General features: G+C 37.8%; 1 protein-coding gene across 4 annotated transcripts; it reads right to left on the bottom strand.

Annotated features, from left to right (window-relative positions):
• Nucleotides 1–1,693: 1,693 nt before the first annotated feature.
• Nucleotides 1,694–52,761, bottom strand: NUP205 (nucleoporin 205). Of its 4 annotated transcripts, none has more exons than XM_051629487.1 (43): nucleotides 52,658–52,761; nucleotides 47,278–47,420; nucleotides 46,093–46,264; nucleotides 45,016–45,160; nucleotides 44,106–44,265; nucleotides 41,980–42,208; nucleotides 41,650–41,814; nucleotides 40,740–40,915; nucleotides 37,806–37,922; nucleotides 36,135–36,272; nucleotides 34,936–35,086; nucleotides 33,982–34,187; nucleotides 32,447–32,629; nucleotides 31,483–31,533; nucleotides 30,689–30,898; nucleotides 29,800–29,899; nucleotides 28,537–28,674; nucleotides 28,092–28,281; nucleotides 26,806–26,926; nucleotides 26,223–26,304; nucleotides 25,643–25,807; nucleotides 22,662–22,786; nucleotides 21,706–21,820; nucleotides 20,599–20,748; nucleotides 19,494–19,568; nucleotides 18,730–18,887; nucleotides 17,729–17,809; nucleotides 17,276–17,467; nucleotides 15,061–15,331; nucleotides 14,510–14,608; nucleotides 13,501–13,649; nucleotides 11,934–12,125; nucleotides 11,608–11,729; nucleotides 10,343–10,481; nucleotides 9,997–10,123; nucleotides 8,983–9,059; nucleotides 7,334–7,462; nucleotides 6,666–6,792; nucleotides 5,773–5,939; nucleotides 5,218–5,341; nucleotides 4,332–4,460; nucleotides 3,561–3,634; nucleotides 1,694–2,049 (listed from the first exon to the last, which is right to left on the bottom strand). In XM_051629487.1, exons 1-43 carry the CDS (start codon nucleotides 52,683–52,685, stop codon nucleotides 1,897–1,899), a joined length of 6,045 nt encoding a protein of 2,014 aa, XP_051485447.1. In that variant the 5' UTR covers nucleotides 52,686–52,761; the 3' UTR covers nucleotides 1,694–1,896. The 4 variants fall into 4 exon arrangements, 3 of the variants coding, with proteins under 3 accessions (XP_051485447.1, XP_051485429.1, XP_051485438.1); XM_051629469.1 differs by having other exon boundaries at nucleotides 33,982–34,184; nucleotides 52,658–52,738; XM_051629478.1 differs by lacking the exon at nucleotides 31,483–31,533 and having other exon boundaries at nucleotides 52,658–52,738.
• Between the last annotated feature and the right edge of the window lie 940 nt (nucleotides 52,762–53,701).

Below are 53,701 nucleotides of genomic sequence, written 5' to 3'. Positions count from 1 at the left end.
GCACACATGGCCTTTAAGGTCAGGGAGTGCAATAAAAATCAACAGAGCTCATGTCAGAGATCAGTGGTTACACTATTTTTTTTAACCTTTTGTTTGTTTTCAAGTAAGAGACGAGATATGAGCGTCTCTCACTAGAGCAATCTGTAGCTGGACCCCAGCTGCCACTCAGGCTTCCTCCTCATGCATTTTATTTTTTCTTTTTATTCCTGTTCCAGCAAGAGCAGCACAGAAACTTTACTCCCCCAGGCCTTTAAGGACCAAACTGAGGCAGTCGCCTTCCATGACTTTCCCCATACTTTCCCCCCCACCCCTCCCTATCTGGACCTGTCCAAAGAGGAGAGACTTGTACTTCTGTCAACTGAAAAAAAAAAAGCAGGGAGAAGGGGAGCAGAAACAGTCAGTTCACAGTGCAAAATTATCACCTATATAGAATCCAAACCAAAGAGTGACTGCAGGGACTTGAACCCCCTGTTTTCATTAAACCCATGTGTGAAGCAAGAAGAGCATGGATACAAACCTCTTTGTTTTGTTGGAAAGCATCCATAAATGTGGTGTCATCACGGTCACACAACCATCTACCTGGACTTGTGCAAAGTGTTCAACACTGTCGTGCATGACATCTGATCTCAAAATTGGAAGGATATGGATTTGATGGATGGACCACTCAGTGCATAAGGAATTGGCTGGATGGTCTCAATCAAAAAGTAGTGATCAACAGCTTGATGTCCATGTGGAGACCAGTGACGAGTGGTGTTCCTCAGTGGTCAGTAGTGGGACCAGTGTTGTTTAACATCTTTGTTAAACTTGGTTAAACCGCACTGTGGTGCGGTTGACATGCCAAAGGGAAGGAATGCCATCCAGAAGGACCTCGTCAGCCTTGAGAGGTGGACCCATGCCAACTTCATGAACTTCAGTAAGTGCCAGGTCCTGCACCTGGGCTGGGGCAACCCCAAGCACAAATACAGGCTGGGGGGAGAACAGATTGAGAGCAGTCTCAATGAGAAGCACTTGGGGGTGTTGGTCAATGACAAGCTCAACATGAGCCAGCTATGTGCCCTTGCAACCCAGAAAACCAACCAGGTCCTGGGCTGCATCAATAGAAGTGTGGCCAGCAGGTCAAGGGAGTTGATTCTGTGCCTCTACCCTGCACTTGTGAGACCCGACCTGGAGTACTGTGTCTAGTTCTGGAGCCCCCAACACAGGAAGGACATAGGGCTCTTGGAGCAAGTCCAGAGGAGGGTCATGAAGATGATCCGAGGACTGGAGCACCTCTCCTAGGAAGACAGGCTGAGAGAGTTGGAGTTGCTCAGCCTGGAGAAGAGAAGGGTCTGGGAAGACCTTCTAGTGGCCTTCCAGTACCTGAAGAGTCTACAGGAAAGCTGGGGAGGCGGTTTTTACCAGGGTATGTACTGATAGGATGAGGGGTAATGATTTTAAGCTGGAAGAGGTTAGACATTAGGAGGAAAAATTCTTTAGTGTGAGGGTAGTGAGACACTGGAACAGGTTGCCAAGGGAGGTTGTGGATGTCCCCTCCCTGGAAGTGTTCAAGGCCAGGCTGGATGGGGCTCTGAGCAACCTGGTCTAGTGGAGGCATCCCTGCCCATGCAGGGGGGGTTGGAACTAGATATCTTCCAACCCAAACCATTCTATGATGAGAATTCTTTCTTGCTTGAAATTTTACATTAATCAGAACTCAGTTAAAAACAATCATTTATTTTTCCTGTCAAGTTGTGAGCAGTAGGAAAGAATACACAAAAATGATCCATAGGGATAAGAAAAAAAAGTAACAAAATATTTTTGACATTATTTAGAAAATGTATGATCTATAAAACCTGATGATCCAGAAGGTCTGCCCTAGTACATTGCTTCCAGGACCAAGCAACACATATCAGTCTTTTAGGTCCTTGATATCCTTAGGAGTCCACGGATGCGTCTGACAAGAGCTTGAATAAAGGTGTATCGTGACCGAACCTTAGAATATAACCCTTCAATATCCAGAAGCTTCTTCTGCAGAGATTCACCAAAGCTGTTCGTGGCTTCAATCTGAAGCTGAGAAGCAAGAGATTAGTTGCAGTCATCAATACAGAATCTTCTCTTTCTGGAATGTTTGCTTATCTGTCATTAACTACCTGTCAACACTTTACCACAATTTACTCTCTAAAGCACTTTCCAAAGTACAATTTTTTTCTGACTGTCCTAGTAAGTACTATTTGTATCCTTCCCTTATTTTTTTCTCTCTAAATGATAAAATGTTCAGCCTTTCTACACAGTTTTTTGCATGACTCAGGGCATTTACAGGTCATCCAAATACTACCACCCAGCAATCTCTTTAACTTTTAGGAATTAAACAGCCTTACATAATTCAGCTTCTTCACTTATAGTCATACCAATACTTCTAAATAAAATTTCCTAGTCCTTTAAGGACTGTTCAGGATTTAGAGCCCATCCACAAAGACAACATATTTTCATTAATAAATATGCAAACAATCCCTGAAAAAAATGTTATCGTTTATGTATTTTAGCAAGATGTTACTGTATATTTTACCTTGAACTAATTATATAAAAGGCAGATGCCTCATCAAAAAAATACACAGAACTGTTCTTATAATCACAGAATCACCAAGGCTGGAAAAGACCTTTAAGATCATCAAGTCCAGCCTATGACCAACACCACCACATCTCCAGACCATGGCACTAAGTGCCACATCCAGGCTTTCCTTGAACACATCCAGGGACGGTGCCTCCACCACTTCCCTAGGAAGTCCATTCCAATGTCTAATCACCCTCTCTGTGAGGAAGTACTTCCTAATATCCAACCTAAACATTCCCTGGTGCAGCTTGAGGCCATGCCCTCTTGTCTTGTTGCTAGTTACTTGGAAAAAGAGCCCAGCCCGCACCTAACTACAACCTCCCTTCAATAATTCTAGATCTTACAAAGGTATTTGAAACTGCACAGGTTTTTGAGCAGTTTTTTTCTGCACTTAAATGTCAGTGGGATTTATTAATAAAAATTTTATTTTTTTCTGCCACCTCTGCATCAAATTTACACAAACCAGTAAGTTGCTGTGTAACCAGAAATCAGTTATTTGCTAGCATTCACATTTTATAGCCTCTTCAGTTTCTTGTTACCCTTTTTCATCTAATTTCTCTACAGCCTAGCTGCAACTGACCAGTAGTAAACAGCTATAGGATCACTGAAAACTGGGAATCCTGGCCTTATGAGTCATGCAAGGGTAACTGATGTTTTCAGAAAGCTGTTATGAAAAAAATACATGCCATTTGACTGGTTTACAATAAAAAAATAATTTTTTTGTAAGTGTAATTTTTCATGTAACTTTTAATATTAAAGCTTGAAAATAATGTGTGCAGCAGCACAACTGCTACCTGCTTAAAAAAATACTTTCAAAAAAAATATCATTTAATTAATCCTACATTAAGTTATATCCTTTTGGTGTTACCACAGGTTGTTCACAGGTGGGAAACCCACAGCCTGACTGCTCTCAGTAGCTGTATGGTACTCAAGCACATTCTGTACTTCTCAGCAGACTGTCACATCTCACCTGCTCTATATCGTGCTGGCTCACTCGATTCAGTCCGCTACTGAAATCCAAGTGGGGCTCAGAACCAAAGGAATCTAGTGGCAGAAAAAGAGACATTGATATTATGTTGGCTGCTCCACACTACCTTCTCCACATCCAGTTATAAAATGAGCTTAAAATGCAGTGTTTCAACTTTGTCAGAGAACTTGGGGTTTAGAAGTGGTACTAATTTTTTTTTTACTTAAATGATTTAGAGAAAATAGGGTAAGTTAGAGCCATAAACTATTTTGATCACACAACATGGCACTTTAGGCAAAAAGCTCCTCTCCAGATCACTTCTCCCTTTCCAATTTCCTTCCATTCCTGATTTATTTTTTTTAACAACAAAAATTAAGCAAACTTTAAATCTTGTGACTCAATGGTGCCTACAATTCTAAAAATATTTTTTAAACCACCAAAATTAAGCTTGGTTCTTAATTTCATCTTAGATTATTATTTGAAATATTTTACTAAGTTGTTTTGAATCACTGATCTGATTATTTGAACTTCACGTGGTTTGAATAACAGGTATTTTTTAAAAGTTAGTTTTACTTTCCTTTGAGCTTATGTGTAATAGACAAAACCCAAGTCTATGACTCAACAATATTGCCAGTTCTCCAGCAGAAAATTCAAAGGTATGTCAAATCCAAACAAAGTCTCTTTTTTTAAATATAAACAGCAAAATATTAATCATAGTAAATAAGTTTTAAAATTAACCATCAGAAGTTATTCGAAGGCCCTTTTATGCTTTACCTTGCAGCCTTCCTTTTTTAAATGACATCCTGGAGGACAGCAGTGGGTCTTGAGAGTCAGAGGGTGTGCAATGCAGTAGATAGTGTTCCAGATGACGCCAAAGAATGAAGAGACATGTTTCTATAATATCTGCAGACACATCTAAGTGAAGGAATCTAATTTTTTTGTCTTTAAATTATTCATTTACTACATGAGCATATTTACATGCTTGGAAGCAGCCGAAGATACTGTCTCAATGATCTGTCACCTCTTCCAGCAGAAGCAGCCACTGCTATGGAGTGACAATAGGTTTTTTGCACTTTGCTTACCTGCTTCAGGGCTATGCTGGCTAGGGTACTTCAAGGACTGCTACTGACCCTGAAGACGCTTTAAACTAGCACCACACCTGATGTGATTTGTAATGGCAGCTCAGCTGTACAGACAGTGAATTAAAGCTGAACTTTCAAAGCCTGGGGATGGCAGTAACATCTTCAGTTACAACACGTAAGTCTGGAATAGCGTATCTTTCCCAAAGTAGGTTTCAAAGGAAAATTCTGGTCTGCTGCAGGCAGTTTTGTGCATGACTACTTATCTTCCACCACACTTCTTCATATGTGAATCTTTAATGGGTCTGGATACTGAACTGAAGATCTGGGCTATAACAACTCCTCTGTTATAAAGTTGCAGGAAGTCCCAGCAGGTTCTCCATTATGGGAATTGCTAACGTTAAAATATTTACATTCTGACAAAAGCAGAACAATACCCTCTTACTAATTCAATTTTCAGTATTTCAAATTTCTCTTTTGCAAAAAAAGTCTTGTTCAAAGTGGTCAGAAATCTATGTAAAAAGAACCTGTTCCTATTTTTCTTCATCCCCTTGAGGGTCAGTTCAATTTTAGAAGGATACAAGAACACAGAGAAAGCAGCTTGGCTTGGTTGTTTATTAGCTTCACCAGGCGTCGCCTTGCCAAAACGTATTTTTGGGAAGTGGAGATTTTGTCAACCCCAGCTGGCATAACTGACTGACACAGCTGTGATAAGAAGAGGAAAAACAAGAAGACTGTAGTAAACCACAGAGCATCAAAGGAAATAAGTAAATAAAATTACTAATCAATATCTAGAACTTCCTTGTCAGCTACTATTTCTTCAAAGCTCTGCTCTGTATTTTGAATTTGCATAACCTTGCTGACAAGAAAAAAAAAAAAAAAAAAAAAAAGGAGAAATTCAGTCTATCCCAAAACAACTATAATGAAAACCCACAACTTTTACAGAGTTAAGCCAAGTTTTTCCTCCCCGAAGTTTTAGGTCACTCATTCTATGGAGGCCTCAATCAACAGTAGAAAGGAATATCCACAAGAACTGCAACTATTTACTTAACTAAGATGCTTTGGAATGTCTGTTACAGCTATGTCTAAATTCCAAACAAACAGTACAGAGACTACAGAGTCATAAGAACTATTACCTCTTTTATTTCATCTGGTGGTAGTTGCTCCACATTTTGCAGTTTGTTAACACTCTGACGATGGCTGTCATAGTAACTGAAGAAATCACTCGTGCTCTGTTTCAGCAGGTAGAGGATAATGCCCAATCCAGGCAAGTGCCAGTATGGGACCACTGGTGCTTGTGTATCTAGAAAAGAGGATGCAGGAGTCACAATCAATTGAAGGAAAAAAAATAAAAATAAAAAGAATATGGTATGCTCTCTGTCAATAAAGTTGTGAAAGACATGAAAGCACTGGCAAGTTTATGTTTTATACTTCTGTGTCAGAAGTCACACCAATGGAAGTCTAGGCAAAGAGTCCTGTGGCTGCAGTACTAGAAGGCAGTCAGCATAGTACAGTACTGAGTGCAACACGTGAAATATAACTAGACCAGAAGATGTTTATTTAAATATTTAACCACTCAGCTGTGTAACAGCACACTGTAAACTCTTGTTATGGGGTGTAATAAATATTTACAGTCAGCATCAAAACCCATCTTACATGTCATAAATGAGGTCCTAGTGTCACATAATATAATAGAACACAGATGCTGAAAAAAAGAAATCCTCACCTTCCCCTGTACTATTTTTTTACATAAGTATTTCTTTACTGATATATGTGTTTCTGAGCTGCTATGGGAAGTGTATTAAAAAGAACTTTTTGGTCACGTTTGTTTTAACTTGAATTAGTTTCATGATTTGGCTTAGTGCAAGGCTGTGCAAGCATGTGTTCCAGAATTAGAAAATGGGCAGCTACAGTACTGGCATAAAGGGAGTCGAAGTGTATGTGAAAGTACAGCCTCTGGTTCATTATCTTCTACTAGCCCAAGTGTCACACCTTTCAGTATCATAAGATAGCAAGCCAAAAATCTCACCCTGTCGAGGCCCATCTCGGTTGGTTGATTCTGACAGGCTGGGAGTAAACAGACAAACAGCGTGCTGAAAACTGGGGGCACTTTGCAGCATAAGTGACTCACAATATTCCATCACGTTTGCACAGATCTGCCAAAAGAAAATATTAAAGAATGACAACATGTCAGTCACGATATCTACAGGCTTCAGAGTGTTAATTTTAAATGGATCAATGTCTGTAAACAACAGGATTTGCTTCCTCTTTTCTCACCAGAATGTGATGATTCTTTTTTCTGACCAGTTACAGCCCCTCTCTCTATTTCAAGTCTAGGACTTGCAACCTTGCCTCTTTCCCAAACCTACTAGTTGAAATTTCTGGTCAATTTAAAGTTCCTTTTGGCTCTTAGTATTAGCCATTGCCCTCTATATCCAGTCTTCATTTTGAAAATTTCTGATCAATTTAAGGCTTTGAAGTTCACAAAGTTTGCACCAAGAACATTAATGATTGCTAATGCAAATTTAAGTAACCAGTTGTTCAAGCTTTACTCAGACAGAACTAAAATGTGGGATCCTACACCAAACTAAAAGCAGCGTAGAGCATTACCACTATCATATGGAAGTGTGACAACTAAACAAATCTGCACAGCAGGTAAAATGTCACAATCTGAGACTGAGCTTTTTGTGTCCTTACCTGTTGCATGGCCAACTCAATTTCATCCCTCTTGTTCACTCTGTCTCCCTCTGTGTTATCATCCTGCAGCTTAAACTGACGCAGTCTGTCTGAGCCACCAAACCGACTCAGAAGTCCTAAGCACTGGCGCTGCCGTAAGAAATGTAACATTTTAATTAGTATCTCTACAAATTAAGTGCATGGTTCTTTTCGCTCAAGTGATACACACCCCTTGAAACACAACAGCAAGGGAGCAATGCAAATAAAACTTTCAGCACTTTGTAAATCTAAATGTTTCAAACACAATGTTTTAACTCACCTTTAATTAATTTAAAAGTTAATGGCACCCTAAAACAGTTCCTTGAGAAACGAATGTGATTCAAAAGCACACAACTCTGCCTTATGTCTCTTCCAGTCTATTATGCTGACAAACATCAACAACAATTTACATTTCCCCATTCCCACTTAAAACACCTCTAGCCATATAGACAAAAGAACACAATCTGGACATGAAGATAACAAGCTGCATAAAAGTGGATTGCAAAAATCAATTCAATAGTTCCATAAAAAGAAGTAACAATCAATAAATTTGTTTTTAGTTTACATGTGGTTGTTGAGATCACCAACGTGCCTCAGACTGTAAGCCAGTTTTGTGTGGAATGCCAAAAGAATAGATATCAAAGATGAAAGGTTTTTTGGTAAATATTTTTTGGGGAGAATAAAACACTTAAATCCTTTTATTACTCGATGAAAATAAAGGGACAAACTAGAGCAAAAAGTTACAATAACAGATGACTGATTCACACAGCGTTGCCTAGAACATCTCTGTTTTCAAATTAATTAAAATTCTATATAACAAAAGAAGAAAAAAAAAATTGTTTTCCTATGGGAACTTCTTGCTGACAGGATGCAGCAGAACACCGGGTACCCCTGCATTACAGCAACCATTTACCGCTTGCTACTTTGCGTTAGCCTAATAGTTACTATCAAAGTGTCCAGAGAACGCATCCTTTTCTTGCAACCAGAAGTATTTAATAGGGCAGCCTCTTCCACAGATAATTTTTAAGAAATATTTCTTTATGAAAGGCCTTGCTCACAGGAACCACAAAGCTTTAAAAGCATTGCTGAATGTCTGAAAAGATAGCTTTTAAAAAAGATGTACTCTATCTTGGCTTTCATTCTAGCTTCTAAGTCATTAGAAAATTTTCAAAAGAGGAGCAAAGAAATAAAAAAATTAGCATGTTTGCTACTCCAAATTGTTGAGCTGCGGATAAGCTTGTGGCAAAACAGAGTATTTCTGTCTTACTTCACGTTCGGTGTTGACCTCAGATTCTCATTCTCCTCCACACAGAGTGAATGCTAATCCAGGTAAAGAAACAAAGTCCCTGATACAACTCTGATGTTGCCAAATGTTAACTTTTCTACTTGGTTTGGTGAGGAATAATAATAAAAAAAAAAGCCAAAACAAAAAGCAACCCATAATCCAAAAAAACAAACCACCAAAACCACACAAACCACCCCCCACAAAACAAACAAACCACCACATAGTCTTCTTAATGGTAGAAAACATTCTTTTCAGAACTGCTAACAATCAGACTACAAAACCATGAAGAAACCCATCTACATATACAATTCTAAAAAGAAAAGTGTTAAATATGAAACTTCATTACCTGAAATCGGCCTATATGGCCTTGTAGCTCCATCTGCGTCCCTTCGTTAACATCCATGTCCAGCTCACTCAGCACTCCTGGGAAAAGATACACGCATTAAATGAACCTTTTTTTTTTTTCCAAAAGAAAACAGATTTATGTAGTACATACATTTCAATACAAGCATTGATCAGAAAAATTTCAGTCAAACATACTGTTTGAGGAAACATTCAGATATGAATGCAGTTACTAGGAGGTGCATGACAGCATGTAGCTTCCTGTTCTGCTAAGTAATTAAGAGGTGGGGGTGGAAGGAAAGAAGATTAGCATGAAAACTGCAGCTATCATGTAAAGCTCAGCATACTGTAAGTAAAGAAACATTCGGGCTCAACCTACAGCTCTGTACTCCTTTCTACTGTAGTCAGACGTCTCTGCTGAACAAAGAAAGCCATTCAATCAAAATAGGAAGTTATTTTGAAATGGTAAGCAAGTTTCCCAGCATGCAGAAGAAATCATTGCATCCATCACAACAATTATTAGTCCTCTGTGAAGATAAGTCACCCAAGAGAAATGTCAGTATGCTAATTCACAGTGCTTCTCCCTGGAAGCTCTCTTTTTTAAATAAATAAAAACAAAAAAGACGTTTACAAAGACAGAGTATGCAAACAATTTTGTCTTCATTTCCTCAGTCGCAGAATTTGCCATGAAAATTCTTTTTGAAGGTACCATGTGCACTTTGAACACTACAACTTGCAAGTCATCTCAAAGACAAAAAAGTACTTACTGTCATGTAGCATGACAAGAAAATGGGAAGTTGAATCCATATTGATAAGAGCTTTATGTCCACTGCAAATCCACCACAATTACTTCAAGAACAGTTATTTAACATTTCTTTATTTTCTCCAGAACTCTACATGTCACTAAACCCTGTATTGTAATAAATATTCCCTTGTATGTCTTATTATTTCTTCATAGAAAACAAAGCCTGAGATCCTTGCAGATGGGACTAACAGACTTCAAAATTGCAGTTCCTACCTGGCAAAGCTGCCTTGCTGATTATTCCTGTCAGGGAGGCCAGCTCCTGGAGAGATCCAACACTAACATCTTGACACCTCAGGATTGCCTGGATAGTATCTGAATGGGAAATTAGAAACTGCAAAACCTGTACCACAAGAAGAAAATGGAAAATATGAATGACTCAAAATTTAGTAGTGAGCAGAAAGAAAGCAATGCTTTTACTGTCAGAGAATGTTAAAGTGATCTCCCATACCAATCAGGATGGGGTTTTAAAAACAAATACGCTTACTTTCAGAGCAAAAGGACACGTTATTTCTTTAAAGGAGCAGTAGCAGTGATACTCCAGCATCTTTTTGGAACTTACCTGTCCTGCTGCTTGCAGGTGTTGTGCCATGCTGGATGTGAGGATCACTTGACACAGCTGAAGGGCTGGAAGAAGAATCTGGCGATAACGTTCCACTGGAGCAGGAATGAAGACTGGGGGATCTCTCATTCCATACATTCTTAAGAGGAAGAAGAAAAAATAATAAAAATAAAAAAGATCAACAGTAAAAGAAAAGCCCACTAGGAAGGCAGAACCTCAGTCTTCAAGAACCCACAAACACTCATATTTCAATAATATGCCTGTACATGAACTGAGCTTATATTGGAAAAGCAACAGATTTACAATACACAGCTGCTGTAATTTACCTAGAAAGCTGCTGTCAGATATTCTCTGAGCAGAAGAAATTACTTCTCTTTACTACACTACATTACATCAGATTACTTTGTTGTAGAAACATCACATCTGTTTTCCTATTTACATATAAAGGTAAATATTCTCAAACATTTTAGGAAGAGGTGTGCTTATTTCTAAAACAACTGATAGATACAGTTTTCTACAAACGTCCTGTGGGTTTCATATATCTTATACATCTCACTGGCACCTTTAAAAAGAGTACTTGTTTAAGTCTTAAATTTTTCCAAAGTGTCTGAACCCCCAGTGGGTCACTAAGAACTGTAAATTTAAAGCAAAGTCCGAGGTTTGAAATCAACTAGGATGGTTTCCCCTAAATACCCAATTTCCTTCTGTAACATCTTCTCTCGGTCACGTCACAATGACTAACAATTTAGCAACATGTCAAGAAACCCATCAAGCAATATACAACTGTGAAATTCTTTAATTATTTTTTTTTAACACATATTAAAATATTTCCGAGGTTAACATTTACTTAACTGCTTTCTCACTAGTGCCTTTTTGGGGGGAGGACCAACTTCTGCACTTTTTGTTCACCAACTGCAAAGCCCCCAGAATAAGCTTACAGTGTAGGCTGTTTTTCAAATATTACAACCTGTATTATTTTATTATCATAATAATTACAATAATATATAGACCATTCCTACCTAAGGTATCAAACAAGTAAGTTTTTACGTAGTCTAAGTAACTGGGAATCCAAGTACAACTTCACACTCACTCACTTGGAATTTTTCTTTGAATAAAAGGTAGTTTTAAACCAAACTCATAAGTTAAAGAACCACATACAGACAAAAAGAGTAAACCCGCTCAAAAGACTCATGGCTATAAAAAGACACCACATGCTTCCAAGACTTTATTACCATTTCAGGATGGGCTAGGGAACCAACACTCACCCCTGATGGTCTGTTTCAGGTCGCATGTCATACACTTGGCACTGTGCCAGCCTCACAATCACTCCAGACCGCAGCAGCTCTAATGCCCCTTGCTGACTTTTAGCTACTCTAGTGAGGAAGGCCTAGAGAAGCGTAGAGAAGGGTGAGCGTTGGAGATGCACGAGGAGACTCATGACAACCATTTTCTCTCTTGATTTTAGCATCATTTCAAATAGTATTATTGTAGTAACATATCTCTGTGTACAATCAATGGGAAGTACAGACAAATTTGGTTTTCAAAAAAAAATAAACACCATACAACAAAACAATTTCTGAAGTGCTATTACCATTTTGGACTCATAGGTGTACAGCGCTTTAAGTAAAGGTGGCTGAGGTGTGAGCAAGCTCTGAAGAGTCAGATCATCATCTGCCAGGCTATCCACAAGCACCTTCAGGTAGCCACTATTGGAGAGATACAACAGCCACTGCTGCTGCTTGTCTACTGAAACAATACGATCAAGCAAAGCCAATGCCAGCATCTAGGATGGGGGAAGAAACAAATATGAAAGAAAGAAAGAAATCAAAGCAAAATGAAATATATAAGATCAGTAAGATTTTTAACAAATCCGTAGAAATACGAAGCAGCTGCTTTTAACAGCTTCTTAAAAGAAGAATGCGTTTCTGTACTATAGCTGCAATCCTTTATTTTCACAGAATGTTAAGGGCTGGAAGGGACCTCTGGAGATTATCGAATCCAACCCCTCTGCTGCAGCAGGACCACCTAGGGCAGGTCACACAGAAACGTATCTGGATGGGTCTTGAAAGCCTCCAGAGAAGGGGACTCCACAACCTCTCTGGGAGCCTGTTCCAGTGCTCCATCATCTTTATAGTAAAGAAGTTTTTTCTCATGTTGAGGTGAAACTTCCTGTTTTCTAGTTTGTGTCCATTGCCCCTCGTCCTATCACAGGGCACAAACGAAAAGAAATTGGCCCTTCCTTCTTGACATCCACCCTTCAGATATTTATAGACATTAATAAGGTCCCCTCTCAGTTTTCTCTTCTTTAGACTAAACAGCCCCAGGTCTCTCAGCCTGTCCTCATAAGACAGGTGTTCCAGTTCCTTAATCATCCTTGCAGCCCTCCATTGGACTCAATCTCAAGTAAATCCCTGTCCCTCTTGAACTGGGGAGCCCAGAACTAGACACAATACTCCAGATGTTGTCTCACCAGGGCAGAGTAGAGGGAAAGGAGAACCTCCCTTGATCTGCTGGACACACTGTTCTTAATGCACCCCAGGATACCATTGGCCTTCTTGGGCACAAAGGCACAAGGCTGTCCCAATGTGCCCCTTTATGTGAAAAATATTGTAAGAATTCTTGGAGTTTTAGAACAGTCTGATCCAATTACTTTTCCTCTATTATTTTTTAACAAAATATTGCAGATACTGTTAACCAATAACTATGCCAAAACATTTTAATGATTTATACAAGCACTTTACTATTTAAAACTAGATTGCATTCTGACTAGATTCCTCTATACTGAAGTTATTATCAGAAATGATTTCTCCCTAAAGTCAACAAATCTTCCCAAAGTGAGAAAATAAACTAAGTCCATTGTTTTAAAATACTAACAAATAAATGCCAAAGCAGTTCATATCTATAATCTTTTGCAGCAGTACCTGTTAGCCCTTTCTTATAAACAATAGGACATATGGCTTTTTTGAGAAAAAAATGGAAATGCATAATGCTCCTACTTTGAACAGTTTGAAGGATGAGTGGGAGGACAGAAACATGAAAGAGATTATCTACAAAAAAATGTTTCAGTTCTACCTCATGAAAATTCCCCTCTCTGAACAGTAGTAAATGATTATTTAAAACAAAGAGAATAGTGATTGCAAACGTATAGATTTATTTACCCGGCCTATCTCATGACCATCACAAGCATCACGACAGACCACTTCCATGAGAGCTGCCCCATAACTCTCAATAATTGCCATGTTTTCCCGTTGCAATTTACTAAACACATCTTCGGGAGCTGTCAGACGCTCCCACATAGTTTTTTTAGCTGTAAAAAGCAAATAAAACAAACAATGAAAAATGCAAAGATGGGTAGCTTAGCTTTATCTTAGCTACAGCACAGCTCAGGCTACATCCTTCAGGGCATTCTCTCTACCTTGCAACAGAAATGCCCCAAACAATGGACAGGGGCTTTTAACTCAAGTGCAAATGCTTTCCTACAAATCCATTCTTTCCATCACACACACAGCCCAGCCAGAACAAAAAAGGTGTGTGCCTGCATACATACACCACCCTTATAAACAGTATGTTCAAAAGAATTCTAAGATTCAGTCCATGTACTGTAGGATATCTGTTAGGCCTAAGAACTTCCACTGGAACCAAAACAAGGGAAAGTAAACCACAGTGACTCAAGTGACAAAGGCTGACTCCCTGTCTTCAGCTAAGGGAACAGAAAGAATATAAAATAATCTTTGGTTTTGCTGTTTGTTTGGTTGTTTTTTTACATAGGTTCACTGTGTACATACAGATGTGTAGACAATACATGTTTACAGTTGGACCTACTTAAGAACAGTTAGCTACAAGTAATCTCCAGTCCTTTGACGATTTTGTAGCTATGATGCATAGCTTTAACTTGACACAAATGAAATAAATTCTTTAGTTTTGGAGGTCAGAAATTTAAAATCCTCATCCAGAACAATACATTTGGAATGCATATGTAGCCAGAGAGGTCAGTAGAGAGGAAGATTTGCATCATTTAGCGTATGAAACTAACTTCAGAGACTCTGAGTAAGATGGTTTCTATCTATCTGACTATTCCCAGAAGACAACAAGCATGCAGAAACTGTATGGTTCAGGGTTTAATAAAAATATTTTTTTGCTCTTCTCTGTAATACAGTTGGACCATACCTGCTTCTAAAGTGTCTGGCTCATCTGGTCTCTGGGCAATCTGCAAATAATAAAGCAGTGATCCATAAAGGTGTGTCCTCACTCTCTGAAATCCACCACCTGTAAACAAGAAACATTCATAATTAGAACCAAAAATATGTCAATTCCATAACACCATGTTCCACTGACACTTGATTTAACTTTCCTAAAAACACTGCTGGCAGAAACAAATAAAACAACTACATTTCTTAAGTCACAGTTCTACTGTTCACACAGAAGTGTATTTATAAGAAAATTCAACAAGTTTATGCTGCTGCAAAAAAGTGGCAATATGAAATTCCCTTTTCAGTCATTTACACATCTCTCTTCTGCTTGGTATTCAGATTTAAAAGTTAATGCGCCTTTGTAATTTTCTTTTCTTGTTAGTAACATCACTTGGATCTGTATTATCAAGTAAGATCCACCTAAATGACTGTAATAAAAATCTTCACTGCGTTAACAGGAAGCAGCTCAGCCCACTGTTTTCCTCTGGAATTCACACACACACACACAAACTGCAAAGGTCAACACACCTGTTTTCAAAATGAAATCCAGGAGCTTTTTTAAGATGATGTGGAGGGAAGAGTCACCAATAGAAGCAAAACCCATGGATATGCTCTCAGAACCAGGTGATGGGGTAAAAGAACCATCCAGCATCAAGACATATTGGGACTGTCCTGCCACAGGGAGTGCAAGTGGCTGTTTCTGCTCAGTTTTCACGGACTGGCTCAGGTGGGCAGTCAGGGTGAACACAGCCCCTGCCACCACTGGCATCAACTCTTGAGCTGCATCATCATCAAGGATCTTAATGCAGAAGAAATGAAAAAAAAAAAAAAAAGTAGAAAATTGATACAATGAGCTATTTAAGCAATTAATTTAGCCTCTTGACTATTTCATTTATGTATGCGTAAAGATTTCATTAACATGCCACTATTTAAAACAAATTAAAACCAGTAGTGTTAAAAACTCATTCAGTAAGATGAGCTGAACTCAATTTAATTTTGAAGACCACTGACCTTCTGGTTTTTATTTATACAAATCACAGGCAGGATGGGGAAAAAGGAAGAAATATGCTAACATTTGAGTTGCTTTATTAGTAAAATATCTAAACCTAAGTTAAGAACAACTGACACCCTGCTGGCTTTACAGCTACTTAAGAAAATTATTACCATTAAAAATGTTAAGATATAATTTAGAAAACTCAAAGGGGTGGGCATCAAAGAAGTAGGCATCAAAGAAGCTCATAATCAATTTAAGACAATGTGGAGAAACACTTAACAAGAAGTTAGCACATACTATTTTAGTTCACTTCATCATTTAAAAGATAAACTTGGTATCTTTTATCACTGACACTCAAGCAGATTTCCTTCTAAGCAGCAGTCATTCATTACAGTAGCTCAATTATTTCAAGAAAATAACACTTTTTTTTACTCAAATTAACAAAAAACTTCACTAAAGTATTACAAAAAAAGTAGTCTGAAACTTCTGCTCTGTAAAGGTTTTCGGAAGGAAAGAAAGTCCTTTGACTAGCAAAGGCCTCTCGTTTCCCTTTTTATAAATTTTGTTCACATAAAAAACAAAACCAGCACTCCACTAAAAATAGCTTTTAGGTAACTCCTACAGAAAATAAATTATAGAAACAACAACAAAACCCCCAAAGGTTACTTTTCGCTTGGAAAAAAAAAAAAACATTTTTCAAAAGAAGCAGCAGTAGGATTTGCAGTGAGTCATCTAAACATAAGTCTTTGTGGACAATAAGCTCTATATGAGTGAACAGGATGCTGAGCTGCATCAACAAAGGCATCACCCACAGAGGTAACACAGTCATCATCCCACTTTCTGCAGCATTTGTCAGGCCACACCTTGAATACTATGTTCAGTTCTGGTCCCCACTATACAAAAAAGATGTGGACAGGCTGGAGAGGGTCCAGAGAAGGGCCACAAAGATGATCCAGGTACTGGGCAGCCTGTTGTACAATGAAAGGCTGGGAGAACTGCATTTGTTCAGCCTTGAGAAAATAAGGTTTAGGGGAGACCTCATGACTGTGTTCCAGTACTTGAAGGGCAGCTACAAAGAAGATGGAGCCTCCTTTTTTATAAGTAGTCACATGGAAAAGACAAGGGGTAATGGGTACAAGTTACTCTTGGGGAGATTCCAATTGGACACGAGGAAATTTTTTCACAATGACAAAAATCAGCCATTGGAATAATCTCCCCAGGAAAGTGGTGGATTCATTACAATGGACACTTTTAAGATTCAGCTGGACAGGGTGCTGGGCCATCTTGTCTAGATCACGATTTTGCCACAACAGGTTGCACCAGATGATCCTCAGGGTCCACCCAAACCTGGTATTCTGTGAGTCTATGATAATAAATCAGCAATTGCAGTACTGTTTGCCTTCATCCCTTCAGTGAGTTGTTATATGTTTCTCATCAAAATGGGCTGTTTCCTTTTCAAATACCCTTTCTAGACTAGCATCACACTGCATTATATTGAAACGTCTTTAAAATTTTTTGATACATGATTCATAGTTCAACAGTAGCTAAGCAAGAATACAGAGTATCCCCTCTGTTCACAGTACACTCAACTTCAGCACAGTAGCAAACAGAAAACTGGAAAGAATACTAAAGGCAGAGAAACTTTCTGGAATACAATCAAGAATGCTACTTGAAGTGTAGTTTCTCTTTCACACACAGAGATACAGCAACAAAGTTAAAGGAAAGGGCTGATTTCCAGTACAGCATTACCTTGTCATGCACATCCTGCAATAGATCACGGATAATCAGCTGTCTGTCTTCAGGCTGAATGAGATCCTGGGGGCAGGCAGTGAGTATAATTTCCACCAGTTGTCTCCATGACTCTAAAGCATGCCTCTTAGCATGGAGGCATTGCAGCAGCTTGTTCCGCTCCACTACGTACTGCAGGATAGTGTTTATCTCCTGAACACCCAAGACAAAGAAATTAAGTTATAATATGCTAAAAGAATTTAAAGGCAGATTCCAATATGACAATTTTATCGATCTATTTTTTTTTCCAAAAAAAAAAAAAAAGAGTTAAGTCTTCAATTTATCAGAAGCAAAATGTTATTAACCATTTAAACAAGATAGGCTAGTCCATTTCTGAGCTGCTTTTCACAAGGCCTTTTCATCATTAATGTCTCAAGCAACAACAAGCAATACTACACTTTTTCCTCTGCTTACCTCCATAAGTAAAGGTCTCTGGCCTATTGCTGCCATTCCTTGAAGGGCATTGACTTCTGCAACCAGAACTCTGTGAAGGTACTGAAATTTAAAACGTTAAGAGAAACTTTAATGACAAGGAACATGTATTTGTTCCTCCTAAAAGTATTTAGGAGATGGCTACACAATGACAGGTGTAACAGGACTGAGATTTAAACAAGGTTTTTTCCCATTTTTTAGGTTTCTCCCATACTTCATTCTCAAACTGCAGTATTTTTAACTGTCTAGTCTCTCTCTCTGCACTCTTCATTTTTGCAATCATTCATTACCTTCTGGTTGTAAGTCATTTTGTCCTTTCATGAGCTCTTCTAGCACATCACATTCTCCTTTCCTCTTCAACTTCCATTATAACCCTCTTGCACCAAAGGAAGAGTTTGTTTCCTCTCAAGCCAAGAACACATTTTACAACAGAATAGCTGGTTCCTAATATGGAACAGCTGCATCCTTGTCACCATCAAGATCACTTTTACATTACATTCTGTTACTGCTTTGTCCCTTGCCTCTCAGATCACAATATTTTCAAGACTATTTATCATACACTTGTTAAGTACTCATCACAATGTGACACTATCTTAACTAAAGCCTCTAATAACTATTGTAGTACAGAACTATGCTGTGTACATAACTGCATACACATACGTAGCACTACACAGTTGGGTACTGGAGACCAATAAAATATGTAAGACAGATGTCATATCTGCACTATCACTTGACTGAAAATATTGCCTGAAAGTGTTTTAAACTGATGCATCTGTCTTCTGCAAATGAGAAACAAGTGTGTGGAATGCAGAAGAAGAAATAAACTAATTCAAATAGTTTCCAAAGATTATGCACATATCTGAAACAACCATACTTTTCCTGTGAAAGCAAGTATTATTAATACACTAGTCATTTTTTTTATCATGATCATCATCAAGATACAAAATAGCACATGCAACTTGAGAAGACAGACCACTACACACCTTGACGTTGCAGACCACTTGTCCACGTGCATTCTTGTGCTCACAATTAGCAATGACTTGTTCAATCTGAACCCGGTCAAAAAAATCCAGTTGTAAAGGCTCTGGAATATCCTGACTGAAGTCAATGGAATCCAGGATACTTAAGATCTTCCTGCGTACTGGAAATGTAAATTAATTCAAACTGTATTAAGAAATACCAAGGGGAAAACAAAAACATTTACAATAGGTGCCTAATTTACCTTTTTAAATCCAAATCTTAATGTGTCAAGTTTCAAAAGAAAACATTAAATATTCAGAAAGTGCTACCAATCTATATGAGAGGCTTGAAAACTTTTTCTTGAGCCTTGAATTCTAACTTGTGTTACACTCTATTGTTCTGCTGTTATCTGTGTTCTTCCTAAATAAAAGCAGGCTGGTTTTCATGAGAACCATGCAGTCTTTCGTTGAGACATCGTAAGGAACCTGAAGTTACTTACTTGGGTTTTAAATTCTTTGTCGTGAAAATACAAATATGTTCAGCCTTAGCAACAGTCTCAGTGTTTTTACTGCTAGCAGACAGACCCTTCTACCTTCCTTTCCAGTCCAATATTTTCCACTTCCTCCTACCATTTATGTCAAGGTTCTCAAACTCTTCCCCCTGCCCCTAAATAAAATTGTTCCATGTACTGCAGCTGTTGTGTCTTTTCTAGATGCAGCTCCCCCTGCCCCTGCATTCAGGATCAGGAAAACTTTACTGAGAAATAAACACCGGCTGTAACACTTACCTTTGGAAGCAGTGTCAAAGTGGAGAAACCCACTGACTGATCGACTTTCATCTTCCAGCCCTCCTTCACCATCAGCTGAAGGTAATGAAGTATAATTTTAAAATTATTAAAAAAAAAAAACAACACTAAGAGAAAAATACCACCTGCTTTATTCATACTGAAAGAGAAAGAATAAGAGAGCACTACACTGACAAACTTGATGTGAAAGTCTTCAAATACAAATACAGCCTTTAGAAAACAATATTTATCTCACAGAAGCTCAGCAATTACCCAACATAGATTAAATAGTACTAGAAATGCTTAAAAAGACACTCCACCCTCCATAGGAATAATACAGTTGGATGAACACTGTAAAATTAGTAGGGTATTTAGACACAGGTTCCTGTACACAGATCTCCACAAGAATGCAGAGACAGTTTCCAGACCCATAAAACTGATATATACACCACACTGCTGCAGCCTGTTACCATATCTTTCATTCTGTTTGTTTTCTTCATGTAAAGAGTTTTATTGCCACCTGTTTCTATTTCTCTTGATTAACTTCTGCTCTGTTCTGAAACTCTGAAATTTTGCCTTTTTATTTAACATTGTATTCTACATCTCATTGGGATTAAGTATCATCTTTGTGTTGTTATATCAAAAGCCAAATTGACCTGTAGCTACTATCTTCCTTGAGAGAGGGTTGAAAATGTGTGACAGACGGACAGAAGACTGAGAAAACTTTGTCTAAAACTGTCTACCAACGAAAACTCTCCACCTTCTCTACTCAGTAACAACTCTGGATAGCATCTCAAATTCTAATTTTAATTATTTTTTTATATTCTGCTCTACTACCCCATAAACTATGTTTATTTTTTATATTGGTGTATACACTGAGAGGTTTCAAAAATGAAACAGAAAGCAGCAATGAACAAAAAGATGCCCTGACTTCTTTCACTTTGGAGTCTACAACCACTATCATCTTTCTTCCCATATCCCGAGTGCCAATTCTAGAGACAGTACCACAAATTAACTGTCACAAGCTAATAAAGAAAAGAATTAAAACAAAATCTCTCATACTTGCACTTATCCAAGCTTATTTACCCTCACAATAAATTCCTCTTACCCAAGTATGGTTTCACAGGCATGTCATCGAGCAGCAGATGCAGCAGCCTCTGTGTGTGGGAGCGCTGTCGGTTCAGCGATGTCACTCGCATTTCGATAGCTGCAGTCTTCATCAGCCAGGACATTTGGTTCAGTGTTGAAATCTCATGTTCTGGGTGGGAACAATTACCAAATTAAGCATAAATAGTGTTACTCCAAGGAAAGCTTCTTTCATTTGAGAAAGCTTTCAGAGGATGTCATTACTTCTTGTCTGCTCACCATTTGTTTACAAGACTAAAGGACTGAGAAATCTGACAAAAGGCATTAAATGAACATGTGGTTATTGTGAAAACAAATCAAGTGCATATATGTAATTAAGAGTATACACATACACAAAAACTCTGGATATAATCTGTGCTAACAGTCATTGTGAAGAATTTACCCAAAGCAAACTATAACATTAATCAAAGTTGATAAGGCTTGAACATGGGTTTCCAAGAATCTTCATATTCTTCATTAATCTAATCTGGATTTTCAAGTCATAAGAATCATCTAATGTGCTTTATCCAGGCTGGATACATGTACTAAAATGCTAAATTTACCATCATTTAAAAAAGGACTAGTGGATAAGCATCTGATAAAGTAAGTACACTGAATTCAGTTTAAGTCTGAAACTCTAAACATGTTTCAGACTCAACATTTCGGTTTTGTTTGAAACACATCTGTTAACTTACAAAATAATTCCATCACCAAGTAAGAGTTCCTTATTTAAAGGAAGATACAGGTGGTTAGAATCACCAGAATTCTATTCCCTCATTCCTTTGTAGCATTCTTTTCAATTTCTTTTTTTTTCTATAGCATAACTACAATGATAATTGAAATACAGATAAAGATTTACTTCTGGAGACTTGAAGCATTTCAAAACTAACATTCCTTTGTAAAAGTTCAGTGTTAATAATCTGAACAACCTACACAGGCAGAACTCAGTCTTTGCAGAATTAAAAGGTTAGCAGATGCAGTAATCAATTCAGTTTAATACTGCTACCTGTGTTTCTTCTATGATTCCTAGGGAGTCAAAAGATGCATTGAATTTTAAGTATGCACAATCTTACCTTATAAAAAAAATTACCTTTAATAGAAAATGGCAAATACTGCAGCTGAGTGAATAAGAAATCCTGACTGGTCCTCAGATATCTCATAGTTGGACCTGATGTGTCAGAGCATGCACACAACTGATAGATCACCTGACAACCAAAAACAGTAGATATCCATTTATTGCATTTATTTTTAAAATAAACCAACCAAAGATGCATAACACTGTTTTACTGCTCAAATGATAATATATACAGCTTACTCAATATATTCAGCTTACTCCAAAGCTGAACATGCTATTTATAACGGACATTGAATTATGACATTAAAGGACTACCAGCATGTGGATAATTCCAACAGCTATTTGCCCACAACATGACACTATATAAGCCTTTCTGTCTATTCAGCTCATTTAAAAATTACTGTCTCTAGGCTCACCAGGACAGAAAATAATTTTTCCTCCTCCTTCTACAGTACAGCCTCTTTCAGTTTTAATAAGGTTTGAAATCCTTTCTAGATTCCACGGATTTTCAACATGATACAGTTGTGTAATCATATGATTGTTTAACTTAAGACCAAACATCAGCTACCTTGCACATACATCTAATTCAGCTGTCATACAGCTGTCATACATTCTCTCACTGCTACAGAATAAAGAACATAACAAATAATCCCAAATAAGCAAAAAAACTATCTTGCTTTCTGGCAAAATGCAGTTCCAAAATAAATTAAAAACATGGCATACGATCACAACAAATTCAAAGCCTCAACAAAAATATTTAGAACATTAGTTTTATAAGTATGTCCCAATTCCAAGCTCTGACACGATTGCAGATCCTTTATTTGTTGTGTTGCTACAAGATAATGCTTCTTCACACAAAAAAAGGGAATTATTATAGAAACCATCAACAATCCATGATTTGCAACCAAATAGCAGCTAATTTTACTTAGAGGCTACTGTAAATATATGCCAACAGAAAATACTCTGGATACCTGGTAACAGAGTTCTGCAAGATGAGGAGATTCCTGAACTGCTGTAGGCCCGTTCCTTGTTTCAGTACCCTTCTCCAGTATGTTCAAAATAGCATGAAGGCAAGTCCGTGGGCAACCCAACACACCTTAAAACACAAATACCATATCTTACTATTCTTGATGTTACTTGCCTCTATAGCAAATATAGATTAGTACACAAAATTATGGAAACTACCTTGTTCAGATACCTGGTGCTGCACTATACTGTTCCACAGACCTGCAGCAAAAACACCTGACTTTTTTCTCAGTTAATCAAAAGAAAGAACTGTGTTTCTGCAAAAATCTAGTTAAAACATTTATAGTTATCTGTAGGCTTTTAAGATGCTAGTGAAAGAGCAAAGTTATGCAATCAAAAATTATATAAGAACTTTCTCCAGTTCTATAAAAAAAGATTGAATTGATTATTTAACAATTTGCAGGAGCTCAATGAAAATTTGAATGGTTGCTCTTTAACTGAATGCTCATTTGACAATTTCAGAGAAGAGCTTTAAACTGCTGTCTTTATTTTACATTTACAGCCATTTTATGACTAGTGCTCCTAGTACCTGACACTGTAATCAACAGGAAGGAGATTTTAATACCAAAGTAAAAATCCTGTCTTTTTGCATTCCTTCTTCAGCCAATTAATTCTTTAATCAACCCAAAAAGATGTCCTGAAGGAGTAAACCACAGGTCTTACAGAGGAAATCATCTTGTTTGTTTGGAAAGGTATCATTTACGCTTTATTAAGAATATTATCTCGAGGGTGACCTTATAGCAGCTTTCCAATACCTGAAGGGGGCCTGCAAGAAAGCTGGGGCAGGACATTTTGCACAGGCATGTAGCAAGAGGACAAGGGACAATGGCTTAAAACTTGAAGAGAGATTTAGATTAGATATGAGAAGGAAATTATTTACTATTAGGGTGGTAAGGCACTGGAACAGGTTGCCCAGGGAGGTTGTGGAAGGCCCCATCCTTGGCAGTACTCAAGGCCAGGTTGGATGGGGCTCTAAGCAACCTGGTCTAGTGGGAAGTGTTCCTGCCTGCACAGGGGGGTTGGAACTAGATGATCTTTAAGGTCCCTTCCAACCTTAACCTTTCTATGATTCTATGATTATTTCTTCACATTATTAATGGGATAATTCAAAGAGGCATGTAAGGCTCTCTCATGGCTTTGAGACAAAGACATATCTAAAATCAAATGTTTGTTCAAATGTGTTAATATAAAACATCCTTTAAAACAGCCAAGAAAGAATCTCAGACTTCACATTAGAAGAGACACTCCAGGACATCTCAATTCCAAACTACTGCTCAGTTATGATACCAGCTGGGTCTTGAAAACTTCCAAGAACGAAAACTACAAACTCTCTGGCCAGCCCACTATGCTGCTTCGCTCTCTTCATGGTGAGTTTCTCCTATATCCAGCTGGGGCTTCTCTTGTTTCAATCTATGCCCCCTGGCTCTCATCTTCCTGCCATACACCTCTGAAGAGCCTGGCTTTGTCCTCTCATTAATCTCTTTGTAGGTATTCAAAGACTGCTATTAGGTCCCTGCAAAGCCTTCTTCTCCCCTGGCTGAAGAAGTTTCATTCCTTCAGCTTCTTCTCACAGGCCAAGTGCTCCAGCCTCCTGACCATCTCTGCTGCACTTGCTCAAGTTTACCAATGTCTGTCTCATACCGAATACAGTTACAAGCTGAGGAGGCAAACACGACACATAGTAACACACTATTTTTCTCACCAGTTCAGGAAATATTAGAAATGTCAATCCTGTTGCTTTCAAGATCAAATTATCGTATATATACATATATATATATATATATATATGAGATTTTTTTAAATATTTTTTTTTCTTACATATGAATATGTAAGTATATTTTAGGAGTAATAGAATGATAATTGCTCAAAGCCCTATCCAACCTGTCCTTGAACTCTTCCAGGGATGGGACATCCCTAACTTGCCTGCACAACCAGTGCCAGTCTCACCACCCTTTCACTTGAAGAATTTCTTCCTAGTGTCTAACCTAAATCTACCCTCTTTCAATTTAAAACCCCTCATCCTATCACTACAAGCCCTTGTAAAAAGCTCCTCCCCAGCTTTCTTCCAGGCCCCCTTCAGGTACTGGAAGGCCACTATAAGATCTCCCTGGAACCTTCTCTTATCCAGGCTCAACAACCTCAACTCTCTCAGTCTGCCTTCATAGGAGAGGTGCTCCAGCCCTTTGATCATCTTTGTGGCCCTCCTCCGGACTTACTCCAATAGCTCCATGTCCTTCCTGTGTTGGGGGCTCCAGAACTGGACACAGTACTCCAGGTGGGATCTCATGAGAACAGCTTAGAGGGGCAGAATCACTTCCCCTCGACCTGCTGGCCATGCTTCTTTTGATGTGGCCCAGAACATGATTGGCTTTATGGGCTGCAAGCACACATTGCCAGCTTTTGTTGAGCTTCTGATTAACAAACACCCCCAAGTCCTTTTCCTCAGGGCTGTTCTCAATCCATTGTCTAACTGTATTAACATACCTAGCAGCAGAATGAAAACTCACATATTCTAAATGTTTTTCTTCCCTATAACTAACTAATCAAGTGGGATATCTAGTTCAAAGCGACAATCTGCTTTGTAGATTCCCATATTGTCATATGTAGGTACTTCTTTATACTGTGGACAACACTACACTGTATAAAGTAATAAATACATTAATGTTCCACTTCTACACTATCTTCCCCCACAACTCTAAGTTCAAGTCTGTTCCAAAATCCAATTTAAACAAAGGATGAAATCCTGAAGCCATTTATATGCTGCATTTGGGTATGAACTTATATTTTAGTTTAGCTTTTGAGAATTAGAACAAGTCTTATTTGTAATATTAAGAGAAACTGCTCCTCCAAAGGAATTTTCCAATAAATATTCTCAGTGCTGATAACAGAACTGGTTAAATACCAGATCAATTTTTCCTCTTCATACCTGGATCTTGCAGATTTGTGGTGTTGACAGGTTTCTTTAGTTCATATCCCAAGAGATAGAGAGCAAGGCTGGGAGGACTACACTCGAGAGAGGTGATAAGGAGATTCAGAATATGGATCCTTGTTTCATGATGGATTCGTGCCCGCCTCTTTTCAGGCTCCAGCTCTTGATTAAAAAAACAAAAACAAAACCAAAAACTGAGTAATGAAATGAAGAAACCCAATTAATGGAATAATCTTCAGATCGTTCAAGTAAAATACAAGAAAGCTAAGTATCAACTTATATTAGTAGAGAGGGATACAAGACCAAAATTTCAAATTACTATTAATACAGCTCTAAACAACACATCAAGAGGAATGTTAAATATTTGTCTTCTGAAAACAGACACAGTTTGTAGTTGGCTCATCATACTATGGATATATCCTACCAAGACATTGGTGCTTTTCATTCTGTTAAAGATCCAGTTCTACAGAAAGCAACACAAGAAAAAGGTTTTCTGACTTAAAAGCACTTTCTTCACCTCTTTCATTCATTTCAAAATACAACAGTGTAAGCCATTCTTAAGAAGCCCTTTACATACCCTCATCTGGATTAATTAATTCTTCTGCATCTTCATTGTCCAAACATTCCACGAACCCAGCCATCAGCTTCTGGCTAACACTCTGTATTCAACAATGGAAGGATGGAAACAAAGACTTTAAGATTATTGGAAACAATACATCTCAGAATTCCTTCCATATAAGTTGACAGAAGTTCTAGAGAAAAATTATATAACCTACTTAAAAAGCAGGAGTTAAAGAGTCGTAACTGTTCTAGGCATAAGATAGCAATCAGCCACTGAACAAAAAAAAAAACCAACAAACTGTTGTTCCCTATAGTAAATTATCCTTACAGGTTGAAGACTATACAGCCAAGAAAAAGTCCCAGCATCTCAAAGAAATAATATTGATTTTTTCCTTTTTGCAAACATTAATGACTCTTTTTTCCAATTAATAAAGTAGTTGCTTTTCACAATGCCACAGTAAAAGACTTTTTAAAAGTAGGTAGATACAAGACATACTAGTTCTAAATGTACTTATTCTAGAAACCCATCCTTTAAAGTAACATTATGGACCACGTTTTCACTAATTTCTCTTTCCATATCCAAAGACAATGGCACTTACTTGATCATGTGTGAAATCACCAACTAGCTTTATCTGGATGTTGGAATTACAAGAAATACAGCACAAAATCTTGGCACTTTCAAAAGCCAGTTCAGGATTGCTGTTTCCATGGTAAAGATACCTTTAAAAAATACAAGATAATTGTAAAGAAATTGTTGAGAATTTTACTATTTTGAGACGGCAATGCACTAAACAACACTGACAACTAAAACATTTACAAATCAAACTACGTGAAGAAAATGTTTAAGCTACAAACAAAATTTCACTCTACATGAAGCACTTAACACTCCTCCATCAAAAGAATAGTATTAGGCTGACTAGGGATAATAATCTCTTCTGGATTTTTTACCATTCTTTTTACCAAAATCTACACTGCAGGATATGTGAAAACAGCTGGTCACAGGTTCACACAAGAAACAGAGAAAATACCTTCAGATCATGCACATATGAGCATCACTGAAGACCAAAACTAGCCAAAATCAGCTACTGCATGTACCCAAAACTGGTGAGGTTAAAACCAGGAAGAGAATCTCAGAAGGCACAACTTTTTAAACTATTTGTCAACTAATGTTATGTGAAAAAAGGTAGAATCATAGAATCATAGAATCATAGAATCCTAGGGGTTGGAAGGGACCTCGAAAGATCATCTAGTCCAACCCCCCGCCAGGTATAAATTAAAGACAAAAAGACATATATAAAAAGAATACATGTTTTTAGTGCATATCATGTCAGAATAAAACTTTTTATGCACTCAGTTTTACTGTTCATCAATGTTGGTTTGTCTGTAAACCTATTATAAAATCAACAGTAACAGAAGGTGTCAGTGGGAAGTGGAAATCGTAAAGTTTTGTATTTGACACAGAGCTTCAGATTACTAGTCTGATACTTTTAATATAGTAACTAATTGACAATACTGTAAAACATTTAAGTGGCCAATAGCAACTAAATGAAGTTCTATGCTTCTACCCTACGACAACCAAAGTCTGGGGCTGAAAATTATATGCAGTGAATCACTACCCACAAGTAGTTGCCATAAGGCAACCAGGAAGAAAACACAAGGTAAAAAAAAAAAGAATCAGAAAGAAAATCCATAAATGCAGATCCCAATCTTGCAGTAGACAATATACAGATCACACCACCTGTGAAGACACCTTCTTGCACCAAAATAAGATTTCAGAGATGTTCTGTGTAAAGAGAAGTACTGGCTGTTAAAATTAATGAAAAGACCAGAATCCAAACACTTCTGTGCCTCCAAAACTCCTCCCTTGTCAGTACTTTGCACATACCTAGCGATATTCACCACATGATCCGCCTTTTTAGTGCGAGGATTGATTCCTTGAAGCAGCTGCTCCAGTGGTGTGACAATAAGGGAAAGGTGGCTCTCCCGCAACAGATCCATAAATAGATTCTCTTTCTGTAGGGTTAAGTTTAGAAGAGCAAGGCAATACTGTACAGCTTTCTCTAAATGCTTCTTCCCTGTAATCCACAAACAACCAAGAACCGTAAGAAAAACAAAGAAGCAGTTAAACAGACCACATTCATAAACCTCATTCACTGAGCCTTGCACCAAGAAAGAACTTATCAGTTGTTCACTACTAGGAAAGATCCCCCCAAACCACAATTTTTATATGCAAGAGAAACGACATCAAGTTGGAGTCAGGCAATGTCAGTTTTTAATCCTACTTTGTATGCATTTTAACTTCATATGAAAAATAAATCATAGGCACGCACCAGGAAATGGAGCATAAGTGTCAAGCTGTTTAACCCCTTCTTCTAGCAAACTAAGGGACAGTTCCAGCATTGGGGACTCATTCAATAGATGATACATCAAATTGAATCCAGGTGGTTTATATGCTATTATTTCTTCTCCTAAAGAGATGAGGGAAAAAAAACCACAACAATTAATGTCTAACAGAACAAACTTCCATTACTCAAGCTAGCCTGAGATACAAAGCATAACAGTCCCTGATGTTGCTAGCAACATCTGAATCGATGAAATGTACTGCATGCAAAGTCTTCAGAGGTTTTCTTTACAGAGTAAATTACAATTACTTTTTAATCTCTAATAGCACAATCTCAACTTTAACCAGTTAGACTTCCCCAAGTAGATCTGACCTTGGATTCAAATCAATGCTAGGACTTCATACAACATATAGACTTGCTAGACTGAAAACTGAAATAAATTTACATTCTCCCAAACCTGCATGAAGACACTGGATGAAGGAAAAACAGCATTTCCTGAAACCAAAGCTGAGAAGGTCCCCTGAACCCTTCATGTTCATAGCCATACAGACACTTGCGTATCTGTTGCAACAATACATGCAAAAATGAAACTACTAGCCTAAAACTCAAAGACCATCATAAAACAAAATATAAACCTAAACTAATGCTTCTGGTTTACACAGTCTCCTAGTAAACTATGGTGAATAAAACCAGGAAAGCAGTAAGAATCTTTTTTATTATGCAAGTGAGAATGAGGATGCAGTTTCTGTTTGCATCAGCCATTTACTTCGGCCTTTTAAAGAATAGTTGCCTGGAATTAAATTACTTTAGATCATAATTCTGCTGCTACTGTCCGCTCTGAATAATTTATATATCAATAATATTACTACTAGAGGATATATCAAATACACTGGCGCCTTTAAATTAACCTTGTGAATACTAGTGATTTAGATACAGACCAAAGAAATCCAGGAAAACAATTTTTTAAGTGTCAAATGGAGCTCTTTAATCAAATCAGCAATGCCAGAGAGACAAAAGTCCTTCCAGTAGAGCTAGAGAAGTAGTGTACGTGAAGCCCTACTGAATCAGCAACACAGCTGTATCAATGGCTCCCAACAGATGATCAACACTTTTTCAACATCTTCCTGTCTCAAAGCCTTGGTCTAGCTTTCCACCAGCTTACCTGCAACGTTAAATAAGATCACAGACTAGAAATAAGAGAGCAAAGGAAGTCACAATATTGTTTGCCAGTGAACAAATGAACAAGTTAACCTTGTAACTCCACGTATTGGTCCACAAAGTCTTCAAGTTGAGGTTCATAGTCATGCAGCAATTTGTAAAACACTTCCAGAACTACCTCAGCTACTTCCCACTGTAGATAATCATCAAATGAAGAAAAAGTCACACACAGAAAAAGACCAGAATGACAAAGAATATAACGGGCAGTGCAGTGATGGATCAGCAGTGTGGCATGACTATCTAATTCTGAAATACTATCCAACAACACCTACAGTTTACCATGTCAAATAATCTGAAAGGCCAAGCTTTCTTCCTGAAGTAAAATGAAACACTAAAGCAGGTATCTTGCCTATTTTAGGCTCTATTATACAATATACATACTGGTATATTGAAACTACAAGCAATAAAGAGCCTATAATAGGTATGCATCTTGGAACGGATTATTAATAGCTTCCAGGATACAGTCCAGAATACACTTCAATCCAGAGAATCAAAAAGGAAACTGAAATTCCTTGGTTCAGCAAGTCAGATACATTCTCTTAAGTAACAATGACAAATCTGACTTGTAAATTTGGGCATGTGACATTCAGAAGTCACTAGCCATGTAGTAGAGTTTCACAGTCCTGCATAGCAAACTGAAATTCAGCAATAAAATAAACTTATTTGGTTTGTTTGGCTGTTTTTTTTTAAAGGCTACCTTTTACAGGCTTCTTAGAAGTAGCTCATAGATCTTGATGACACATGAGTTGAAAAAAAATCACCTGTTTACAGAATCAAAACACTCTGAACTGCTTCACGTTACCTCTGCTGCAACAAACATACACAACTTCTCAAACAGCTCTGAGCCACATCAGCAGCGCCAAATAATTTTATCTACACCCTTAACAAAAAAAATAAAGAAAGATTTTCAAAGAAAAATTACCTTTTCAGCAGCTCTCCGGTAAGCTCTTGTGCGGAATCTGAGAAACACAGCATCCCTGAGGAACTGGAGATAGGGATCAAAGCCTGGTGGGCGGAGACCTGCTCCCAAGTTAGAGGGAAATGAACTCGCCACTAGTGTGCTGATGAGTCGACAGAAGGCACGGGTTAAAGGGTATTCCTCATATCGGGACTCAATCTCATTGAGTTCAACCTTCAAAAGGGGATAGTAAAAACAGAGGAAAAATCAAAGGAAAAAACATGTGAGAACAAATAACACATCAGCATCACCTGCGAATTACTTTACAGCGAATTGACTTTGCTGCATTCCTGTCTACGGTACACCACAAAGCAAAAGCAGCGAAGCAACGGTACTGTCATTTCAGCTCTGCAATACACTCTTAATTCAGTTCTGAGCTGCAAGAAGAGATACCTAAACATGTACATACTTGGATTTTATTTATGTCTTTTGCTAGAAGTGAAGTGAGCTGTACTTAAATGTAACAACACTGAGGCCAATTGAAGAAAATAGGGAAAGTCTTAGTACGAAGCGCTCGTAAGGAATTTGAGGGTTTAGATGCTTCTCTGTTAATAGCATGAAGTTGCACTAGATTAATAAAAGGATAAAATTTCCAGAAATCATAAGCAAGCCTGAGAGCAAATTAAGAAGCAGTGAAATGACAGTGCCTATTTAAAAGGTTTCACGTGGACACAGCAGCCGATGCAGCCTCTCCAAGTGCTTCCTGAACTTGTATGCAGGTGGTCAGAATGGCTGCCTAGGTACAGAAAAACCCTTACCTCAATACCAATTGCTTGTCTCTGGCCTGGACTTCTCACAGTTTGTAATATCTTCAAAATAAAAAGAAATGAAGACAGGCAAATAACACATTTCACATAATCAAAGTGCATCTCCACCATTTCTATCAGGACTAAAAGGTAATAATAACTTTTTAGCTGTAAGAAGAGGTTTCCTAAGTCCTCTTTAAAAGATAAAAAGCTACCATTTTTCTGCCTAAAAGCTGAATTATATGTTGTACACTTGTTTGCTTTTAGCTTTACATCCTCAAAGATGTGAATCATGTTTACTGTTAAAAGCAACAAATAATAGAAATACTTTCATATAAATTATTTTTGTCTTATATTGGCAAGGGGAAAGAGAGACATCTTATTATCTCTTAAAACAGTCTATTTTAAGGAAGCAAAGGTGGTGAGCATTTTAAATACTACTATTAAAATAGGTCATTACTGTCTGTGAGGTTCTCTATCTTTCATTAGTAGTAATAATAAATACTAATAATATTAGCATTTATTAATACAAATTATTATTAGCAATTAACCAGCAGTTGCAGTTCAAATGCCTCAAGTTGTTCCAAATAAAACAGCAATCAGTCTGAACCATAATGCACACTATAAAATACACCTATTCCATCATTATTTTTGAATTAACAATACTGAGACTATTTTCATTTTGTATTTATCTTCCTTAGGATTCATATTTAGAATTTTTCTCTGAAATCAGGACAAGAGGGAAAAAACACTTTTTTAAAAGGTAGAGCACAACCAATGAGATCTCTGTGGCATAAAAGCATACTGCCATTTTCAAAATTGTTTCTAAGTAAGAACTGCATTAACTAAGTGAAAAAAGTATTTTCAACCATGGCAACAAGGAAATTTAGGAGGAAACGCAATACTATTTCAAATACACTGACAATTTCAACAGATTGGGATGCTATCACTCTAAGCACTAAAAATTCTAAAATACCTGTGTATATTCCAGGGATTGCCAGAGTGAAGCAGCTATTTCAGGAGATTTTCCGAAAGCAGTAAGGGTTTCTATCAGTTCCGCTTTCAAAACAGGAGGAATGCTGCACTGCAGAAGTCCCAGAATGACCACTACTGGTGTCCACTGAGGGTGCTCACAAAGAGCCAAGCGAGCGTTCTCACTCTGGCATTCAACAGAGAACAAAAGGGCAGATTATTACTTCGAAGATCGTCCAAGTCTTACAATCTCTAACTCACAATTCAGCATCAATGACTCTGCTTTGTATTTGAGGGTACACAAAACTTCAGAAGACTGGCAGACCATTCCAAAGCAAACAATTTTTATTTTTAAAAAAAGCCCAATTTAAGGACCCTCGAGTACTAAAATTGTGCCTATCCACACAGAAAAATTATGTACATAATATAAGCTGCTTATGCAACCGAATTTTAATATTTTTTTTTAGTAGGCATACATTCATGGAATTAGTCTTAAATAAGTTTAAGTACTTACACTCTAGACAGCTTCTTCAAGCAGTGGTAAAGGGATTTAATCAATATTTCTAGTATCAACTTACATTGCATTGGACACTCACTAGGTCTACAAGCAGGGTCATGATCAGTATAAACTTATTTGAAACTCTTAGATAAACCATGGGACAGGAACAAGCCTCTAGCCTCATCTAATAATTCCCTGCATCCTTAAAACAAATTTACTTCCTCCCAGGTTATGGTTTGATGATGCCAAAAAATACTAGATTTAAGAATTCCTTTTTCCCACTTATGCAATGCTGACATAACAGCTCACATAGGAACAAGCCATTATCACCATCACCAATGACGTTTTTTTTTAAATCCTAATGAGTTTCACTGATCTGTGTTGTGTTTGTGTCAGCAAATCCAAGGTTATCTCATTACATCACAGAATTTTTAGGCTGCAGAATCTGGTGGGTACTGAAGAGCAGAATTCGACACTATCCCGAATTAGCCAGACAATTCACAGTACAAAATCTGCATTACTGTTTTATTCTTTTGGAATCCTTTTCCAGACAATTCATGGCACACTTTACACTCTGTTTGGGGACATTTTAAATCTAACTCTGGAGGCAAGTTTCACAGTTGATCAGCTTCCTTGCCAAATTTTTACCATTTCCTTTTAAATTCATCAATTATTTTTGACTTTCCAAAGTCATAATTAAATGTGAAGAACTTTTCTACTCCATAGTAATTCCTTCTGAATAAACCTCACTTCTGAAAGACATCTCCATGACACCAAAGTGCCAGGAAAGCAAGTAAATCAGTAACACCTGCAACACAGGAAAAGGTGTCATCTCTTCCTGCTTCACCTGAACTGTGTGTTTGGTCACAACAGCTACTCCTGATACTTCCCATGTTTTTGCAGTTCACTAATCAAATAACAACTGCTAGGTAAATTTGCCCTACATACCTTTTTGGGCAAGCAAACTTCACACCTGAATGATGATGTTTTGCAAGAAGAAAAAAGTTTTAACGAAGAAAATAAAATAAAAGGTTACCTACCCAATTTACTATAACAGTGGTCAGCTGTAAAAAGGCAATTAATCCATCCTGCTCTTTCTGCGTGATTCCTCGGAGAGGCAGGTGACGATATTGGACACTGTCTGCACTTGGCAAGTCCTTCCTTAAGTGCTCATGATAAAGCATCAAAGAGTGGAAGAAATGCTCCCAGGAGACAGGGCTGCCACCTGCTCCTTGGATGTTCTCTGCTAGAAAAATGACAAACAGGTGAGATTTTCTTTCTACTCTTTCCAAGAGTGACAAGCAGGGCAGTTAGATTTAAAGACAAGCTTTCTTATCTAGAGGAAAGAAAAAAGTTCAAAGTAAAGCCATTGTGTCTGGAATTAAAGTTGCTGGTATGGTTTGTTGTTGGGGTTTTTTTGTTTGTTTTTAAATAGAGGCAGGAAGGTGCTAATATGAAAAGTACAAATAAGTTTTCTGAACCAGAATGTCTGCAGTGTTTATATCTTTAAGAGAAGGGATTTTTTTCCAATTTGATCAATGCAAAACACAGAACTGACCAGCATCTGTTACTTTGAAGAAATGCTATTATACTACATGTATAAAAAAAATCCCAGTAGAACACAGTGCTTCTGAAAAAGTGTCAGCTCAGGAGAGATAACTACACTTACAAAATATGCAACTTAGCATTAAGGCATTACTTATATTTTATACTAAGCAATACTCTGCATCTCTTATGCTGTTAAGGCACAGCTTTTTTTAAAAAAGCATTATTTCGTTATGTGACATACTTGCTAAGGTGTTCAGACATTTAATTGCCTAGTTATCAATCTAGTGGGTTTTTTTCAGATTACACTTTCAAGTCAAGCCTTTTGATTTAATCTTTGTACTAATAATGAAAACTTAAAAATACGAAGCTACAATTAGTTTCAAACAAGTCTTTGTACTTTTCTAGAGAAAACAGATTTCAGAAAGAGCTGGTGTCACTTTTCTTACCATGACTACTGCCATTGACTTTTAGCAGACTAAAGCAGTAATGAGCACACTGAGGCCCACTAGCGAGTCCCCGCAACATTTTCAAGTATGGGATGTAAATTGTGGAAGGAAGTAGATCTCCCATTTGCCTAACAAACTTTGACAAGACAACCTAGAACAAATGAAGATCAGCATTTAAGAAAAATTAAAAATGAACATTTTTGGAAAACAACAGGCAGCCAAAGTCAGACAATAGATCCTACTGTAATTGCGGAGGGAGGGGTGCGGGAAAAGGGGTGAAATCACAACTCCAACAAGACTGGTCTATTCAGTTTCCCTGAAGGTTAAAGTCATGTTTCAAAAAGAGGAAACAAACAAACCAAAATAGCGCATGTCATTGCAAGTACACTAACTCTCCAATTCTGTATTTCTACACAGTAGTAGTATTAACACATCTCATGGTGCAAGTAAAGTGACACTAGGAAAGAATTCTCTACAGAACTACACAGTAATGCACACACACACGGCGGTTCCTCTCGGGGTCATATTAGGGTGTTCGCAGATTGCACCAGGCCCTAACTTAAGTTGCCTGTATTCCAAGTGGCTCTTGGGATTGGCACAGTATCTCATACGAGGTTCTGCCTAACACTGCACAATCCTTCAAGAAGCATCCCAGGTATCCAAAAAGTTTTAGAATGTCTGCTTCACCTGTTTAGATTGCTTCTTCATTCTAATTTTGAGTTCTGTTTCTCAGGGGCTAGAAGCTTTGGGCTTTAAATAATTACAATCTTTTTAACCCCCTCGGTATATCGTCAACTATAGTTAATAATGTTTTTTATAGTTAAGGAATTTGACTTTTCACTTACACCAAAAAGGTATGTATGTAGAGGTCATCACACAGAAAACACAAGAGCACTGTTCTCAGAATTCATTTAGCAACTGCAACAAAATCAGACCTAAACAAAATTTTCAGAGGTTTGCTAGGACTCTTTCTTACTAAGTTTCTTGACAACCAGGAATGCCTGGCAGGAGCTCATTTTAGAGCAAGCAATGATAACAGTGTCATGCAGAGCAGGACCTACGCAGACCAGCTGCTGAGAAAATAAAATGTCTTCTTAAAGGCTAGCTTTAATAAGGATACCAAAAACTCTGTTGCCTGTGGGTTTTTTTATTACTTTAATTTCAAGTTACTAGTAATTACTCAAGAAAATCTAGATAACCTGGCGCTGAGGTGGTCGCTGATGAGCTACTCCAAGGTAGGACCCCATGATGGTAGAAGTCTGCAAAGGCTCTGATGGACACCAGTACTCAAGGGCAAGTTCCAGATTGAAGGGGTCTTTTCTATACAATTCAGCAATCTATGAAAGAGAGGAAAATGTTAGAAAAATATCAACTATATAAAGAAAAGACAATTATTTCAAAATAAGCACTGCTTCTAGATAAGCTAAACATGTTTGAGAAGCAAAGCATCTCATGGCTGGTGTTTCATCCCTTAAAATTCTCTGAAAGTGACAGCTTCTAAATAGCAATATCAGAACAATTGACAACCAGAGGAATTCAAAATGCACACACAAGCAAAACTTCCATAATTTTAAAGGATACCTTCTATCTAATTATTATAGATTAAATCATTGCTAAGCAAACAGTGGCATTTCTCTTTAAATAAACATTTGCATACCGTAATACATTAACTTAAAAACAAGTTAGCCAGTAGCAGGATTAGAACTCTTACTCGTAATCTGAAAAAAACAAATTTCTCAAATCTCATTTCCAGTTCTTCATATAAGTTAACTATATACATTAGAGCTACTTAAGAAAGCATTTCACTACAAATTTTCCTGTTAATGTCCTATAAGCTAAAGAACTACCTTTGCAAGAGACATATATAAAGACTGCTATACTGAAAATTGCATACTTGCATATTTCCCCTTGCTTAGCATCATTTGCCCTTATTTATTCACAAAAATATAAAACACACCAGTTCAATATGCAAATCTGTACTTTCAAAAAACCCCTGCATCAGAAAAGATAGGTAACCTTAATAACTAATACTTGAATCAACATACTTGGTTAATTTTTATTTAAACTTTATTTCAATTTTCTTTACATTTTATTGGAAAACATGAAAGAAACAGGAAGATCTTCCTTTTAAATGTACACGTGTGGACAAAATTCTGCTGGAATTAGGGAATTTGTAAATCCAGCAGCCTTAATAGGGTCATCTTGCCTAGCCCATCCTACAGTAAACACAAAAAAGTCTTCCAAAAGTCTCACTACAAATATATTAACACATGAAAGTTATTTAAACATTTCAATTCTTTATCAGAATAATTGTCAATAGTGGCAGCAAAACCCCTAAAGCTTAATTATAGTTTACCCACAGTAAACAGAAAGAAATTTGAAGCCTTACAGAAATATAAAACACTGTTTAAAGATTAAGGTCTAGATATACAAAGGTGTTCCATTCCAAAGAAATTCCAGGCTTTTAGCTAGATCTCAACTCCAGTGATAGCCTGTAGTCTTAAAATTCCTAAATTATGGTGAAATAAGATGGCTTAAGATAATAGATATATTAAGATAATATCATTTAAACTTCAGATATTTAAATATTTTCTAAAATAGCTTGAGCTCAAGAGGTCTTTGAACTGCAGAATCAATGCAGTATTTACTTACTACATAAGAATTAAGTTACACTTCAGTAACATCAGAAGCCAAAGCAGTAAATTAATTCCTTTACATGAAAGTTACAGAAAGTGCCTATATTTAAGAAAAAAAAAAAATCCCTCTCATCCAAAAAGGGAAAGATCCAGCACTTTGTGTTATCCTTCAGGTATGTACAGGCAGTCACAATAACTTTTTGCCACAGTAATTTAAAAGAAAATAGGGCTTACTAAAAGCATTAAATGCTCCAGATCTCTCCGAAGGGAAATAGGTGGATCATTCCCCATCTGAATACTCATGTGGATCATGCGAGCATCTTCATCAGCACGGTTTCTCAGCTGTTTCACCTACACAAATTATGAAGTGGACAAAAACACTGGTCTATATTTAGCTAAGAATGAAACAGAACAGAAATAATGAAATTGTCTAAACAGCCTACGAAAAACTAAGAAAGAAAATGAACTTGCACAAACATAACAAGAACAGTAATTATTTTTTTTTCTCCCCATTATGTGCTTACTTTCAAAAATATATTCCATCACTTTCTTACTACCAAGGCCCTGAGTTCATAGCAAAAGCCCTGAACTTAACATGGGAGTGTTTCCCAACTGACTTCAGCAAATCATCTGGTTTGGCTGCAAAATGTGGGTCCTTCTTCTCTTTTTACTTCAAAAACTAGATAGGTTAGCTGCAAATAAAGTAAATCAGATCATTACCCACTAGGAATGAAAAGAAACAGAAAACACTGTAAAATAATGTTTTCTGTATGTAGACCTGTGGATTGCACCTTTCTTAGCCATTTAAGGCTACTTCTACTTATAGCTACTTTATGTTTCAAAAGCTTTGGAACTACTGCAGCAATTAAAAAAAGCCCTTCTATGAATATCCTAAAATTCTTTGTGGTGAAAAAAACTAATTGCTAAACAAAAACCAGACATTTAATTTTAATGTCAAAAAACCTTTGACAAAACACCCTACCAGAGGCTTACAGAAAGCAAACAGCCATGAGATGAAAAGTTTTATTAAATATTAAGCAGGCATTGAGGAACAAGAAACAGAAATAAGGAACCAATTCAACACATTAAAAATTAAAACGTGGTGATGGTCAGCAGAGACAGGTTCACAGTCTATAATAGATCATAATTTGAAACAAGCAGCAAAACAATTGTCGTATCCAGAAAAAAATAAATTTTAAATTAGCCAAATTAGTATACTAACAAAATTAATACACAGACAAAATTGAGTGTCCATAAATGAAATAATGCATTACCTGAACTACTAAAGCTAATTATCAAGTTCTGAATGTGAGGCAGCCAACAAAAAGATTCACCCAAATCATCACAGGCAAGCAGCAGAAGAGTTAAATAGAATACTGACTGACAGATTTAAAATAAAACTGAACAAGGTTTATATATATATATATATGTATGTAAAAGGAAAAAAAAAAAGATTCTGCAAAGCAGACACTTTACCTAAAATTTGAGATTCTGTAGTAATAGCTGAGTACATAAGCCAAAAAATAACTAATAGCAGTTAAGATAAACAATTCCCTTGCAGGGCTGTATGCTAACTGCTTGCTAACAAAATCTTCCCTGTCAAACAGCTGCTAATACTGGCCTCTATCAAACCAGGATACAAGTCAACCGTCAGATTTTTGCTTACATCCTGTATTAGAAAATCCTATTTATAATAAAAAAATCTCTTTCTTCATCTTTAGGCACTAGCTACAATGAACTGCAGATCTGAACCAAAGCAAAAAAAAAAACCTAACAAAACCCACACTCTTCCTGAAGATAAAGCTTCCAATTCCTTAATGTGATGAAAAAGAGATAATGTACCAACAAACCAACCAATAGCTTTGGGATTTTCAGGCAGTTCTGTGGATACAGGAAACAGGGCTGGATCTACTCTATTAAGGCAGCAACCTCAAGCTGAGTCAGTCTCCAGCTCTTCCACCTTCACTCAAAAATCTACCTTGTAATTCTCTCATAAAAACTGGTATCATTACAGGGAGACTTTTCACCTTTTGCAAAGCAACATCATCTAAAAAGAACTGTCTCACAAAGAAGTTCCAAGTTCTAAATACATTTGCACTTGATTAAGGAATTTCTATAAAATATACCTCACATATTCCTCATATATTCAAAAGATCCCTAAGGGTTATTGTGTCTGTATTATAGAAAACGTTGTTGCATGCAGCCTTCAAAGGATGTCCAAAGCCTGTTAAAACGTGGCAAGTGCTGTGCCCAGGCAGCTACTGCAGCAGCAGAAACAAGGCTGTAAAATTACCAACATGAACTTGTTTGAGCTGATATTATACTTCTAGGAAGATGCTGTAGCTTAAAAAGACAATCTGAGAAAACAACATGCAATGCCACAGATTATAAATAAATTAGTATTAAAACTAAAAGTTGACTACAACATATTCATATATGTCCTTAAAGATTCTTACAGCCCAAATACTGGTTTTCCTGCCAATATTGTTCTCATTCTATGAGGTTAAAATGAACAAAATCTATTTTTAAAATATTTCCTTTTTGTAAATTCAAAAAAGTAATTATTTGGCAACTCCAACTGCAGCTGAACACAATGAAAGTCACAAAATAAAGCATCCATTAATTAAAAAAAAAAGGGTTTTCATAAAATTTTTAATTTTATATGTCTAGATACAAGGTCTTGCACAAATGAAACTGTTGTTAATTGCTTCACACTTTTTAAAAAACCCTCTTACCGCTTTTATCCTGTTCTAGTGAAAATAGCTGTTCATTTTCCCTACAATTGATACTACTGAAAGAAAAAGCAGAATCCCTCCCCTTAAATATGGAAAACATAGTTAGTAAAAGAATAAATTAAAAATGAGAGACAAAAGCAGTAAGTTAATTGAGGTTACACTACTGTCTCTACAAAACTAAACCACAACCACCGCAAAGGCTTGCTTTACAAATCTCACCACGCTGAACTGCTTTTAAAGAAAAACCACATTCTACTTCAGTACTGAAAACAAACTCAAAACTATATGGGTTCCACAAAGTCAGGAAGTTTTCTGAACTGCAGCACCTCAAGCTGAGGGTCTTACTGAACCTTTGTGCTACCTGTCCTAATGATAGAAAGATAGAAGAGATGTCCAGGTTTCTCAAGAACTGCTGTTCACACAAACAACTTACTTTCATTGGCATGAGTGCAAGGAAGTCTGTGACAAGGTTATGAATTTTGCGAATGTAAAATTCCTCCTGGTAGAAATTTTCAGACCCCACAACAGATTCAGTCAGGAACAAGAAGACATTATCAGCAATTGCTAGCTCTGCCATTGCTTCATCTGCCTCAGTGAATTCTGCAAGAGCTGGCAACAAAAATCACAAAAGGGAAAAAAAACCAAATCACAATTATCAGTTAACAAACATGCTTCAATGAATGACATTTTTTCCACTGCACAGGAAAATACTAGACTGGAAAACACAAGATAATGTTATGTGATGATCTCTGCTTTCTTCTTTAATAAGTACTGAAGTACATAATCCATTTACCCAATCAAATCTAAACTGTGAACCAAGAATCACAAATCAATCTTAATTAGAAATCATAATGCTTAAATTTCCTTCAACAGATATTTTGGAGTAGACTTAATTCTGACCTGGTAGAGAACCTGGAAAGCTTGCAAAGTACAGAGAGAGAAAAGAAATTAACAATAGATTTGCCCTCTAAAGATACTGAGGTTTAACTTTTACAGATATAAAAAGTCGTAAGCATTAATGTGTTTCTAATTTAAGTGTTCAAATGATACTAAAGCTGCTAAAATGCAATCTTTCACATTTTGCAGTACATTAAAATCTCTTGACTGGAATGAGACACTATGCAATACTACTGTCTAATAACCAATTATTTCTAAATCTGTGTACATTTCAGAACAACTCAACCACCAAACCCACATACTGAAAAAGCTTTAAAGGAGTGTCAATGGTAATTTTATCATAAAGGTAAATGCTAGCACTTCAAAAAGGTAACAGATACTTTGACTTGCACCACTTGCAAACACTGAATACCAATATACATGAATTGCACTTCAGGGTAATTTACCTGTCACATCAGATAATTGGGATATTCCTCGTAATGTCAGTGCCCAGGCTAATCTAACAGTAGCTTGCAGGCCTGGTAATTTCCAAGGCTGAGACTCCTGAAGACGAGTGTGTATGGTTGCTATATACTGTCTTTCTGTTAGCAGAGGGAGCCGGTGCATCAAATCTTGAAGAAGAACAAAAATAAATACAACACCAACATCCTGTAAATTATGGCAAAAACAAACAAGCAAAATCCTACCAATTTGGTACTGATCAATAAAAAGAATTGTTTAATAACAATTTATCCACCTGCACAATATAACCTCTTTGGGAAAGCCAGCAGTATTACCTTCACGATCTTCTGTGCCTTGCTCCAGAAAGCTGACATCAAAGCAGTAAAGGAGAGCCATGAGAAGAGACAAGTTCACACCATCCAATGAACCATCAGCTTCCACTGTTACTTTCTCCAGGTAACTTATGAGGATTAGGGTGTCATCCTTACTCAGTGGTGACTGGCAGGTCCAGACAAAGAGACTTTCAGCCAAGGACTGTCGACATTCTTTAATGAGGTCAGAAACCTTTAAAAGAACAAAATCAAACAAAAAACAGTGAATATAAATATTCTGACAACAACACTCAATTTGTCCCTGTCAGTCTACCAGTATGACTAGGTTAAGCTAAAAAATATTCTAAAGACAGCAGCTACAGAAAATGTCAAGGTTTTTTAATTGTTAAATGACAGAAGGCACATTTCTGCTTGTCAAATGCATTCATATTCCCAGGTATTTCACGCAATTCACAGGATCACAGAGTGGTTAAGGTTAGAAGGCACCTTAAAGATCACCAGGTTCCAACCTCCCTGCTATGAGCAGGGACACCTCACACTAGACCAGGCTGCACAAAGCTTCACCCAACCTTAAACACCTCAAGGGAGGTGTCTTCCACAACCTCCATGGGCAACCTGTTCCAGTGCCTTACTACCCCACGGTGAAGAATTTCTTCCTAATATCTAACCAGCACCTCTTTCAAGGTCAGAGGACATGAATCTACATGCAACTCTTGTAGCTGTAAATCACATTTCCTGTTGTGGGGAACAGTCCATCTTCTCTCCCCCCACATAAGACTAAACAAAGACTAAAAGATGTCAGGGTAGCCCCCTGGCATCGGCTCGCAACACCTGTCTCTAATACACATCTGCACTGGTACCTACACCCAGATAAGGTTATAGGCTTACCCTTGCCCAAAAAGGATGTCCTCAACTGACTACACAAATACCTAACTGTTAAGGCACAAAATACAAAAGATATAAAATCAGAAATTTCTTCCCCCAGACAAAATACGTACATGAACTTGAGAATATAAACATAAATGAAATCCTATCATCCCCTATTACATATGGAACAAATATCATGCCCAACATAAAGGCTACAATGCATTTTAATATTTTTTTTTCTTTTTATTTGGCAAAATATTGCATGCTATGCTACAATTAAGTACACTGGCTCTTGAAATTGAAAACTTTGTCACAGCAAGAGATTTGTCCATGAACTCCAGCAGAATAATAGTTTTAAGGAATACAGGGGGAAATATGGTAGTCCGTATAAATGGAAGAAAAAAGCAAAACTTCTAACATTAAAAGTTAAATTAATTTTAAGAAAAAACTGAGATAAATTAAGGTAATTTAAGGTAAATAAGAATAATATTATTTGCCTAGATTCTAATGAATATAAAAAAGTAAAACTAGTTCTTTATTTGGTGGGAAACATATTGACATATTCTATGTTATAATCTTTTTTACACAGATTACACACTAGGACAAAGCCCAGAAAATAATTATTGTTTAAAGTCTTCTTACTAGAAAAACTCTGAATTTAGTCACAGTTTCAATTAAGTTCAAGGACTACAAAACTGAGAAGTCATTTTCAAGCAATTCTCACTCTTCACTATTAGAAATGCTTCTGCTCATAGTAGCTTAACTGGATTATTAAAAAGAGCATTATTTGCTTAACTACACTTGGTTTCAATCTCTTTTATCATTTGTGAATTTTACTTCGCTATTTTTATTTCAATACTGCTGATAATGGTAGTGCTGAGAGTAGATGATTTAACATACATTCCTTAGAATAGAACTAAAAAATATATATATATAATTTACACACAGTACAAATATTACGCTTACTGTCCTCCTGTCCTTGATGACATTTCTTCCCTAAAAGTAAGCATCACACCCTATCATCAGGGAGCAACAGCAAAACCAAAATGCAGGAAGTAACTGGGATCCCACACTGGTATAGCACAAGCTGTGCAGTAATTATGCCTCATAGTAACAGAGCTTGCAGAGGTAGAGAACAGAAAAAAGAAAGTTAAAAAATATAATAATAATAAAAAAAATCACTCTGTATTTCTTGGCAGTCTAACTGCATTCTAATCTGTGTAGGAATTCAGAAGAATATTCACACCCAGTTCCTTCTTTACCTCTTTGCGATGTTTCTCACTTCCCAGTCCTCGCTCTCTCTGGAGTTTATCAAATTCATTGTTCAAATCAATGTGAGACACAAGAGTGAGGATCTTCTGAGTCAAACCCTGCTCCATTAGGTCATCTGTAAAGCGTGTTGTCATGGACATTAACTCTTGACTATAATGGAAAGAACATAAATTTAGCAATTAATCATACTACTCCCAGTCAGAGGAAGCCTAAAGTAATGAAATGCAGCTGACAAAAAATGTACAGCTACATTATATACAGAAAGCAACTAAATGTGCATTGCTAATCAGTAAGCAGTGCCCACTCAAAACATAAAGCTGAATGGATACAAAGTCTGTAGGTGCAAGAACAGGGAATACAAAAATACAACATGGATGAGCTAGTTAAGACACCTATCAAAAGAAAAAAGTGCTACACATAAGACACATATAACTCACAAGCTCACAGCTTGAAAGCAAACAGCACATCGTGTTTTCTTTTCAAAAAATGTTAGCATATTATGTTGGTCAGCAGATAGTGCATCAGTTTTAAGTAACGGCAGGAGCGCAGTTCTCTTTTGCAGGACACAAAGTCAGAATGCAGTAAAGGCAGAAATTCAGGCTCTGAAATACTGAGTAATCATCACTAGTTAAAGAAACACTGACTGGTATGGTGTCTGAAACAAAACACTGCCAAAAGGTGAAGCCGCATGAGCAAATTGGAAGTAAAATTGTTATCCTTATAATCCAATAAAAATGTGTAAGAGAAGAATATGGTGCTTAAAAAAAAAACATTAAAGCAGCTGCATCATGTTATGAGAAATACACAAATTTGAGAATTTTCATATTCCCTTGAGTCTAAATCAGTCCTAAAAGCACTCAAAGCAAAGAGCTTTGATCAACTCATCACCCTAATACCGACCTGAGTTCCAATGTCCATGTCTTGCCTTGACGTGACTGGATAAGGGTTCGCAGTGAATTGGCAATGCATCTTTTTCCATCCCAGTACAACAGGACAGCCACTAGACCTCTTGTGAGGCCAGGAAAGTGAGGCTGCTGGTGTTCTCCTATTGAAAGAAAACACACACAATTGTCACAGGAAGTTAAACATGCACACTTTGATAACAGCTTTATCTCTTTACATTTCTAACCGAAATATAAATGTAGCATTCAAAACAATCATTGCTATTCACTGTCACTTTTGTTTCACACACTTTCAGGACATCACAGAAACATTTGGTGTTATTAAAATTCATATTGATCTATTAAAATACCCACAAATTAAAAAGATATAGAAGTTCAAGTCCATAAGTATCCTAGTCCAAATGGTATTTGCAACTGATATCAACCCACCTTAATAATTAGTTTAAGCTAATTATCAGCAAAATATCTTTCCCTTATTTGAAATGAAATTGTCTGTCTGAAATTACATGGAAAATTTATGTTCAAAATAGAAATTGAGGTTGACTTCAAGGTGGCTTTCCAAAAGTAACAAATTAGCAAGCTTCTTCTTTAATTATTTAAAAGTTAATAATGAACAGTTGCTAGTAATGACAACTAGCAGTCATACCTTAGTAACACTGAAATCAGGCAAAGCATGTGTCACTTTCCAGACTACTTATCTTACCAATCAGTTATTAGATTATTATTCAAATCCAGTACATATCAATGTATAACTAACACATAATTTGAAGAACTAATATCTATAACACTGATTCATGGAAAAATTCTCAATTACTTTTAAACTACTTCAAAATTCAGGGAAAGAGAAAGTAAATAATAAAAAACCCTCAAATTATCCCCCCTTTTGCGATAGCTGCATAATATGAACATGAAGGTTCAGAACACTTATCATATTACATTATAGCCACAGCAGATTTCTTTTTAAGAACATTCTATGTTAGGAAGCTAAGGCCTTGACTGAATCATGTATTCACGTTAAGCAGAAGGCCCTATTTAAGTTGTATTTCTCCAGCTCTCAAATAGTTTTCTTTCTCACCAGCTAGAAGGAGCTCAACAGCTGCCAATTCTCCAATATCAAAGAGGTCACTGAGGATAAAGGCTTCTCTGATGAGTTGTTCTGGCAAAAGCCTAGTTCCCTGCTGACCCTGGATAGCAACGCCTTCCGTACTCGCTTTCTGAATTTTCTCATGCTGCTGAACATTCTTTGGCTGCAAGAGACCAAAGTTATTCAAAATGGCAAGATCAAATACTGAATAAAGCTTTACACGTTAATCCTTCCTCACAAACACAGTTATGACAGGTTAGGTTGTCATCATAAAAACAAAGGCAAGTGTATTTTAAACACAGACATAGTAAAGGCATCTTAAAAATGCTTCATGCTTGCACAGCAATGGTCTCTTTGTGGGACTGTATAAAAAATAATCTTATACAATCAGTGCTGACATTTAGCTTACTCACAGTAATGGAGACTGAAAGAAAATTTCAACACAATTCTCAATAGAAATTTGTATCAGCTCAATGAAAGGCATCTGGGTTGTTGATCAGAACTGTTGCCTTACTCCAAAGCACTATCTTCTACATAATTGCTTTTCCCATTAAACCCAGATGCTAAAATATACTGACAAAACTCTATAGCTGACCATTACATTTTCTGACCTATCAGTTCTAAAAGCCACACACTATTTCAGATGTAACATCACTGAAAGAAGACATATTTCTAGTTGCTACATTGTGATTCATCAGCCAAGAAACAGTGAGTTCCTCCACATCACCTCACATTCCTAACAAGACACATTCTGTATTTTGTAAATTCATGTGTTCACCTGTTCCATGTGTTCATTAACCTGGCTGAAGCATAAGCATGGACCAAAACCAGACAAGTTTTGTGCTTTATTTCAGACACACACGAGTAACAAATAAACTAAATACTTGACTGATGGAACATCAGATACTTTGATACTTCAAATAGCATTCAAATAGTGAGAGGAATAAAAAATGTTACAGACAAATTACCCTGTACAAGACAAAATAATATGCATTAGTCAAGCTATTTGTATTCTTACAGCAGAACAAGATTGCTATAACACATTTGTGTTATGTACTGTAAAAACAAAGAATGAAAAGAACGGTCAGGGCCTAAATGGTATATAATCCAACAATACAAGACAGAGTAAATCACTGACTCTCCAACTCATTCCACGAGGAAGCATTAGTGCATTACCGGATTTCTGAAGAGAGAAATGAAGTCAGATTTGTGTTTCTTTAGAACCTGGTCGAGGCGATGAATAGCTTCAGGTTGCCTTTTCCAAATAGCATTCATTACAGTCTGCCATATATCTTTATATGGACCCCACAAGCTAGCAGCTAAAAGAAGAAACAAAACAAAACAAAAAAGTATTTGAAATGGAGAAAGAAACAAAGAAATAAAAGTATTTATGCGCTATTTTCAATGAGTAGACTTTTTAAATTTACTGTTAATATCAGTTTGACATTATTGACTGTTATGTCCATCAAGCAAAGGAAAATATCCCTTCTTAAGGCACAAAAATAAAAAAATAACACTGGTCTGATTTAGGACCTAATTGAATTTAGGGAGTTAGAGAAGCAGAAAAGATGATGTATGCAGCTAAATTCTAGGGATGAAAGTCTTACAAAAATATCTGACACAATCTCTGAGTGTAGTCTCATAAGCCTTAAAAATTCCAACCAGATTCAAGAATAACTAAGCACTTGACAGTAGACCTTGAATCTGAATGTAACTCAGCAGGGCAGGCTCCCCACTTCCCGTTTTTGACAGAAAACTCCAAAACAAAGAATTACCTAATATATGAGCGATTTAAAATATACAGCAGTACTATCATGATCTGGTGTATCATTGCATCACACTGTGCAGAATAAAACACATTAGAAATGAAAACTGTAAGATTAAAGGCAATATTACATAAGAAACAAAAATCATAAGCCCAAGGACACTTTCTTTCATATTTACTCATTTCGTTTTAATTAAAAAAACACAAAACAAACAAACAAAAACAACAAACAAGTACATCTGATCCCTAAGACACATTTGTTGCTAACATTCTGCACAAGAGCTTCATAAAGAAACTAATTTCCTTTACTAGAAATAAACAGATGAATAAAAATAATTAACTCAGTACCTTAAGAAGAGACCAGATTATTTCTGGAACCTAGCAAATACAAATGTAATCTTATTTAAGTCTGACCCTACTCTAGAAATACAGACTCTTTTCCTCCTCAACACAGGGGAAAAAATTTCCTCTGCATACTTCAAGTCTGAACTCAGCACTACAGCTGAACTTACCTCTTCCTCACTAGAAAACGTATCATTCAGAACCCAAAGTCTTTAGCCTGAAGACCGCACTAGAAGTTTCCTTACTTGCATCAGCTCTAATGAAAATAGTATGCCCAACTAGTCTTCTAGACTTCTACCAGACTTACTGTCTTTGTCTATACTGATATACTGAAAACCTTACAAACGGAAAATTACTCTCCCCGCCTAGAATTAACTTCCTGTTTAAAAAAAAACAAACCAAAACAAAAAAAAACAACACACCACACACACCTCAAAATTTTAGGATGCACATTGAACAGAGGTATCAAAATGTTTCCTTTTTCAGCTATCATTTTTATTGGTGAAAGTTTCCAATTCTGCACACCACACATCACTGCTAAACATACGAGATAAATTTATTACCAACTGCATTCAATTTCCCCGCAAGCTACACATAACAACCACTGCCTCCTAGCGTGTATGTTTCTCTGAAATGGTTTCTGACCAAAAAATATTAGAAGGTAGTGGTGGTTTTTCCATGCTACAATGTTGCTAGTGGAAAAGCTACTTTAAGAGGTTGCTGCTTTCCTTCATCTGAGCCACTGGTTCCCAACCCTGCTTCATTATGTCCCTGCAAATCTGATGGACTGCACTGTAAATCATGTTCGTCAAATTATACCAATTGAAGAGGGGGAAAAAAAAAAAAAAAGCAACATTTTCCATACTTCGTCCAATCTTGTTTTTAAAAATCAGACTATTGCATTAACATAGGTTACAAAGTGGCCCTGCTAACCATTAAGTCACTGAAAGAGCAACGCCTGAAGCACAGAAGAAAAGAACAAGCAGGCAGTGAAAGGCAGAAACCTCTGAAACTGGCTTTGTTTCTGGAGAAATGATAAAATGAAACTCCACATTGCAGGTAAGCCTATATACAAAACTACCAGCGTTTCACCTAACTTAAAACTGGCTTAACTTCCCTCTCCTCTGCCCCTCCCCCCTTCCTTTTTAATGTACAAATTAATATTGTGGCATAAAATCAAGTACTGAGGCAACATTTTATCTTCATGTAGCTTGTTATCCCTCAAGGTAACCCTGACTAGATGCATCAAAGTCAAACATATCCACACCTCATCTTTACCAGGCTGATTACCTTAAGACAGCAAGCAGAATACAGCTACTATGAGAGGGCATGTGAAGATGCCCTCTCTCTCTTACCATCAAGACACCATCTCAAAGTAAAGCAAAATGCTATGTGGATGCCTCGAATAACAAGGTAGCATAAGCCAAGTTGAACTGTAGCAAGTGAGCACAGAGACAACAGCAGGTCACAGAGAGACAGGCCCTTGGTTTCAGCCAGCTTTACCACTACGTAAGTTGTTTTGGAAGCAGAAACAAACTAAGCAAAACTTGATCAGTTTTATTCTCTTGCAAAGGAAGAAAACACATAAACCAAGAATAAACCCAAAAGAAACTCCCTCACCCCAAACTCAGCACTAACAAAAGCTACCATCTCACACACTGTCATTCACAATGCAATTAGCAGTGAGAGCTGTTTGAAGCTTTCAACTGAGGAGAGCCTGTAAAAAGGACAAACCCTCTGTCCTTTTTAAACATCAGAGTGTTTTAATCATACCATGTTACCCCTGCTTAGACAAACTCATTAAAGATAGCTACAATTGGACAAATAATTTCACATTGCAGACTGCAACTGGCTCTTCCACATAACTTCAGAGTTCAGAGATTTGTTTCCAACTCTTAAAGTCTTCTCACTCTTATTAAATTACCAACTCCAATAAACACCAGCAGCAATCCACAGTGCCTGCCAAAAGCTGTTCAACTATTTCCCTGGCCCATTTGTTTGCTCGTGTCCCTACAACATAATTGCTTTGCACCTGCCCAAACACATGTACTGTAAGTTTTTAAAACAAATTAAGACTCAAATTTTTCTAACTGAAAACTAATCCAAAAGAGTTTATCTTCAGCAGGACTGCATCTACAACCCAGTTTGCTCTGTGACAGCACAACCTATGCTAGCACAAAGATGGAGTATTGCAGCGAAAGGAATAAGCAACTGGGATAGAAAAAAAGGGTTGGACTTCAGCAACCATGCATTTTCCCCACTTTATGCTGCTTCTATTAATACAGTTTTAGAAAGGCTGACCATCCCATCACAGTCAGCAACGAAGGACAGGCTGGGTTGCTTCTTTTGGCACCAAGAGCAACTGACACTTATGCCTGAACTTTTTGCCAAGCTATAGACTTACCCATGCTGTGTCTGTCCCCACAAACAATATAACTTAAGGCAAAATCCTCAGTAGTTCTAGTGCCACATCTGCTTTTTTATTTCATCTTTCACATAGAAAATTCTTTTTTGCACTATATTTTAATTATAAAGGTATAGAATCTCTTGCCATCTGATTTATACAATGAAGTATAGTCTCCTTTGAACTACTCCAACTTTGACTTTAATGAAGTCACATTTCAGATACTGTGAATGGTAGGAATAATCACCCTTCCTCCACCCCCAAATGAAGGATCTTTGCTTTATTACTGCTTTTCGGTGAGGGGACAGAGATGTAATTGATTCAGTTAGATCAAAATATCTTCTTTGTAAAATCTACTCCTTGCGTGAAACAGGATAGAGCTTTTCAATTTCATTAACTAGTCACTCTGACATATACCACCTTAGTTACAGACCTTTTGCCATGTCCATATTCCAGTCATGACTGCTCTTCACAAGGTCTCCATTCTCCTTTATTAATCCAATGAAGCACAACAACAGCAAATGCAACAGCCTACACCTGATGCAGATTAACTCCAGACAACAGTACGACCAGCTTTACAGGAAAACATCTAAGTGTCCTGGTAAATGGGAAGCTGAACACTAGTCAGCAGCACACCCTTGCAGGAAAGAAGGCCTCTATGAGCCAGACTGTATTAAGATAGTTGCAGCCAACCTGTGTAGGCAAGTTGTTATTTAAACGTATTTGAGTCCTTCACTCCAGTACTGTGTGCAGTTTTGGCCTCCTCAGAGAGAGATGCTGAAATAAGGGGCCAGAGAACAGGATGAATGAGGAGAGTTTGAAAGAAATGACCTTGTTCAATCCTAAGAAAAGGCTAATGAGGGAAAGGAGCTTTGCTGTCTTCAACTACTGAATGGCACTGTACACAGAAAATGGAGGCAGAGGTACCCCAAGAGAAGACGAGCAACAAATGACACAAGCTGCAACACAGAAATCCTCAATCAGCCATCAGGGAAAAAAAAAATAAAAAAATTACTCTAATGGTGGTCACACATCGAATCATAGAATGCCAGGTTGGAAGAGATGTCAAGGATCACCCGGTCCAACCTTTTTAGGTAATACCATGGTTTATGCAAGATGGTTCAGCACCCTGTCAAGCTGAGACTTAAAACTGTCCAGTGTGGGGGAATCTACCTCTTCCCTTGGGAGACTATTCCAATGTTTGATTGGAACAAAGAGGCCTCTGGAAGGATCTTTGTCCTTACAAGTATTTGAAACTTTGGATAAGGCCCTGAGCCTCCTGGCTGAACGGGTCCAGCTTTAAAGGGGGATGGGTTCAGACCAGATGACCTCCTCAGTTATTATCCAGTGATCCAGTCTTTTGTTTTTGTATTAGAATTATTTCTCAGTTACACTGGGTAGGCAGTGCCTCAGTAACCCAAAAACTGCTCTTTGTGACAGGCTCTAAAATGACCATGGATGATCCTGCTGCTCCTAATGCTTAGCAAAAGTCAATGCAAAAGAAAACAGCTGAACATTTCCAGGTATCTTGTGTAACACGCAGCAAAAAAAATCAGTGCATTCTCTCTTTTTTTTTTTTTCATTTTATAACACATATCATTAAGAGATGAATGCCAGACAGAAGCGGTGCTTGATCACATGTGCCCCGAGCCATCCCAGTACTCTCCGCTTGTCTCATGTCACCAACCCCCATGCACTGCTCGCCGGGATCAGCCAGGCCCGCCAGCAGCTCCGACCGTGGAGCTCCATCCCCTGGCCGGCGCCCCGAGCGCCCCGGGTACAGCGCACGGCACAGGAAGACCCGCACGGCACAGGAAGACCCGCACCGAGCCGCCCTCCCCGCAGCCCTGCCCGCCGCCCTCCCGGGCCGCGCCGCCTCCTCACGCCCGGCCTTCCCGGGGCCACCCCCCAGCTCGGCAGGCTCTGAGGAGGGGCGAGGGCACGGGGCCGACGCCCCCCCGCCGGCCGGCGGCGGGGAAGACGGCGATGGGCCCCGCGGCGGCGGAGAAGGAGGAGGCGCGGCCCCGCACTCCGGTTCCTCTTACCCGAATTTACCGCCAACGGCGCCGCCATCTTGGCGAGAGGGAGGCGCGGGGGCGGCGCCGCAGCCCGAGAAGGCCCGAGCACGGCCCGGGCTGCCCGCGGCGGCGCCTCCCGAGCCGCGGGGCCGCGTCCCGCCGCCTCCCCGCGCCGCGGAGCGCGGCGGGGAAGAACGTACGGCTCCCCGCTGTCCCGGCCTTCGAACGAGCCCGGCTGGAAAAGTTAACAAGCGGCCCTTTCCGCGGCAGGCGCTGCCGCCGGGCAGGGCCGGGCCCGGTGCCGCGGGCCGACGGGAGCTGTAGTCGCAGAGGGGCGCGGGGCTGCGGGGCTGAGCTGCGGGGCTGAGCTGCGGGGCTGAGCTGCGGGGCTGAGCTGCGGGCGGGGCTGCGGGCTGGTGGGTCGTCGTGCCCGTCGGCTTCGTGTGCTCAGCCTCTGGGAGGTGGCGGTGGAAGAGGGAGAGCAGCGGGGTTCTGCATTCCCACGTCCACGCCTCTGTTGTAAATAACACGTCGCTTCTCTTCCCCCGTCCCGCCTTTCCTGGGTCGTGCTGGGGGGGTCTGCCCTTTCGAACCCTGCCCTGCTCGCGGGATGAAGCAAAATGCCTGAAGGCAGACCCTGCACCGGGAGGGCAATTTATTAGAACCTTCTCAAAGTATTTTCAGTGAAAGGAAAAACAAAGCAAAACAAAACCCACAACAAAACAACAACGTGCTACTATACTTCTGTGTTTTTATTCAAAACCAGGGTAGTTTCAGTATCTATGGTTTCAGATTGAAGCCTTCAAAAAAATTAAACTAGTAATTCATAAATGTTTCAGTGACAGATGATCCTTATTTAAAATGCAGATAATTAAAGCAGCTCTATTCACTTAAAACCAGTAAACTAAGTGTTTTGTTCAACACTGTTAGCAGCTGTGTGGCATTTAAAACTCATGTTTCTTGAGCTTCATTAGCGGAACTAGGCTTTAAAATCTTGTATAATTAAAAACCAAAACAAAACCAACCAAACAACAGAACAGCTCTGATAGGCATTATCCTCTGAAGAAAGCC

This window comes from Apus apus, chromosome 1 (assembly GCF_020740795.1).
Source record: "Apus apus isolate bApuApu2 chromosome 1, bApuApu2.pri.cur, whole genome shotgun sequence".
In the NCBI taxonomy this organism is placed as follows: Eukaryota; Metazoa; Chordata; class Aves; order Apodiformes; family Apodidae; genus Apus; species Apus apus.
This window is presented reverse-complemented; position numbering and strand designations above follow the sequence as displayed.

Excerpts from the sequence above, each read along its gene's own strand:
- NUP205 (XM_051629487.1), bottom strand. The coding sequence starts at position 52,685 with ATGGCGGCGCCGTTGGCGGTAAATTCGG. Across the intron at positions 46,265-47,277 it reads TTTCTCTCTTCAGAAATCCG|CCAAAGAATGTTCAGCAGCA; the intron begins GTAATGCACTAA and ends GGTCTCTTGCAG. Across the intron at positions 28,282-28,536 it reads CACTTATGCTCCATTTCCTG|GGAAGAAGCATTTAGAGAAA; the intron begins GTGCGTGCCTAT and ends TGTGGATTACAG.